Below are 72,089 nucleotides of genomic sequence, written 5' to 3'. Positions count from 1 at the left end.
AATAATATTCTATGATATTCTATTAAGGTTTCATACATTTGTGGATATGAAATGGTTTGAATGAAAATGTCGTCGACATATGTGATTACCGTCCCTTTCCTGATTAAGGGATAGAGAAATTGTGTTAAAATGGATGCAAATGCTGCGGGTCCAATGGAGATTTCGTAAAACAGTTGTTTGAAACAGTATTGTTCGTTTCCAATCGTAAAATGAGTGTATCTCATTGATTGTTCGTCTAAAGATATTTGGCTATATGCACTATTGAGATCAGCTGTCGTAAATATTGTTCCATTTATTCGTGTTAGGGCTACATCAACTGGAACGAATGGCCAGTTGCACTTAGTTTCGTCAATCATGCTATCCAAGTATCGTGCGTCTAATACTATTTTTAATGATTCCGTAGAATAATTACTGGTTTTGTAAATTTGTTTCCTGTAGATAATTGTTCTTTGTTTACAGGTGCTTTTATGTCGTATTTCTTCAATACATCTAATAGTTTTTGGATTCTTTCTCTTAGGTGTATTGGTACTTTACTTATTCTCTGTTTTTTGAAAATTGCATCTTTTTTCATAGGAAAATTCAATTTCATTTTTGTTTTTCCGACGTCAAATTTTGTTGTTGCATAAACTTGTTTGTATTCTAATATTATTGTTATTATTTTTTCAAATTTCTTTTGTGTTAGGTGCGATTGTTGAAAATCAAACATCTATATGAATTCCTTTTCTGATGTTGTATATTTGTTAATATCAAATTTGCATTTAAAGTTTGGTTTTCATTCAAATGTTGCTACTTGTTCAATTGTCTCGTTTTCTTGTATATTTAGTATTTCGTTAATGTCGTTTTCATTTTCATATAATAGGTGATATATTGCTGAAAATAAGTCTATTGATTTTGTTTGGTGCAGTTCTTCTTTAGGTTGTTTGAATGTAATGTTTTGATACATAAAACCAATTAGACTTACATTAATTGTCACTTTATGTTGGTTTATATTTATTAAGAATATGTCTATAAAATGTTCTTTTTCTATTGACAAATGTTTTATGTCTGTAAATGATAAATTTTGATATTTGTTTATCGGTTCGAAATAGTACATTGATTTGTATATTGTTTTTCCACTTGATTTTTCCATCTGTTTAAATATTGGTATAGGAAAAGTTATGCATTTATATTGGTCGCGTTCCAAGTATATTGGTTCTTTGTTAAAAATTGGGTATAATCGGGAGTAGTACGGATATCCCTTTGTACTGTTCATGAAGGAGATAATGTCATTATCTATAATTTTGTTTCTATTTATTGTTAGTTTGTTCGTATTTACGTTTATTGTTTCTATGTATTCTTTAAAGAATGGTGTTCCAAGTATACTATAATTTCTTTGTCTATTATTGTTATTTTAATTGTTATTTTTATTTCTGTTGTACGATGAATGCTGTATTGAGTGACTGCGGTTTGTGTATCATGAGCTTGATCTACTAGTGTTGTATTTGTTATGATTATTGTTTCTGTTATAACTGTTAGTTCTGCTGCTGTTGTAATTGTTTCTATTATAACTTCCGCTTCTATTGTTATAATTATTATTTGAATTGCGATGTCCTTGGTAGTTTCGATTGTCTCTGCTATATGAGTTCTTATTGGAATAGTTTCTTGATTGCGATCTGTATGGTGTTCTGCTTCGGAAATTGTGGTATACTGGTGATGTTGATGGTAATTGTCGTCCGTTGATGTTATTCGAGTCAATTCTTCTGTTTGGTAGATTTTGATTATTTCTCATATGACTATAAAATGATCCTTCTTTTGGTCGTGCTATGCTTTCTCTTAGTGGTCGTTTAAAGCATCTTCCTTTTGTGTGACCGTGTGAACAGCAGTAGCTGCAAAAGAGTGCAAACTTTGGTCTTCCTTTAAAGTTTTTTCTATCGTATGTGTTATTAATTCCGTTTAGAACGTTACCGATTGTTCCTTCAAATTGTTCTAAATCATTTTGGTTAAGATCGTTGATGTTGTTAGTTACAAGCCACCTTCATTTGTTTGAGATCTTCATTAATGTTAGTTGTGGTTTGGTTGACTTCATATAGTCTTTTGTGATTGTTTGTTATTGTTCTTGTTAAGTCCATTTGATCTATTTTGTCAACTAATGTTTTGAATGGCATTTCTGGTTCTCTTGGCGTTTGTTTATGATTGGCATGTTTTTTCAAGGCTGCTGTTTTTAATTCGTTATCTAAACATCTAATGAATGTTTGATTCATTACGCTATTTCTATAATCTTCTGTATATAATGAATATGCTGTTTTTACAAGTGTTTCTATTCTCAGTGCAAGTGATCGTAATTATTCATTTGTGTGTTTTTGTAGTTGTTGTAACACTATTTTTGCTTGTTGTTTTGTTTTCTCTGAATCAAACATGTCTGAGAATTCTTTACAGAATGTTTCCCAATCCAATTTGGTTTTACTTGGAAGAGTGGAATACCACTTTTGAGCTGGTCCTTGTAGTGTATGTAATATTAAATCTGCTCTTTTCACTTTCCATTGATGATGTCCTGGTTTGTTTACTGGTTCTATGCCGCTACTAAATATCATTGCTGCAACTATACTGTTTAAATATTCTTCAACAGTATATGCTGGATCTGTACCGTCAAATGGTCGTATTGTTGTTGGTACTGAACCACTACTAATATTTTGTTCTATTTGTGGCTCTTCGTGTATACTCATTGATGTTAATTGTTTATAAAATGGTAAAAGAGGTTCTGTTACTGTTGTTTCTCTTTCTTCTGTTGTGATTGAATTGGATCTTCTAGTACGATTTTCTTGTTGTCTATTGTTTGGAATATTAGTATTTTGTATGTTATTATTATTTGAATTTCTGTCATTGTTTGAGTTTCCGATTTCTGATCCTAGATTGTTTTGTCTATTTATGTTATCTAATGTTCTTTTAAGTTTGTCGAATACAATTTTGATTGTTTCTTCTTGTTTTCTTTCTATGTCCTCGTTAATTTGTCTAAATTTGTTTTCTATATTATCAATAAGTTTATTCGTATGATTGGTTACTTTTTCTGTTATTTCCTCTTTGAGATCTTGATAACTGTACATTTGTTGTTCCCAGAATAGTTCATTGTGTTCACGATTGTCGTTCATTGAACCAATATATGTGTTATTTCTATTATAATTATATTGTGTTGGGTTCTGATATTTTCGTCTATCTTTTGGATTTACTGAAGGTGGTAGCAAGTTTCGGATTCTTCCATCTCTGTCTTCTGAAACAGATATATCTATGTCATCTGCTAAATTTTGTTGATTTCCAAATAAATCTGATGTTAATTGTTTATTTGGTTTTATTGTTGATTTTTGTTTTGTTTGTAAATTTGTATTCATTTGAACATCTTTTGGCGTTGACGTTGATGTTAAACTTCTTGACAAGTTAAATGATGAAGAACCTGCTTGTCCTTGGTCGTCAGTTTTTACATAGCTCTCTAATCCTTCTATGAAGTTGATGCTATCTGAACATACTATTAGTGTGCTTTCAAAATGTTGCGAATAGTATTCACTGTTCGAGATGTTTTTAAGTTCGTCACTTAAGTTTTCGATTTGTTCGTGAAATATTTCTCCAAACTGTATTCGTTTTTCATTAATGTGTTCAGAATTAACTAACCAGAATAGGAATGTGAACTCTGAGATAATTTTTACTATGTCTGATGTTGCTGTTTTCAGTTCTTGTTTTAGTTCCATAATTTTTGTTAACCAATTGTTATAGTTCATTATGTCATTTCTTAGTCTGTCGTTTACTGATTGTATTGGTTTTTTTTATCTTTTAAGTATACGCTTGTATTTCGTAGTATTTCGTACGTTGTAGATGTCATTGCTGTTACTTTTGTACTGTCTTGTGAATCTTCATTTCTTTTTAAGAATGTTTTGAACATATTGGTTAGTGTTGTTTCATTTTGGAAATTATAGAATGTTTTTCTATTTCCTTTTTCGTCTGTTAAGATAAATGTATAATGTTTATTTAGTTGATCTCTATCCTGTAGTATAACTGGTAAATAGTGTGCTAAGTGATTCCTATGGATGTTAATTTGTTGTATATGTTTTGTTTCTTTGAAGAGGTTATTCTTCAAATTTATTATTATTCTGTAAATATTTTCGCGGTTTTCTTGCGGGCAATCGCTAGCAATTGTAAATGGTATTAAAAAATGGTTTGTTATCGACTGTGGTTGATGGTTGGTATCCATCTTTTGTGTTTACTGTTTACGAGATAATATTGTTAATTTAATTCCGTTATGGCGATTTGAAATTTGTTAATTTCTTTGGTTTAGTTCGGAACTGGTCGCACCAGATAAGACGTGTTCTGAGCTTACCTTTTAGTAGGCTACTTCTGGAACTGTCTTATGGTTGTCTCAAGAATATAGGTTACTCTTAAGGCTTACCTGACCAACTAAAATTCTAGATCTCTAGTCTGTTACTCTTCTATCTGAGCTTCAGTAGACAGTGCACGGGCCCCAATGCTAAAGTCTAACGTATATCTCAATACTAAACAAGAGCGGAGTAGAGAGAGAGAGAGAAATATACTTTATTATTATATCAGGTCTGTGACTAGTACCCACTAACGGGTTGACTGAACAGTTATAAAGGGGAAACAGATAAACATTTTAGGAAAGGTATTTTCCCTTTTTTAACCAATCAGGGTTGAGTATTTCAGTCTTTATTTTATTTAAATAAATAAAGTCTTCAAATCTTTTGTTGGATGTCAACATTGACTCCACTAGTGACGCCAATGGCCCATTACAGGTGACAGATAGAATAACACTTTTCCTATAACGCCTTGTGTCCCTTTCTTGCTATTAACTTTTCATCCAAGCTCATTTCATTTCATTGCTGCAGTGTTCCAGCTCTAACATAATTACCAAATGGGACTCAATGGACCGCAAAAAAGTCCTTCAGCTTCAGAATATTGATTGTTTACACCAATATGCTCACTTTGATGATTACACAATGTACCTTCAAAGTGGTTGTTGAATTGTTTCATCTTGAGATTTGATTCAGCCCATAAATCAGCAACAAACAAACTTAGTTCAATTCTTGTAGCTCCGTTTTCCTTTTTAAATAAGATTTTGTCAACCAACGCAAAAGTTCTATGTCTGTAATTTTGTTTAAAATAATACCAAACCAATTTATCTTCTGCCTCCAAATAGAAACAATATTTCGGAAACATTGTCGTTAATTGGGAGAAACATCAGAAAAGCAAAGAACAGCGGCCTTGCAAAAAAAGCGAAAATTTGCACACAAGGGCTCCATGTATAAGTCATCTGTTTGATTTTCGAGTATTTGCGTTTTGTGCTGATACTTGAAACAGAGCTGTTGAAATTCTGTTTTAACTGCAAGGGGCGAGAAGATCATTATTTTAAGCGCCTGAGCTGTCTGGCGTCGGTACAGATGAAATTAGGGGTGCAGCGAGGTTTTCAGGCGTCACTTAACTTACTTCTTGCCATTTTGTTTGCAGATCAATTCACAGGGGAATTCGTTTTTAAGTTCGAACTTTACCGTTTATTGAACTTTTCACTTATTTCAGTCTATGCTATGAAAATAATTTTGCTTTCTTGAGTTCACTCTCTTCCCATATCTGTTAATTTGTTTTCGCTAGCAGAGTTGACGTTTGTTCCACTGAATAGTGCAAATTTGATTTCTTGAAACTAAAAATTAGTGCTTTTGAACGAAACAAAAAACGACGGTTTTAGGATTTGATTCAAGTATCAATTTAGGTGCTTGAGAAACAGATTTGGAGCATAATAAGGTCGTGTAATCTGCGTACTATGTCATTGTACATTGATCATCGATGTATTTTGAGATATTATTTAGTAAAGATAATGTAAATCTTGAAAAGTAGAGGCCCGAGAGTTTCTTGTGGTCTTCCCTGCTAAGTACGAAGACAATCGGATTTCATATTGTCCAGTATTAGTGTTTGTTTCTTTTCGCCAAGAAATGATTCAATTAGATATGTTGCCCTCTTACCGTTCCCAATTTTAGTAAATTTTTCAATTTTTCGGGTGATCGAATTTGCGATATTTTTGTCTTTGTCTATTCCAGTGCAAATAAGTTTAATTAGTGTAGAGAAGCTTGTCCGAAGTTGAGAAATGAGTTTGAAAAGCAAATTGAATATTTTATTAATTTTTGTTTTCAAATAAGAACTCGTTTAATTGCTGCGCTATGACATTTTCAAGGTATTCAGCCAGAGCAAGATTTACTGAAATTGGTCTCAAGCATTGATGGATCTCAAACATTCTATTGTTTCAAATAAAGAATCACGTTTGCATTTTGTCAAAGAATTTGGAAACAATTTCGGGGACAGGCTGTAAACGTTAAATGACCCGAAATAGTTACACTAGAGTCTTTGAGAGCTTGCGTTGGAATGCGAGATGGTCCCAAGGGTTTGTTTGCTTTAATTTTTTCTCATCAACTCATTTACTTCTTTTCGAGTCAATAAAAGAAACTTTTCCCTATTTAGATCCTTTATAGATCCTCAAAGTTGTAAACCTATAATTGAGAAGATCTTTAGTAAGTTTATCGAAAATTTTTGTCCCAAAACTGCTTTTCAATTCTGGTATATAGATTTGTTTTTGAAAAGAATTGCGAAAATTGTTGATGGGGCCTCATCTTTTTTAGTGGTTCTGGGGCCTAGTAGTCTTGCTTCTGTTGATATGCGTACTTGGTTTTGCGAGCATTTTTGTTTTCGTTTCTAGCCTGTTTATATTTATTGGAGCACAGAAAAGAACTTAGAAAGTATCTTAGAGCTTAGAAACTTAAAATATGTTGATAAACTCAGAAAGAAAACAAACTTACCAGATTTATAACGACAACTGTAGCTCACAATTTAGAAAATGAATGTAAATCAGTTGAGATCTGTATGTTTGTCAAATAGTGATATTTATCTACTAATATTGAATAGAAAATTCAACTTTCTGAACAATCTCAAGTGAAGTAAATTTTGTATGTAATAATGAAATGACGCCCACTCATACGCCCCAAAATCGCCTGATTTTTGATACGTTAACCTTTTAACAAATGAACACTGTAAATATTATATTTATCTTTTAGAATATATATACCGCTGATTTTTGCTAAAATCTTTACAATTTTCTTCTCTTTTGAATCTCCTAAAATTAATTGAGAACTGGTCACCCGATTTCATCATACTGGTAAGGAGCTTTCTGAGACGCTGTTTAATGCAATGGTATTGAACGGACTTCCACAACGATACGAGCATTTTGTGGTGCAGGAGAGCTTCAATCCTGCAGAGAACTTTGTGGAACTGAGGAAGCGTCTCACCAACTTTGAGAAGAGCCGCAGACAGAGAGATGATGTGGAGGAGGATCAGCACGTTGCCATGTCAGCAAAGAATGCTTCTCATCAAATTGGTATACACTCTTCATTCAAATCAAATCCTAGGAAGACTTTTTCTAAGCCTAGTAGTTCCAAAGGCCCTAGATTGTGTTTTGTATGTAACAAACCCGGACATTTAGCAGCTAGTTGTTACAAAAAAGACAACGCTGTATGTAGTATATGCAAGGCTAAAGGCCACCTAGCAAGTGCATGTAAACATCAACAAAAAAGTCCTCATAAAGGCTTAGCATCTAGTTTAAGTGCTGACAGCTCATTTGAAGTTTCAAAAACTGATTTAGTAGTAGATTCAGGCAGTACTGATCACATGATGATAGATAAAACTTGATTTAAAAATTACCAAAAACTGGAAACCACAGTTAACAATCCAGATGGAGGGAAAACAAAAGTTGAAGGAATAGGAGATGTAGATGTAGAAGCACGAGACACTAAAGGTGTGCTACATAAGTTGACTTTTGAAAAAATTCTGCATGTACCAGAGTACAAAATAAACTTAATTTTGGTTTCAAGTTTAGTTCAAAAGCAACACAAATTATTTCACACAAAAGCTAAGTCAGTTCTAAAACTCAGAAGCAAAGAAAGCTTCAGACTGATAAGAAGAGGCAAATTGTTCTTCTTACCATACAGAAAAGAAAAAAGCACCACTTTTCAAATTTAAGTGGGGGCACGTGTCAAGCAAAACTTTGGCACAAAAGACTTGGACATTTGAACTTTAGAGATGTAGCAAATACAACAGACGAAGCTTCCCAAGCTTCAGATTTTTGTTAAACTTGTGCTTTGGGAAAATTTCGAAAAAGCCTGTTCCAAAAGTGAGCGACAACAAAGCAACTCAAAAACTAGAAAGAGTTTACTCTGACGTTATTGGATAAGTTAGTCCATCAAGTATAGGTGGCAACCGATATGCAATTAGTTTCTTAGACGAATTCAGTGGCTACGCAGTAGTAAAATTTATGAAATACAAAACGCAGGCATTGCAAACTTTCAAAGAGTATGTTGCACAATATAGCCGACCAAAAACTTTGAGAACCGATAATGGAACAGAATACAAAAACAAAGCCTTTAAATATTTTTGCATAAGCAAAGAAAAAGCTCGTGAGTTCACAGTTCCTGAAACACCCGAGCAAAAAAGTGTTGCAGAACGTTTTAATAGAACAGTAGTAGAGGCTGCAAGATGCCTTCTAATAGATTCAAAATTGCCAAAAAACTATTGGGTTCGAGCAGTAGATACAGAACGTTATGCTAGAAATTTAGTTGTCAAAGACAAAGATACAAAATCAGCCTTTGAAAGTTTTTTGGCAAAAAACCGAGAAGCGACCATCTAAAAGTATTTGGTTGTGTAGCCTATTCAAAAAATCGTGATGCCATTAAGAAATCAAAGTTTGATCCGAAAGCAACAAAGTGCCTGTTCATTGGTTACTCTGATAACACAACAGCTTATTTGTTGCAAAACATAAAAACTAGGCAAATTTCCACTTCTAGAAACGTTAGGTTCAATGAAAACAATCTACCAGGTTTTCAAAATGAAACCGAATATATAGAAGACAGCTTTCTATATCTAGACTTAGAAAAAGTAAGAGAAGAACTTCAGGATACAAGCAACTCAAGTGAGTTAAGTTCAGAGGTTGAATTAACTGAGACAGAGAGCGTTCAAGAAAATGAAAACAATACAGAAACTGAAGTTGATCAAGAAATTAAAGAAGAAAAACCAAGTCCTATTGTCAAACAAAAATCCAAAATTAATGTAAAGTTTAATCCAAATGTCGCAGTGAAAACATAGAAAGAAAGCCTTCAAAAATTTCAGTACCTGCCAAAAAACTGCAACAGAAAAAAGTAAAACCACCCTCAAGACTGCAAATGATAGGTAAGCTAGGTCAAATAGCAATTCCTTCAGGAGACCAAAAGACCTTCCAACTTTGGTCAGAGTACGATGAAAGGAAAAGAATGAGAAAGGAAGCAGCTCAAGATAGAGAACTTAAGCGAAGTGATAGGTCTAGAGCGCCTCCGGAACGTTTTGGTAAAAGCTATTCTCATGCTGTTCAAAGCATATTGACAAAAAATTTCATCGAGCCTGAAAATTTCGAAAACGCCATTAATTCGGAACAAAAAGACAAATGGCTTGAAGCAATGAAAACAGAGATAGAAAGTTTAAATGAAACCCAAACTTGGAACTTAGTTCCAAAAGAAAAAGGACAAAATATTATTCCTGGCCGATGGGTGTACAAAATTGAACACGATTCAAACGGAAATATCGATAAATTTAAAGCTCGTTATGTAGCAAAAGGTTTTAAACAAATTGAACGAATTGAATATTCCGATACTTTTGCTCCCACAAGCAAACCTGAAACCTTTAAAATTCTACTAGCTTTACCAGCTACTGAAAACTTCTTTTTAAAACAAATGGATGTAAAAGCAGCTTATTTGCATCCTAAAATAGACAAAGAAGTCTATCTAGAGCAACCAAAATATTTTGAAAAGTTAGACAGCAATGGCAACAAATTAGTTTGTAAGCTTAAAAAATCAATATATGGACTGAAGCAAGCAGCCAAAAATTGGTATCAGGAGCTTTCAAATTTTCTAATTCAGCAAAGTTTTGAGAGAAGTAAACACGATTACTGTCTTTTTCTAAAAAACAAAGAAAATGACAAACTTTATGTTCTAACCTGGGTTGATGACTTAGTCATAGCAGGAAATAGTCAAACCGAGATCAACAAATTGAAAAATTCACTAGAATCAAAGTTTAAAATGGACGACAGAGGAGATTTTGAATGGTTTCTCGGAATGCGAATTCTGAAAACAGATAAAGGAATAACTTTAGATCAAGAAAAGTACACTCAAAACATTTTAGAACAGTTCAATATGCAAGACTGCAAACCAAGCAAAACTCCAGCAGAAAATAACCTAAAACTGAAGTAGCTCAGGAAGATTCAGTAAGAGTAGATTCACATGAGTTTAGAAGTCTAGTAGGTTCATTACTTTACCTAGCTAAGCAAACTAGACCAGATACCATGTGGATCACAAATGTTTTATCACGCTTCATGAATGACCCAACTGTTGAGCATTTCAATGCTGGCAAGCGTGTGTTGAGATACCTACAACATACTAAATCTCTTAGACTCTTTTTCCCATCAACCAGCAACAGCACTCTAGTTGGCGAAACAGATGCAGACTGGAGTGGAGATGTAAATGATAGACGATCAACCACAGGATACTATTTCAAGCTGGGAGACAGTGGGAGATCTGTCAGTTGGCAAATAGAGAAGCAACCGACAGTATCACTCTCATTTTGTGAGGCAGAATACCAGGGTTTAGCTGCCGCGGTGCAAGAAGCCATCTTCTTGCGTGGTCTTCTTAGAGAACTGGGGTACGAACAGTTTGAGCCCACAACCATTGGAGAGGACAACCAGAGTTGCATAAAGCTTGCAACTAACCCGGTGCTTCACAAACGATCTAAACACATCGACACGAATTATCATTTCATCCGAGAACGAGTTGATGACAACTCAATCAAATTAATCTACACGCCAACAGATGAAATGGCAGCAGATCTTCTGACAAAATCTTTGCCACAGCAGAAAGTAGAACAACATCGAGAACAATTATTGGGCGAGTCCAGATTCTTACCTAGCGGCAACAATCTGAGTGGGGGGTATTGGAGCACAGAAAAGAACTTAGAAAGTATCTTAGAGCTTAGAAACTTAACTTATGTTGATAAACTCAGAAAGAAAACAAACTTACCAGATTTATAACGACAACTGTAGCTCACAATTTAGAAAATGAATGTAAATCAGTTGAGATCTGTATGTTTGTCAAATATTGATATTTATCTACTAATACTGAATAGGAAATGCCACTTTGTGAACCATCTCAAGTGAAGTAAATTTTGTATGTAATAATGAAATGACGCCCACTCATACGCCCCAAAATCGCCTGATTTTTGATACGTTAACCTTTTAACAAATGTACACTGTAAAGATTATATTTATCTTTTAGAATATATATACCGCTGATTTTTGCTAAAATCTTTACAATTTTCATCTCTTTTGAATCTCCTAAAATAAATTCTTATTCTCTCAAATATCTTTTGAGCTTTAACAGCTTCAATCTCTAACGTGCCAAAACCCGTCCCGCCTCATCGGGGTTGTTGCGCTACAGTGTTCGTAATCCTGCTAACAATATTTATTGATGGTGGACCTACCTTGACTGTGCAAATATTTTTTAGGCAGAGATCACATTTTAATAGTTCAAATTTTTCCTTTTTTCACAATTTTTCCCTGCGTTTTTCTCGACTCTGAATTTTGCAGACTTTCAGTCAAAGGTGAGCAGTTTTGTAGGACATTTTGAAAACTGCTTGGGCAAAAATAAAACAAGCGGGTTCGGTTAGTTTCTCTTTTAACTGGATGCCATGGAGCCTGCTGCAATTGTTTTACACTGTATTTTGATTTACCGAAAATTATTACTCCTACATACTTACTCTTCGCAACAAGTGAGATTAGATACAAAAAGAACTGTGTAATGATCTGAGAGCAAACAGTGTTTCCAAAACAAGGGCTTTTCTTGGAAACGAACGTTTTTTTTTGTTCTGCAGTAGCCAAGAACTGTACTACCGTCGTTACTGTGTCCAGTTGATTTTTGGTTACTAATATCTAATGCGTACGGAACAATCACTGCAGCTTTTTGTTCCCTTTTTATTGTGGAAATGATATCACCTAAAAGAATTACTTCACGCCATCGCATGATACGCGGTCAATTCTTTTAAGTGGATCACTAATGAACAAGTTTTGGTACTATTATGGTTATTTGTAGGCTGGACCAATACTAAATCGTTGTTGCTACTTAGCTGTAGAATTGAACTCGACACATTTTTTTCAAATGAGACGGCCTAAGATAATTAAAATCTTCTCCAGAGTTTCATATTTAACTTTTTCTCACAATGAGTAGCGTTCCACCTCCTGATTTTTGATTCGTACAAGCTGATCACTTGTTAGGTTTATAAAGCTCCCTTGTTAGTGAATTGATGCCTTCTTGTAAGGTTACTGGTCGCAAATGTACCTCCTTGTATTTTCTGATCGCTACCATTTTATCGCCAATAATGGCGAATCTGCATGAGTGAATCATGATGTCATTTGGGAGTCCTGATATTGATATCCGGGCGAACAATTAAGTTGTTAGTACCGTGAGGAACGTTTTTTGGTTGGATTGTGACAGGATCCCATAGGCCAGCTTGGCGCTACCCTGAATTCCCCCTCCCTGTTGCCCCGTGTTGAGGACAACGACGAAAAAGCGACAATATTTTGTAAGAAATTGTAGTTTTCGTCGTTTTCATTTCTTTCCGTCGTTTAAGTCGTCTTATAAGTGTATGAAATGATCGTTTCTTCGTCGTTCTGTTGTCGTTTCTTGCGTCGTTTTTGTCAAATGAAATCGTTTTTTAATAGTTTTTTCGTCGTTTTTTTGTCGTTTCTTACGTTGTTTTTTTTTCAAAAGAAATCGTCGTTTTTTGATCGTTTTTTCGTCGTTTAATTGCTCTTGGACTAGTTTTTCTCTATTAGATCGTTTTGGCATAATTGTATTACGACCTGATAGAGCAGTGGTCAAAGCATCAGGTAATGTATCGGGAGTTCAATGGTTCGAATCCACGCTGTGAGTACATTTTTTAGTCGTTTTTTGAAAAAACGATCATTTCCTACATAAAAATGACAAAAAATAACGAACAAAACGACGGTTACCACGTAAGGGCTTTGATGGTTTTTGTCTAATGAAAACGATTAAAAACGGACGATTTCTTACAACTGAAAAGTAAAATTCCTCAACACGGGACTGTATCATCGTTACCAAATGAACTGAATAATTTGTATATGATGAAATAGTACTGATCTTCTTGGTCGACTGAAAGGTTTTTGAATTTCTCTGGTGTCATCAGTAACATCAGCAGCACGATTACGAATCTCAAAAAATTGGAACTGTTAGTTGTTGTAATTTAACAAAATTGATAATCACAGTTTCATCAGAGTAGATAAGAATTATACTTCGATTGCTTTATCTGAAAAAGACTGAAAGTCTGAAAGGCGAGATTCTGAACCGCGATTCAAAAAAATTCAATATTGCTCAATTCATAATCCCTCAAATAACGGACTATTTTTGCTTATCAGATTACAGACGCTGTTGTTTCTTGTTTTATTGCTTTGAGCTGCCTGGACCCAACTGAACAGTAATAAGACAGACTGAATGTTTTCTAAATACAAAGAACGTTTTCTATAATTCTATAATCAGAGAAGTACAAAAATTGAGTTAACTCATGAAAATAGAGGGCAAAAACAAGTTCAATCGACAGCCTGATCAATTGAGAAAAATATTTTAAAGTTCACATCATGGACTGTTTTAAAGATCGGTCTTAAAGTAAAAGGATTTTTGATCGAGCACATAAACGAGCCGAAAATTTGAACGCGCCAAAGTCTGGGTGAACGCAAAGCAAGCCGAAGGAAAAGTAAGCCGACATAAAAGCATGCCGAAAGTTATGTAATAATTATCAAATCTATCAGAAATAATACATTGTTAGTTTTCTAGTTGATTTTTTTGTTACTAATATCTAATGCGTACGGAACAATCCCTACAGCTTTTTGTTCCCTTTTTATTCTGCAAATGATATCACCTAAAAGAATTACTTCACGCCAACGCAGGATACGCGGTCAATTCTTTTAAGTAGATCACTAATGAACAAGTTTTGGTACTATTATGGTTATTTGTAGGCTGGACCAATAATAAATCGTTGTTGCTACTTAGCTGTAGAATTGAACTCGACACATTTTTTTCAAATGAGACGGCCTAAGATAATTAAGATCTTCTCCAGAGTTTCATATTTAACTTTTTCTCACAATGAGTAGCGTTCCACCTGATTTTTGGTTCGTACAAGCTGATCACTTGTTAGGTTTATAAAGCTCCCTTGTTAGTGAAATGATGCCTTCTTGTAAGGTTACTGGTCGCAAGTGTACCTCCTTGTATTTTCTGATCGCTTCCATTTTATCGCCAGTAATGGCGAATCTGCATGAGTGAATCATGATGTCATTTGGGAGTCCTGATATTGATATCCGGGCGAACAATTAAGTTGTTAGTACCGTCAGGAACGTTTTTTGGTTGGATTGTGACAGGATCCTATAGGCCAGCTTGGCGCTACCCTGAATTCCCCCTCCCTGTTGCCCCGTGTTGAAGACAACGACGAAAAAGCGACAATATTGTGTAATAAATTGTAGTTTTCGTCGTTTTCTTCGTTTTCATTTCTATCCGTCGTTTAAGTCGTCTTTTAAGTGTAAGAAATGATTGTTTCTTCGTCGTTCTTCTGTCGTTTCGTGCGTCGTTTTGTCAAATGAAATCGTTTTTAATTGTTTTTTGTCGTTTTTTTGTCGTTTCTTACGTCGTTTTTTTTTCAAAAGAAATCGTCGTTTTTTGATCGTTTTTTCGTCGTTTAATTGCTCTTGGACTAGTTTTTCTCTATTAGATCGTTTTGGCATAATTGTATTACGACCTGATAGAGCAGTGGTCAAAGCATCAGGTAATGTATCGGGAGTTCAATGGTTCGAATCCACGCTGTGAGTACATTTTTTAGTCGTTTTTTGAAAAAACGATCATTTCCTACATAAAAATGACAAAAAATAACGAACAAAACGACGGTTACCACGTAAGGGCTTTGATGGTTTTTGTCTAATGAAAACGATTAAAAACGGAAGATTTCTTACAACTGAAAAGTAAAATTCCTGAACACGGGACTGTATCATCGTTACCAAAAGAACTGAATAATTTGTATATGATGAAATAGTACTCATCTTCTTGGTCGACTGAAAGGTTTTTGAATTTCTCTGGTGTCATCAGTAACATCAGCAGCACGATTACGAATCTCAAAAAATTGGAACTGTTAGTTGTTGTAATTTAACAAAATTGATAATCACAGTTTCATCAGAGTAGATAAGAATTATACTTCGAATGCTTTATCTGAAAAAGACTGAAAGTCTGAAAGGCGAGAGTCTGAACCGCGATTCAAAAAAATTCAATATTGCTCAATTCAAAATCCCTCAAATAACGGACTATTTTTGCTTATCAGATTACAGACGCTGTTGTTTCTTGTTTTATTGCTTTGAGCTGCCTGGACCCAACTGAACAGTAATAAGACAGACTGAATGTTTTCTAAATACAAAGAACGTTTTCTATAATTCTATAATCAGAGAAGTACAATAATTGAGTTAACTCATGAAAATAGAGGGCAAAAAACAAATTCAATCGACAGCCTGATCAATTGAGAAAAATATTTTAAAGTTCACATCATGGACTGTTTTAAAGATCGGTCTTAAAGTAAAAGGATTTTTGAACGAGCACATGAACGAGCCGAAAATTTGAACGCGCCAAAGTCTGGGTGAACGCAAAGCAAGCCGAAGGAAAAGTAAGCCGACATTAAAGCAAGCCGAAAGTTATGTAATAGTTATCTAATCTATCAGAAATAATACATTGTTAACCGTTACAATCAACAAGGCGCAGTATTACACAGCATAATGTATTCCAATGCACCAAAGAAACAAAAATACGTCAATTTTCAGACCTCTAGGGGTTACGGGCTTCAGCGGACCGCTGTCCATGGCCATGCCTCTCATCCGCTGTGGTATATAATCCGGAAACCGCGGGCCGGTTATCGCGGCAAAGCCGCGACGCCCGCGAAGCGCGCCCAAGAGAGAATCAGGTCAATTAGGCCGTAATTTTGCGGCTTAATTTTCTCAAAATTTTTCGGCTTAAATCTCAAAATTTTTCGGCTTAATTGACCTGATTTTCAAAATTTGGCTTGCTTACCTATCGGCTTGCTTGACCGCCACCCAAAGTCTGGTTTATAGGTGATGTTGGTCTACCTGGGTATTTTGATAAGCAAATATTGCGTGGGTGGGTATTTTCATAATTCATTTTAAAAGAGGCCTCACTGGGTAGGTGATCAAATTTTTATCCAAGTAGTATTGTCGTAACCTAGCACACCAAAAGAGGGCACTTCTATAGTTGGTACCAAGGGGGGGGGGCACTGCCTGAAAATTAAGTCGATTGTTAGAAACTGCGGGTTCTATCAATCTATCAATCGAATTAGAGCGATACTGTCCGAAAGTGTCAGCTTAAGATTCGAAATAACGCAAATATGATTTGAATTTGTGCGACAAAAAGTACGATCCAGACCATGGAATTATCGTCTTGGAGGGTTACACACCCCCCCCCCCCCCCCAGACTCTAATTTTCAATTCATGTTTCCACCACCTCACCAAAATTATTTCTTGCACGGAAAGTTAAATGCCATTTTCTGATCGAAGGTTAAATCCTTACGGCAACCTTAAGATGAACGATATGTACTTTTGGGTCCTTAAAAACAATAAGTCCTTTAGTGATAATAATTCCGGCACCGGTTGACGATTGGACGTATTTCGTTTCCGCGGGTATCAAAGAAGGATCAGTGTCATAAAGCTATTCCTATGAAAGATAAGCTCCAATAAAAACTTGAAACACGCATTATTCTTTGTCTGTTAAAGTTTAATTAACGTTTATACCCTATTTTCAAAAGTTTACTGCGCGTCATTATTGCAGCCGTTTCTATTAAACACGGCATTTACAATAACAGAAAAGATCTTTTTACATATTGTGCTATTTTTGTAAGACGCCCCAGAAAAAAGCAGGAATAATATATGCGCATTACAAATGAACAGCGCATCTAACTGCTCAATTTGAAAGCATTTAAGAATACATGTAAGCAGTATTTCTCAGAAATATGCAAAACAAATGCTTGTTGCTCTTTTTTGCTCTTTGGCAAAGCTTTTTGGCAGATTTGTAAAGCTGTACGTACTACACTGCGAATAATCTAAGCTTAGATAACATGATATTGCATATAGATACAACTACTTGTGAAGCTTTTAAGCAGCAAATTCATATTCTTTGATTGTAATTTGAAGCCATATTATCGAAACCAATCAGTTACAAAATTTAACATTCGTCGTCGAATAAACGAGAGAGAGTTGAAAACGGTAAGTTTATTATTTAGTAGAATAATTCGGTTGCGCCATTTTTACGCTTCAATTTAAAAGCAATCTGCTACCCGGACCCAACGGCAAGTCAATATCAGTACTTGGCAAGTCACATGATGATAGCTCTGAATCAGTACTGATATTAGACTTGCAATTAGCTATGATCAGAGCTATGATCATGTCACTTTTCCCACCTATCAGTCTTGAGCATGTCTTGGTCAAGGCTTGAAATTTTGATTCAAATTCTTGGCAGTCAAAAAACGGTCCTAAACAACGTCAAAAATAGTCGGCAAGACGTCAAAAGTATAGCCGAAAAAAATTTCAAAATAAATTAATGAGAATTTAGTATTAAAAGCGTTATTGCAGTAACGTTTAAATTCATCGAATCATGCCCGGAGTGAAGTTGTCGAAATACGATTCGAAAATTCTTGTCTCCGGGGTGTACCCTCCCAGACATCAAATGCAGGATATTAGAACCATTCAAACTTCGGTTTAATATTTGATTAAAATCCTTTAATGTGCCATTATATTGTAGTTTTTAGTGGATAGTAGTGAGGCCCCTTCCACCGATCTTCCCCGCATGCCGGTCGATTATGACAATTAATGTAACGGCTGATCAATAACTATTATTTATCGACCCTTTAAACCGGACCTGGTCGTCCACTATTTCCTGTTATTTCTCAAACTATGAAATGAAATCTGAAATTTTCTCGAAGTACAGTCCTTTGTAAGGGTCTTATCAATCAATCGTAACAGAGTTTTGTTAGAAAAAACTTCCTAACTAAAAATGGGGAACGCAAACAAAATTTTAACCTGAAGAATTTTTGGTTCAATCTTTCAAAGTTTTATTAACTGTGTTAAATTCTATGAGCTAATGCTAGGCTCAAGAAATGGAAAAACTGGAGTAGAATCTATTGAAAACTTCAAGCAACCTTTCTCTACAACAGTTGAGAGTAAGCTCTAAACAAGTTTACACAAATATTTGCTATTATAAGGCTATACGGGTACCATATAAGTATATCTTTATAAGGAATCTTAATATAAGGAATCTTTATATAAATTGATATTGCTCTTTATTAGCATCCGTTGATTTCAGATAATTTTTTTACTGCTTGACATTTGGAAATATAAACTTAACAGACTTTATGAACTTAAGTTATCTCAAATGTGTCATATAAATTTTTTAAAGAGAAATATGATTATCTCGATAACCAATATTAAATTTGATGAACAAGAAAAATCAGCGTGGAGGCAATATTCCATGCTATACAACGATACAAAACTCAAGAAACTGCAATGAATGAGAAATAAACAGGGGGGACTTAAAATAACACAAAAACTAAATTTTTTAAAATTAATGTTTCAAAAGCTCACAAGCTTATGGTTTTCCTCCTTTAATCATGAGCGCCAAAATGGCTGTCCCTGTTTAGGGCTTGGCTCAAAAACCATCTTTCGACAGAATTGGCGCTAATTTAACAACGGGCCGTTTATAAGTTGTTTTCGCAGTTTTCACAGTGACTGAACGTAAAATGTCATCTTTTCCTGGATGTATTTCTACAACGCGCGCCATTTGGTAATCACTTTTCTTGGTATCCTCCTCCACCATCCATAATACCTCACCCACTGACAAAGTTGGTTGCTAATTTTTACTCCATTTGTTTCGCGTTTGTTTCTGAGCTAAATGTTCTTTCATCCAGCGTTGCCAAATCATATATCATATTACTGTAAGCTTGAGCTGTTCGGAGGTTTCTGCGTAAATCAGTGTAGCATTCCGCTGATGTTAAGCAAAGAATAGCAATGTTTGATCGACCCAAGAGAAAATGATTTGAAGTAAGTGCTTCCAAGTCGTTTGGATCATCACTCACAGGCGTTAAAGGACGGGCGTTTAATGTCTGTTCGACTAGACACATTGTTGTACTCAAGATTTCGTCCGTTAACGATCTGCCTTCAAGAATTGCAAACATGGCTAGCTTGCAACATTTAACCGAACATTCTCATGCACCACCAAAGTGAGGGGCTGCAGGTGGATTCAATTTCCATGTTATGTCTTTGAGGGCTAATTTTTCTTCAATCATTCGTTTATTCCACGACGCTAATTGCTCCTTTAGTTCTGTAGCCGACCCAAGAAAAATACTGTCATTGTCTCTAATCACGCGTGTTTGGCTTGCCGCGTCTTGCAATGAATCTATTAATTGCTGCCAGGCACGATTCAGTATCGAGAGTGAGCAACCTCTAAATGTATTGCTCTAGGAGATAAACTGCTGAACAAACATACCTATCTCTTGAGACTCCTTCGAAGTAACTTCATTTCCAGAGGCCCAAAATAATCAACGCCTGTGTTCTCAAATGGATAAATATGGCTCAAAGTTCGCTCAATAGGTAAATCTGCCATCTGAGGTTGAAAAATTCCTATGTCTCGTTTTCGACATAGATCACAATTTAACTTATTTCTTTGTAACAGATATTTTAGGCCAATAACCCAGTTTTTCTGTTGAATCACACTTCTTACGTACTCAATGCCTTCGTGATTATTCGCTTTATGTTCTTGTTCAACAAACAGTTGAACTGCTATGTGATTAAACGGCAAGCTAATTGGGTGTTTTTGGTCAAAAGGTAATTCTGATTGCTTGGACCTGCCTTTGGCTCGCATTAAACCCTCACTGCCTATGAACGGCGCTGATTTTTTTAATTTGGAGTTTGGCACTACTGTTTGATTTATCGCTTGTTCGGACTGAAAAGCGTCTGTTTGTATCATTTTAAAAACTTTTTTTCCGCCAACCTATGCTGATCAGACAGAGTCAAACGCTTAGTTTGCTAAACCGTAAACTTTTTTCAATTAAATTTATTAACTGATTGAATTTGCTGTATCGTGACCAGTCGAGTATGCTGCTACTGTGCGGATTCGACTCTGCCGACAGAGAGGCTTCTTCTGTTTCGTTTTCTCCAGGCTCGACAACTTCTGGTTGTACTGGCCAATCTGAGCTATCTGACTTCAATCAAGTCGGCACAGTAATCCATTGACCGTTGTCCCACGTTTGCAGCTATCTGCAGGGTTTAATTTTCCATTTACGGATTTCCACTCAATTGTTGACGTTTCCAGTATTTCGGCATCACAATTTGCAACAAAAACTGTTTGCTTCTTATTTGCTGCATGTTACCAATGAAGCACTGTTACTGAGTCTGTCCAGTTATAGAGAGTTTCAGTCCTCATGTCATGGTTAGAACTGATAAGGTGCCTTAAGCGCACTGCATACAGAGCTGCTTGAAGCTCAAGTCTAGGAATAGACAGTTGTTTCATCGGGGCCGCGTTTTCCGATGACAAAAGACAACTAATTGTCGATGTCATTTTGGTTTCAAAGGTAGGCAACCATGCACATTACGTCGAGCGAGGCGTCAGCGAACACGTGTAATTCATAATTTGAACAGCTCTTGGCGAATTACTGACGCCGTAAAGAAAACTCTTTGACTAGGTTCAGTTCTTCTGCCCATGCATCAAAACTACAACATCTTCGTCTTGCAAAATTTTTCCCACTCTTGTCCTGCTTGCTTGCAAACTGTCTTGAGAAGAATCCTAATTCCCATTGTATAAGGTGCAAACAAACCTAGTTGATCAAAAACTGCTGGGATTTCTTTTTGTTGCCCTCTGGAAATTTCCAGCGAAACGCTCTCCACATTCCATTTCAGTACCAAGGTTGGCGAATTGAGAGGTTTTAGCTCAATTGTTTTTTATTATTGCGTCTGATTGAAGTTTTATCGGGATTTGACTCATAATACGCTTAGGAATACAAATCCATTTCTTAAATTCGAATCCTTTTTCTTTGAGGCAACTAATTATTTCCTCAAAAACACTTATAGCTTCTGGCTCAGACGGCACGGACATAATGAAGTCGTCCATTTAAAAATTACTTCGTTCAAATTCTAACGCTTTTGGGTAATGATTTTTGCTATCTTCTGCTGCCTTTCGTAGTGCATATTTCACACAAGTAGGAGAACTTCTTGCCCCAAAAACATGTCTCTTATACTCATACACATCAACTGTTTGAGTTGGGTTAGGTTGCCTGTGAAATTTGATGAATTTGCATTCGTCTTTTGCAACAGCCACCTGGAGAAACTTGAACTCGATATCCATTGTCATCGCGATGAAACTTTCTCGAAATCTGAATTTTATTCCGAGTAAGCTGTTCAAAAGATCAGGACCTGGCATTAATTTGTCATTCAATGAAATTCCAGTATACTTGGCAGCAGCATTGCAAACCCTTCTCACTTTTTTCGGCTTGTGAGGCTTTGCTGCTGGATGGTGTGGCAAGTACCACTGGGGACACTTGGCCGTACTTTCTATTTCTACTAGTGCGAGTTCTCTGACAAATCCTTTTGCATGATCGGTCTTGATTGTCTCCTCGTATCTGTCGTTCAACTCTAGGTCTTTTTCAAATCCCTTTTCTAGTGATTTAAACTGACCCATTGCTGAGAAAAAAATATTAGGCAAATGACTCGCATTATCGTTCCATAACATACCAACTTCGTAAGGCTCACCGTCGAAGGTTGCTGTTCTTTGTAGCTTCGTTGTCGTCCTTTGAGCTATCTGATCTTTTACAATTTGAAGCACAGGCTTTCATTTCCCACCATTTTTTGACGTGCTCTATAAACATTTCATCAGCTTGCGAAAACTGTTGTAGCACTAATTGTGGTTGCAAATTTTTTTTGGCATTTTACCGCTGAGCGTCAAAACTAAGCCTGTTCTGGCTGCCCAAGGTTTGTTTCTTTGACCACATTTGTACTCAGTTGGTCTCATCAAATGGTAAACATCCTGGGCAACTATCTTGAGATTGGTTTCATAATAAAAGTACCTGGACTTTCTTTCAACCCCAATACAAAGAATCGGTTGAAAAACGCACAGAATCTTCTGGTCAAGGGCAGATTGAGCACAAGGACCAACATTGTTGTGTGGCTTTATCTAATAAACAACAGTATCTCAAGCCACAAATCGAATAACTACAGACCAAGTAGTGTACAAGAGCAAACAAATTACTTGACCACGAATATCAACAAGTTTAAAGCGCTGGTATACTGTCAGCGCACGGGAACCCCTGATATTTTCAAAGAGTTGTTGAGCACTGGGATACTGGTTCTGAGGGTGACAAAGCACCTGATATCGAAACGGAAGGGGAAAAACAGCTGGGAGAATACAGAGTGCTCCACCAGTAACAGGTACGTGAGATCAAATCATTTGGACATTGTCCTGCGCTATCAAGGAAAACTGAAAGCTCTGCTCAAAAAAGAAAAGGGAAGAATCTCGGAAAACGACAGAGGAAGGCGAGAGCAAAGCTAAGACTGTCAGAAAGGTCACAAAACAAGAGTGTAGCTCCTGAACAATAGGGCTTCATTGCCAGCTGTCCTTGAGCGAGCTTGCGTGATGTGTGACATTCTACCACAACCATGGCTCAGATACATTCTCAGGCACACCAACTCCCTAAAACAATTCCTAAACTATGTAAAATCTTCAAATAAACTGTTAAACTGTAAATATCGATTAGATTTTTTGAAAAACTGTAATAACAATATCATTCCGGATTTATTGAGGTTCCGAATTCCCAAAAACGAAGTTTTTTCAGATCAAGCGGTGCACAGCTTTCAGCTTAAGCTCTTAAGGAAAGAAATAAGTCGTGCGGAACAAGGCCGTAGATTGTTCGAGGAAAAACTTGGAGAGGATAGGGGCATTCTCAGGAAAGAGGTGAAAAAAGAACTATTACTTTCAATTGTGTACAGCATTAGAAAGGAAATGAGAGATCATTCCGAATTGATTCGTAAAAGACTTAATGACAAGTTAGTGAAGCTGTCTGAGAGACAAGACAGGCCTTTGCGGAATGGATCTCATAATAGTGTTGTTACACTGGACGGTGTTGAACTGCCGAAATTTGTCCTGGACGTTTTATCGTTAGGTCCAAAGCATCCAGTCAGGGACAAATTTAATGAAGTGCACTTCCTTGCGGATGTAGACAGATTAGTTCGTGAGTTAAGGGAGAACAACACTGATGGTGAAAAGTTATGTGAAATAGAATCGTCTGCCAAATGGTACGCCAAGAATGTACGTGAGACACCAATGGATAGAGGGGTTAAAAAAGCTAATGATTTTTTGAAAGATCAAAAACTTCTAGCTGTACCTTTTCATAAAGGTTGCGGTTTTAGTGTTATGAAACAGACAACATACTCGGATAAGCTAAATGAAATCCTGAGCTCCAGTCAGTTTGAGCCTCGTAATGGAGAAAGTGATGATCTAACAATAAGAACGGATAAACTGATAAATAGCAGTTTGGATCACTTAATGAAACAGGGAAAGATAAGTGAAAAGATTTATCACAGGCTCAGGACAACTGGATTGCAACCGGCCACGCTTTATGGACTTGCCAAGGTACATAAAATTGGTACGCCGCTTGGACCTGTTCTGTCAGTACCCGGTAGCAGTTACGAGAACCTCAATAAATTTTTCTCTCCCTTTTTTTGGAAGTTACCAGGTGCAAATATTGAGACTAACTCGAAAGACGCCAGAGCAGCTCTAGAGGCTACCAAATTGGATGAAGATGAGCTAATGGGATCTCTCGATGTAAAAAGCTTGTACACCAATGTAACGGTTGAGGAGGCAATTGAAATTGCGCTTAAAAACTGTACTCCAGTGACGAGGTACCTGAGATTCCGAGGTCAGCTATGAAGAGCCTTTTGAGACTAGCCGTAATGAATATTCACTGTAAGTGTAATAAAAAATGTGGTGCACTCAATTGAACGGTTTAGCAATGGGTGCTTCTCTGGCGGTAATTTTGGCAAATTTGTGGATGAAATCCTGTGAAAAATTTTTGCAGAAACCAAAAAAGGGGAGGGGAGATCAAAACTCCTGACACAAAGGTTGTATGCATTGACTGTAACGGACGCGTTACTTTCCGAGGGAAAGGAGTCGAGTGCAAATCATGCAAAAACTGGTTTAATGCAAAATGCCAAAGTATCACAGACACAGAATATCAGACCATGCAGGACATTGTTTGGATCTGTTCCTATTGTGCAGAAAAAGGTAGAAAAGAGGACACACTGGAATTGAAGTTATTCAAGAGGTATGTGGATGACATAGTGTGCATGGTAAAGAGGAACCCTCTAGATTACCTTGAGTATGCAAATTCTCTTCACAAGAACTTACAATTCACTTTTGAGACACCAAACGGAAGTGGAGACCTGGCATTCCTAGATCTAAACATAAACCTAAACGAAGATAGAAAAATAAGCTGTTATTGGTATCAAAAATCAACCGATACCGGCATAATCCTAAATTTACGTAGCTGTGCACCGTTGCAACATAAGAGATGTGTGATTCAAGGGACTGTGCATAGGATTTTTAATGCGACCAGTGACTGGCAATCCTTTGATGTAGCTCTTAAGAAAAATCAAGAGATCTGGACTGAAAATCAATACCCAACGGAGTGGTCCTCCAGTATTGTTAATGAGACGTTGGATGAAATATTCACGAAGGAAAAGGTCACAGCAAAACAACCCCAAAATGATCAACATCATAAAAAAGTTAAAAGTTTTAACAATAGGGAGCCTTAACCTTGGTTTTTTGTTCAATACAGAGGAAATATCACGCAAAATTTTGCAAGTAGACTGAAAAAATTGTGTGATATTTAAATCATTTTCACAACAAGAAAGCTAAGATCTTGCTTGCCCACCCTGAAATCACCTTTTGATAAGAATCTGAAATCCCATGTGGTATATAAAGTTACATGTAATGGATGCAGTTCCATCTATGTTGGCCAAACCAGCCGACATGTTACCACTAGAATTTCAGAGCATCAAAAGAAGGATTCCGCTGTTGGACAACACCTTGTTGAATGTTGTGGTACAACGCATAACGTAAAATGGGAGATTCTTGATGCATGTCGCGGGGCTGAAAAACTAATGACGATAGAAGCGATCTACATCAAAAAACTGAAACCGCAATTAAATACGCGCGATGGGTATCGGGGGTGGGAATTGACATTGAAGTGCTAGTTCAAATACAAAAATTTGACTTTTGAAATCCAAAAAATATTCTGGTACATGTTAATTCGAAATTTTGTCAACCCCAAAAAGTAAAAAAATAAAAACAGATAGGAATGAAAGTAAAATCCCTTTTTCAGGAATAGAAAGCATTATACCCGGGATTTTCATAACATCTGGAATAAAAAATGAATTGATTTTAGTGTAAAAAGTGTAAATAAAATGTAAATGTGATTTTAACTGTAAATAATTTCAAAAATTTGATGTTATCTTAACTCATTTCTTAGAATTATAGTCAAAGACAAATTTATATACTTTGTAAATGATTTCATTCAATTTTTAAACCTGACGATGAATGCAATGTTCGAAAACGTTCGTTTTAGTTAATTAATTTAAGCTTTAATTGACAATTACTTCTCTGCATCTATCCTGAGATTGCTTTTTGGGAAAGATATCAAGATTCAGTAGAACAAAATATTAACTAGGAAAAAATGCAGTATGCACAACGCGTAATGATAGCAATATTTTAACTATTGTTTTAATCACATTATATATTACTTATCATTGATAATCATTTTAACACAACTGAACATTTGATAGGCTCTGCGAACAATCCGGCATTGAGTGACGAGAATGGTGGGTGAGTGGAATCACGTTGGCGGGGGCAAGCGGGGAGGAAAAAGGGGAAAACCAAGTCAGGTGATGTTTGCGCTCGAACACCTGAAACTGATGGATCAGAGTGAACATGTGAGTGTGGTAATAGCAGATGAAAACAACAACAAAAATGAGCCTGAGTTTGAGACAGTTGCAAATATCCCAGCGAGAATTGAGCGAGTTAAGAAAGATGGAACCGGACAACTGACGTTGCATCTTGACAAGTCTGTGGACCAACATCAGAAAGCGTTGCATATCTTTGAGGAATCGGGAATCAACTCCACGCTGGAATTCGAAATGCGAAAACACAACGCATCATGGATTAGTGGACTATCACGAACGCTGTTAAGCAAATCAGATGAAGTTATATGTTCTGTTCAGGTATGCGAAGAAAGAAAAAACGTTGAGCTGAAGGAATTTGTAGTTCGACGGTCGAGAGATGAAGAGGAAATGTTCCACTCCATCAAGAGTGACTTAAATTTGAACGATTCCACCAAGTTGACGAACTACTTAACTTGCGAAGCCGAAGTTCAGTCAATTCCGAAGGGGAAGTCCTACTGCTTTGTAACTGTTGACACTTCTAAAATCGACCAGAGTTGCTTTAAAAGTAAACTGTGCAAACTTGAGCTAAGGAATTTGTTCAGTTTGGGTAACCAACTTATCGAAGGCGATGTATTAACAGCCTTTTTTGACCCGCAAACTGTCCAGTTATACCGAAACAATCCTAATTTCAACCCACCCGTATCAAAAGCGTTCCTTAAGAAGTTCAACTTCGATGAAAAGGGTCGCAAGCCAACGTCTATCAATTTTATTGCTCTAGAAACAGTTACATTTTTTGCTAAGACGAAATCTGACCAACAATCTGAGGGCATGAGCACAATTGCGCAGCATTTTGCAGTAGATAGCCCCACAAAAGCAATTGTTACAGCATTACTGCGTTATGCAACATTTGCTGGTGTAAGAGTTGAGAATATTCTCAGAGCCATTTTAGTTTTGCTGGATTTTGCGGAAGCTCATTTAGGCGACACAACAACCAAAGAATTGCTGTCATTTATGGCTGCCAATAAATTCTTCACACATGATAGTCTGTTGTCACGATTCCTGGGCAGTTACGACAACTCCTCAGTGATTCCAGCTGGTAGACTTTTGAATATTTTAAGTCTTCTTAACCGGTTGTTGCCAGAGTACTCGGAAAAATGCGAACAATTAATGGCCCAAAATGCCAAGTTTGAAAATGTATACAAGACCAGACACTTGTACGGTATCAGCTCAGGGCAAACTAATCCCAATTCGGACCTGAGCTTGGCTCCCACAGCGGGTGAATTGCATCTGTTCATAGAAAACGAAAGCGAGCTGCTGTTGAACTTGAAACCAGTTCGAATCCAGGGTCCCTACTCATCTTTGGACGAGTACCTTCAGACGTACTTTCAACTTCTCAGACATGACTGTTTCTATTTGATTATGAAAGGAATCCGAAATTTGGTCCAGGGTCATCGCGAGGAGAGGGATATGAATCTGGCTACTGATGGAACTGTTGCTGGGCTCCACTTGGACACTGGCTCGAACAGCAAAACATTCTCAGTCACTGCCAAAATTCACATGAAGCCATATGTATCCGAACACTCGTTGGAGAGCAGGTACGTTTATTGTAACAAGCTCCCAAAATTGAGGGTATCTCGAGGGACTGAATGTGTCTCAAGCTAAATACAAGATAAGTAAATTTACTCTAAAAACCTAACGGTAAAGTGAATTTAACTTCCCATAAAATGCTCTAACCTCTTACACTAGCGAAGACTTTCCCCGCTTGAAAAACATCTCAGCTTAACCTTTACCCATGTTAACTTCCTTGAACTGCGTAAAAATACCTTAGCAGTTATTCGATGGTAATTTTCTTTCTTAATTTTCTGATCACTAAAAAACGCTGTCAACTGCTCGTTATTTCACAACTGAGGTCAAGTAAAATTTTTCCTTAACTCTAGTAAAAATGAGATTCTGGAGAGTTCTGCCTTAATTTGGATTTTCATTACCTGAATGAACCTTAGCTGTACCTAAAATGCATTATAGGAGTACGTAAGGTGAAATCGTCTTTTTGGTTCGTTTTTGTAATTTTGTGCGTTGTTTCTATTGAACCATTTCTCTTCAATGTTTTTATAGAGCAACTCTCTTGTTCAAAACTTACAAAGAACGGAAACTTGTTTTTTCGAGCGGATTCTGATGTTTACATTTTTACTCTAATAATCGCAACGCAAAGACTCCAAGAGTTTAAAAATACTTAATCAACATCACACTCAAAGTATTCTGGTGAATATTAAGACGAAACTGATGAAAATTTTTGTTTCGAGATAGTTGATGCAAACTAAACTAAAGTGAATCCAAAGAAAGAAAATCAACATAGTTTCAAAGGTAGTTTGCATCGAGTCATTGATCAATGACTGCATTTAATATAGTGTTTTTACCAAAACAAGACCTCTTTGTTGTTTTCTTTCGAAGAACGTGATATGTGATAATGATCGTAATCAATTGAAATTGGATAAAAAAAAGTTTGTGAGAGATGCAGCTTCAATCCCTGCTTAACTGTCTTGGTGTCCGAATTGCTCAAGAACTGCAAAAGTTTTCGACGAGCTAGGGTCTCTTTGAAACTGGGGTTGAATGAGGTTACTGCGGCTTCTGCTTTAACTGGACACTTTGAAAATTTTATCTTGTGAAAATAGCAAAATTCTTTTTTGTGGAATTGGTTGCGTGTGATGAAAGGAGACGTGAAATCATTGAACACAGTAAGTAAAATTTTTTTGTTTTGTTTTCTCGTTTTCGTTTCTTTTTCAAAAAAAATTTTGTTTTAGAACATTAACTGTCTGTTAACTGTTTCAAGGTTTTCAAGGAAGAAAATGAACTTATTTCAAATTTTGGCCCGCTTTGTTGCCTTGTTGCCTGAAGATTACATTTACGGTTTCCCCTAGAATAATCGCTTTCCTGAATCTTGAAAAACAATTTTATTATGAGGCTAGTAGCATTTGATGCTAGGCACGAAAATAATCACCTTGAACCTATAGTATCAATTCTATACAATTTGAGAATTTCAGTAGCCCTATCTGCATATTTTTCATAGCCTATTTTTTATCTAATAGGTTCACCTTTACTAATTTGGGATAACGGTAAAGCGAATGCGAATTTGACTTCCCATAAAATGCTCTAGCCTCTTACTCTAGCAAAGACTTTCCCCGCTTGAATGACATTTCAGCGTAGCCTTTACCTACGTTAGCTAGCTTGAATTGCGTAAAAATACCGTAACAGCTATTCGAGGGTAAAAGGAATTAATTTTCTGTTCACTAAAAACGCTGTCAACTGCTCGTTATTTCAACTTAACTGAGGTCAAATATCTTTTTCCTTAACTCTAAATAGAATGATTCTCTCGAGAATTCTGCCATAATCTGGGTTTTCATTACCTGAATTAACCTTAGCAGTACCCTAAATGCATTATAGGAGTACGTAGGTTAAAATTGTCTTTTTGGTTCGTTTTTGTAATTTTGTGCGTTGTTTCTATTTAACAATTTCTCTGCAATGTTTTTTTCTAGAGCAAATGTCTTGCCCAAAATTTACAAAGAAAGAAACATTTTTTTCTCGAGCCGATTCAAATGTTTGCCTTTTCACTCTAATAATCTCAACGCAAAGACTCCAAGAGTTTAAAAATACTTAAGCATCAATCACACTCAAAGCAATCTAATCAATATTAAGACGAAACTGAAAATTTTTGTTTCGAGATAGTTGATGCAAACTAAACTCAAGTGAATCCAAAGAAAAAAATAAACATAGTTTCAAAGGTAGTTTGGATCGAGCCATTGTCAATGATTGCATTTAATATAGTATTTTTACCAAAACAAGACCTCTTTGTTGTTTTTTTTTTCGAAGAACGTGATAATGATCGTACTCAATTGAAATTGGATAAAACATAAATTTTTGAGAGATGCAGCATCAATCCCTGCTTAACTGTCTTGGTGTCCAAATTGCTCCAAAACTACAAAAGTTGTCGACGAGCTAGGATCTTTTTAGAACTTGTGTTGAGTTTACTGTCGCTTCTGCTTTAATTGGACTCTCTTTTTGAAAACTTTATCTTGTGAAAACAGCAAAAATCTTTTTTGTGGAATTGGTTGCAATTGATGAAAGGAGACGTGAAATCATTGAAAACAGTAAGTAAAATTTTTTTAATTTGTTTTGTTTTCTTCTCGTTTTTGTTTCTTTTTCAAAAAAATTTTTGTTTTAGAACAGTAACTGTTTGTTAACGGTTTCAAGGTTTTCAAGGAAAAAAACGAACTTATTTCAATTTTTGGCCGTCTTTGTTGCCTTGTTGCCTGAAGATTACATTTACGGTTTCCCCTAGAATAAACGCTTTCCTGAATCTTGAAAAACAATTTTATTTTGAGGCTAGTAGCATTTGATGCTAGGCACGAAAATAGTCACCTTGGACTTACAGTATCAATTCTATAAAATTTGACAATTTCAGTAAACCTTTCTGAATGTTTTTTATATCCTATTATTTTTTATAATACGTTCAACGTAAATAATTTGCGGTTTGCAGTGTTTTTGTTTTAAAATTGATATTAGTTTTGTGTATATTAAAATTGATATTAGATTTTTCCGATATTTGCAAAGAAACGGAGAAATTCTTGAAATATTTAAAAAATGTCGACATGTAGCTTAAATCTGAAGTTTTGGACATCCATAGAGAGTTGTCTGAAACCTAGTTTGAAATAGAGTCAAGGGCATGAAGAATCTTTTTTCTTATTATTTTAGAGAACCCGTTTGAAATTTTACACAAAAGTTGGTTTAAAAGTCGGCTTCTTACGCTTCATGTTGCGAGATGTGTTTCGCCATAGGAGAAATAGAAGTTTTGGAAGACTAGGCTCACATTTTTTTCTCTACTTAGGCTAGTACGTCATAAGGCTGTTATATTTAGCGTTATAGTTTGTTATATTTTGGTGGCAACCAAACAAGGTTCAATAGGGCAGCCTTCGGTACACTATGGTACCAAAAAGCTACGTAAAACGAAAGATTTTTTAAAAAGCATTTCAAACATCAAAAATTGCATTTTGATTTCAAATTTTATGTCTGCTTTCGTGTTTGCTGCTTGTTTTCGTAATTGTCTGTTTTCGTAATTGATGCCTCGAAATCTATGTTTTGGTAACTGCTTCCTCAAAATTACAAATAAATTTTCAATAGGATTAGGATCCGAGCTCTACTCCTTTCACCGACCTTTTCTTGGCCTTCTATTGCTTTTCTTGGACACAAAATAGTCAGTACGCTTCGGTTTCTGAACAGGGCGTTATGTTTTTGAAAACTAGGGTCCTGAAAATGAGACACTTCAATGTTACTAGCGGGCACGTAAAATCATAAGAAAATCATTTACAAGATTGGAAGTTTCAAAAGAAGGTTTCGTAAAGGTTTCTGTTTCGCACCAACTCGATCTGGAACCCATGCCCCTCGCTCAACAACCATAGGTCTCACCACCTAAGCTATCTATACATATTGCACTTGTCTTTCTACAGCAAATTTCTGGACAATGGCGTTTGTGACTTGCTTCTTTGCTATACCGCATGCCTAATGAGTGCGAAAAAAATGTGCGTAATAGGAGCTTAAAAATGATGGTAAAGCGCGTCTCAAAACGCATTTATTACGCTAGGATGCATCATTAAGGACCCCTAAAACACATTGCGATAGGAGTGCTGTTGACCATTGTGCTCAATTGCGACTGATAATTACTATAAACAAGTAACAAATAAAAGCAAAAAATGAAGGGTAAGGGAAACTCATTTCCCCATTTTTTATCCCAGTACACTATGCATCCTTTTTCGCACCTACTAGGGATCGAATCCTTGACCCTCTCTTCACAGCCACATTTCTAATCCCTTGTACTACCGACGCCTGTTGCTGTTGTCTAAAGAAGTGGCTTCATACTCAAAACTTTGGTCAATGGCCTTTTGGTCTCGATTGTTTTTGCCAAGCTGTATGCTTAATGAGTAAAAAACATTTGCAGATCAGGCGCTTAAGAATGGTCGTGTAGGTTGCATGTTTAAGGATTGTTAAAACATATGACGATAGGAGCGCTGTTAATCAATGCGCTCAATTTCGACTTACATTTAATATATTAGATAAAAGGAAGAGAAAGAAATGGAGAAAGATATAAAAGATGAAGGCTAAGAGAAAGAAGGAAACGAAGATATAAGTAAAAAATAAAAGCAAACAAATGAAGAAGTGAAAAAAGACAACCAACTCCGCGTACATTTTTCATCCCCGTACATTATGAAAACTTTTCCTCCCCTACTCGGGCTCGAACCCATTCCCCTCTCTTCACATCTACAGATCTATTCTTTTGAGCTACCGACGCCTGTTGCTGTTGTCTATCGGTGGTGGCTACATAGGCAAGATTTTGGTCAATTGATTTTTTGTCTCGCTATTTTTGCTAAGCTGTACGGCTAAAGAGCAACAAAGAATTTGCAGATCAGGCACTTAAGCATGGCTGTATAGGCTGCAAGTTTAAGGATCGTTAAAACATGTGAAGTCAGGAGCGTAGTTAACCATTGCGTTCGAGCGCGAGTTAATTTTAATATATTATATTAGTATTTTCATCCCCCAAACACAAACACAGGAACATAAAACGACTCAGCGTCGCAAGAAGTGCTCTCGAACAACAGGGGGCATGGTGTTGATTAGAAATTTATATGTCTACAAAAATGAGGTTATCCGACACGGATTCGAACCTTCGACCTTCAGAGTGGCAGTCCTCCATCTTACAAACTGCACTATAACGACTACATACCAACGTTTCTTACAATCACTTTTATCGTATCATTCAACATATTTCAGATTGAGAGCATTTGAGATCACACAAAACCAAAAAGTAAAGCGTGTAAACTTTAGTTGAAAGTTCTCCTAATGGGGCTCTTAAACATGCGCTTTGAGAGGCCCTTAAAAAAGCAAAAATTTTGTTCCATCTGAGAGCTCAAGCGTTTAATATATAGGATTAGCATTTCTCATCCCTCAAACACACAGGAACATAAAATGACTCAGCGTCGCAAGAACTGCTCTCGAAAAACAGGCGGCATGGGTTGATTAGAAATTTTCATGTCCACAAAAGGGAGGCTTACAAGCACTGATTCGAACTATCAACCCTCCGAGTAGCAGTCCGACATATTACCAACTGCACTAAAAGAACTACATACCCCCGTTTCTCAAAATCGCGTTTATTGTATCAATAAAAGTATTTCAGATTGAGAGCATTTGAGATCACTAAAAAACAAAATTATACGTAAAAAACTTAGTTGAAAGCTAAGAGTGTTCTAGAGTAGCGCAGAATCTGTTAAACTATAATTTTGCAGAAAACACACAATTACTATAAGAACTCCAAATTTAGTTCGGGAGCATTTAAAGAACACGTACCCAGGAGAGTAACTTCTCCTTCTAAGCGAGCATATGCTCAAGCCCTCTAGGCCTCATGGTAACTGCACCTGACTAACAGTCTTTCGTCCCATTTTCGGATCTCACCCATCTACATTAAGTCTTTTAGGTCATTGACATCTATCGATATGTTCACTTAACCATGCTGCTCAATGCGGCTTTTAAACATAAGCTCCTGGAGGCCCCTTAAAAATGGAAAAATTTTGTCCCATCTTAGAGCTCACGCGTATAATATATAGGATTAGCATTTCTCATCCATCAAACACACAGGAACATAAAACGACTCAGCTTCGCAAAAACTGCTCTCGAAAAACAGGCGGCATGGGTTGATTAGAGATTTTCATGTCCACAAAAGGTAGGGTACCCAACACGGGTTTAAACTCTCGACCCTCAGAGTAGCAGTCGTACATATTACCAACTGCACTGTAACAACTACATGTACCCGCTTCTCAAAATCTTGTTTATTGTATCAATAAAAATAATTCAGATTGAGAGCATTTGAGATCACACAAAAATCGAAATTAAGCGTAAAAATTGTAGTTGAAAGCTAAGAGTGTTCTAGAATAGTGCAGAATCTGTAAAACTAAATTTTTGCAGAAAACACACAATTACAATAAGAACTTCAACTTTAGTTCGGGAGCATTTAAAAAACACGTTGTACCCAGGAGAGTAACCTCTCCTTCCAAGCGAGCATATGTTCAAGCCCTTTTAACTTCTTGGTAACTGCACCTGACTAACAGTCTTTCGTCCCAAGTTCGGATCTCACCCATCTACATTGAGTATTTTAGGTCATTGACCTCTTTCGGTATGATCTCTTAACCATGCTGCTCAATGCGGCTCTTAAAAATGCGCTCGGAGAGTTCACTTAAAAATGCAAAAGTTTTGTCCCATCTTAGAGCTCACGCGTTTCATACATAGGATTGGCATTTCTCATCCCTCAAACACACAGGAACATAAATCGACTCAGCGTCGGTAGAACTGCTCTCGAAAAACAGGCGGCGTGGGTTGATTAGAAGTTTTCATGTTCACAAAAGCCAGGGTACCCAACACGGGTTTGAACTCTCGACCCTCAGAGTTGCAGTCGTACATATTACCAACTGCACTATAACAACTTCATATCACCGTTTCTCAAAATTGCGTTTATTGTATCAATAAAAGTATTTCAGATTGAGAGCATTTGAGATCATAAAAACCAAAATTATGCGTAAAAAACATAGTGGAAAGCTAAAAGTGTTCTAGAATAGCGCCGAATCTGTAAAACTAAATTTTTGCAGAAAACACACGTTTACTATAGGAATTTCAACCTCAGTTCGGGAGCATTTAAAAAACAAGTTCTACCCAGGAGAGTAACTCCTCCTTCTGTGCGAGTATATTTTCAAGCCCTCTTAGCCTTGTTGTAACTGCACCTGACTAATGGTCTTTTATTACAGGTTAGGTTCTCACCCATCCACTTTGAGCTTTTTAGGTGATTGACCTCTCTCGATATGTTCGTTAACCATGCTGCTCAATGCGGCTCCTAATTAAGCGTTTCGAGAGGCCCTTTACACTTGCAAAATGTTCGTACCGCTTTAGAGCTCACGCGTTTAATATATAGGATTCGCATTTCTCGTCTCTCACACATACAGGAACATAAAAGGACTCAGCGTTGCAAGAACTGCTCTCGAAAAACAGGCGGCATGGGTTGATTAGAATTTTTCATGTCCACAAAAGGGCGGGTACCCAACAAGGGTTTAAACTATCGACCCCCAGAGTAGCAGTCTCACATATTACCGACTGCACTATAACAACTACATATCACCGTTTCTCGAAATCGCGTTCATTGTATCAATAAAAGTATATCAGATTGAGAGAATTTGAGATCACACAAAAATCAAAATTAAGCTTAAAAAACTTAGTTGAAAACTAAGAGTGTTCTAGAATAGCGCAAAATCTGTAAAACTAAAATTTTGGAGAAAACACACGTTTACTATAAGAATTTCAACCTCAGTTCGGGAGCATTTAAAAAACACGTTTTACCCAGGAGGGTAACTCCTCCTTCTGTGCGAGTATATTTTCAAGCCCTCTTAGCCTCGTTGTAACTGCACCTGACTAATGGTCTTTTATTCCAGGTTAAGTTCTCACCCATCCACTTTGAGCTTTTTAGGTGATTGACCTCTCTCGATATGTTCGTTAACCATGCTGCTCAATGCGGCTCCTAAACAAGCGTTTCGAGAGGCCCATTACACTTGCAAAGTGTTTGTACCGCTTTAGAGCTCACGCGTTTAATATATAGGAATAGCATTTCTCGTCTGTCACACATACAGGAACATAAAACGACTCAGCGTTGCAAGAATTGCTCTCGAAAAACAGGCGGCAAGGGTTGATTAGAAATTTTCATGTCCACAAAAGGGCGGGTACCGAACAAGGGTTCGAACCATCGACCCCCAGAGTAGCAGTCTCACATATTACCAACTGCACTATAACAACTACATATCACCGTTTCTCGAAATCCCGTTCATTGTATCAATAAAAGGATATCAGATTGAGAGAATTTGAGATCACACAAAAATCAAAATTAAGCTTAAAAAACTTAGTTGAAAACTAAGAGTGTTCTAGAATAGCGCCGAATCTGTAAAACTAAATTTTTGCAGAAAACACACGTTTACTATAGGAATTTCAACCTCAGTTCGGGAGCATTTAAAAAACAAGTTCTACCCAGGAGAGTAACTCCTCCTTCTGTGCGAGTATGTTTTCAAGCCCTCTTAGCCTTGTTGTAACTGCACCTGACTAATGGTCTTTTATTACAGGTTAGGTTCTCACCCATCCACTTTGAGCTTTTTAGGTGATTGACCTCTCTCGATATGTTCGTTAACCATGCTGCTCAATGCGGCTCCTAATTAAGCGTTTCGAGAGGCCCTTTACACTTGCAAAATGTTCGTACCGCTTTAGAGCTCACGCATTTAATATATAGGATTCGCATTTCTCGTCTCTCACACATACAGGAACATAAAAGGACTCAGCGTTGCAAGAACTGCTCTCGAAAAACAGGCGGCATGGGTTGATTAGAATTTTTCATGTCCACAAAAGGGCGGGTACCCAACAAGGGTTTAAACTATCGACCCCCAGAGTAGCAGTCTCACATATTACCGACTGCACTATAACAACTACATATCACCGTTTCTCGAAATCGCGTTCATTGTATCAATAAAAGTATATCAGATTGAGAGAATTTGAGATCACACAAAAATCAAAATTAAGCTTAAAAAACTTAGTTGAAAACTAAGAGTGTTCTAGAATAGCGCAAAATCTGTAAAACTAAAATTTTGGAGAAAACACACGTTTACTATAAGAATTTCAACCTCAGTTCGGGAGCATTTAAAAAACACGTTTTACCCAGGAGAGTAACTCCTCCTTCTGTGCGAGTATATTTTCAAGACCTCTTAGCCTCGTTGTAACTGCACCTGACTAATGGTCTTTTATTCCAGGTTAAGTTCTCACCCATCCACTTTGAGCTTTTTAGGTGATTGACCTCTCTCGATATGTTCGTTAACCATGCTGCTCAATGCGGCTCCTAAACAAGCGTTTCGAGAGGCCCATTACACTTGCAAAGTGTTTGTACCGCTTTAGAGCTCACGCGTTTAATATATAGGAATAGCATTTCTCGTCTGTCACACATACAGGAACATAAAACGACTCAGCGTTGCAAGAATTGCTCTCGAAAAACAGGCGGCAAGGGTTGATTAGAAATTTTCATGTCCACAAAAGGGCGGGTACCGAACAAGGGTTCGAACCATCGACCCCCAGAGTAGCAGTCTCACATATTACCAACTGCACTATAACAACTACATATCACCGTTTCTCGAAATCCCGTTCATTGTATCAATAAAAGGATATCAGATTGAGAGAATTTGAGATCACACAAAAATCAAAATTAAGCTTAAAAAACTTAGTTGAAAACTAAGAGTGTTCTAGAATAGCGCCGAATCTGTAAAACTAAATTTTTGCAGAAAACACACGTTTACTATAGGAATTTCAACCTCAGTTCGGGAGCATTTAAAAAACAAGTTCTACCCAGGAGAGTAACTCCTCCTTCTGTGCGAGTATATTTTCAAGCCCTCTTAGCCTTGTTGTAACTGCACCTGACTAATGGTCTTTTATTACAGGTTAGGTTCTCACCCATCCACTTTGAGCTTTTTAGGTGATTGACCTCTCTCGATATGTTCGTTAACCATGCTGCTCAATGCGGCTCCTAATTAAGCGTTTCGAGAGGCCCTTTACACTTGCAAAATGTTCGTACCGCTTTAGAGCTCACGCGTTTAATATATAGGATTCGCATTTCTCGTCTCTCACACATTCAGGAACATAAAAGGACTCAGCGTTGCAAGAACTGCTCTCGAAAAACAGGCGGCATGGGTTGATTAGAATTTTTCATGTCCACAAAAGGGCGGGTACCCAACAAGGGTTTAAACTATCGACCCCCAGAGTAGCAGTCTCACATATTACCGACTGCACTATAACAACTACATATCACCGTTTCTCGAAATCGCGTTCATTGTATCAATAAAAGTATATCAGATTGAGAGAATTTGAGATCACACAAAAATCAAAATTAAGCTTAAAAAACTTAGTTGAAAACTAAGAGTGTTCTAGAATAGCGCAAAATCTGTAAAACTAAAATTTTGGAGAAAACACACGTTTACTATAAGAATTTCAACCTCAGTTCGGGAGCATTTAAAAAACACGTTTTACCCAGGAGAGTAACTCCTCCTTCTGTGCAGGTATATTTTCAAGCCCTCTTAGCCTCGTTGTAACTGCACCTGACTAATGGTCTTTTATTCCAGGTTAAGTTCTCACCCATCCACTTTGAGCTTTTTAGGTGATTGACCTCTCTCGATATGTTCGTTAACCATGCTGCTCAATGCGGCTCCTAAACAAGCGTTTCGAGAGGCCCATTACACTTGCAAAGTGTTTGTACCGCTTTAGAGCTCACGCGTTTAATATATAGGAATAGCATTTCTCGTCTGTCACACATACAGGAACATAAAACGACTCAGCGTTGCAAGAATTGCTCTCGAAAAACAGGCGGCAAGGGTTGATTAGAAATTTTCATGTCCACAAAAGGGCGGGTACCGAACAAGGGTTCGAACCATCGACCCCCAGAGTAGCAGTCTCACATATTACCAACTGCACTATAACAACTACATATCACCGTTTCTCGAAATCCCGTTCATTGTATCAATAAAAGGATATCAGATTGAGAGAATTTGAGATCACACAAAAATCAAAATTAAGCTTAAAAAACTTAGTTGAAAACTAAGAGTGTTCTAGAATAGCGCACAATCTGTAAAACTAAAATTTTGCAGAAAACACACGTTTACTATGAGAATTTCAACCTCAGTTCGGGAGCATTTAAAAATTGCGTTTTACCCAGGAGAGTAACTCGTCCTTCTGTGCGAGTATATTTTCAAGCCCTCTTAGCCTCGTTGTAACTGCACCTGACTAATGGTCTTTTATTCCAGGTTAGGTTCTCACCCATCCACTTTGAGCTTTTCAGGTGATTGACCTCTCTCGATATGTTCGTTAACCATGCTGCTCAATGCGGCTCCTAAACAAGCGTTTCGAGAGGCCCCTTACACTTGCAAAATGTTTGTACCGCTTTAGAGCTCACGCGTTTAATATATAGGATTAGTATTTCTCGTCTCTCACACATACAGGAACATAAAACGACTCAGCGTTGCAAGAAGTGCTCTCGAAAAACAGGCGGCAAGGGTTGATAAGAAATTTTCATGTCCACAAAAGGGCGGGTACCCAACAAGGGTTCGAACTATCGACCCCCAGAGTAGCAGTCTCACATATTACCAACTGCACTATAACAACTACATATCACCGTTTCTCGAAATCGCGTTCATTGTATCAAAAAAAGTATATCAGATTGAGAGAATTTGAGATCACACAAAAATCAAAATTAAGCTTAAAAAACTTAGTTGAAAGCTAAGAGTGTTCTAGAATAGCGCAGAATCTGTAAAACTAAAATTTTGCAGAAAACAACGTTTACTCTAAGAATTTCAACCTCAGTTCGGGAGCATTTAAAAAACACGTTTTACCCAGGAGAGTAACTCCTCCTTCTGTGCGAGTATATTTTCAAGCCCTCTTAGCCTCGTTGTAACTGCACCTGACTAATGGTCTTTTATTCCAGGTTAGGTTCTCACCCATCCACTTTGAGCTTTTTAGGTGGTTGACCTCTCTCGATCTGCTCGTTAACCATGCTGCTCGATGCGGCTCCTAAACAAGCGTTTCGAGAGGCCCCTTACACTTGCAAAATGTTTGTACCGCTTTAGAGCTCACGCGTTTAATATATAGGATTAGCATTTCTCGTCTCTCACACATAACGGAACATAAAACGACTCAGCGTTGCAAGAACTGCTCTCGAAAAACAGGCGGCATGGGTTGATTAGAAATTTTCATGTCCACAAAAGGGCGGGTACCCAACAAGGGTTCGAACTATCGACCCCCAGAGTAGCAGTCTCACATATTATCAACTGCACTATAACAACTACATATCACCTTTTCTCGAAATCGCGTTCATTGTATCAATAAAAGTATATCAGATTGAGAGAATTTGAGATCACACAAAAATCAAAATTAAGCTTGAAAAACTTAGTTGAAAGCTAAGAGTGTTCTAGAATAGCGCAGAATCTGTAAAACTAAAATTTTGCAGAAAACACACGTTTACTATAAGAATTTCAACCCCAGTTCGGGAGCATTTAAAAAACACGTTTTACCCAGGAGAGTAACTCCTCCTTCTGTGCGAGTGTATTTTCAAGCCCTCTTAGCCTCGTTGTAACTGCACCTGACTAATGGTCTTTTATTCCAGGTTAGGTTCTCACCCATCCATTTTGAGCTTTTTAGGTGATTGACCTCTCTCGATATGTTCGTTAACCATGCTGCTCAATGCGGCTCCTAAACAAGCGTTTCGAGAGGCCCCTTACACTTGCAAAATGTTTGTACCGCTTTAGAGCTCACGCGTTTAATATATAGGATTAGCATTTCTCGTCGCTCACACATACAGGAACATAAAACGACTCAGCGTTGCAAGAACTGCTCTCGAAAAACAGGCGGCATGGGTTGATTAGAAATTTCCATGTCCACAAAAGGGCGGGTACCCAACAAGGGTTCGAACTATCGACCCCCAGAGTAGCAGTCTCACATATTACCAACTGCACTATAACAACTACATATCACCGTTTCTCGAAATCGCGTTCATTGTATCAATAAAAGTATATCAGATTGAGAGAATTTGAGATCACACAAAAATCAAAATTAAGCTTAAAATACTTAGTTGAAAGCTAAGAGTGTTCTAGAATAGCGCAGAATCTGTAAAACTAAAATTTTGCAGAAAACACACGTTTACTCTAAGAATTTCAACCTCAGTTCGGGAGCATTTAAAAAACACGTTTTACCCAGGAGAGTAACTCCTCCTTCTGTGCGAGTATATTTTCAAGCCCCCTTAGCCTCGTTGTAACTGCACCTGACTAATGGTCTTTTATTCCCGGTTAGATTCTCACCAATCCACTTTGAGCTTTTTAGGTGATTGACCTCTCTCGATTTGTTCGTTAACCATGCTGCTCAATGCGGCTCCTAAACAAGCGTTTCGAGAGGCCCCTTACACTTGCAAAATGTTTGTACCGCTTTAGAGCTCACGCGTTTAATATATAGGATTAGCTTTTCTCGTCTCTCACACATACAGGAACATAAAACGACTCAGCATTGCAAGAAGTGCTCTCGAAAAACAGGCGGCAAGGGTTGATAAGAAATTTTCATGTCCACAAAAGGGCGGGTACCCAACAAGGGTCCGAACTATCGACCCCCAGAGTAGCAGTCTCACATATTACCAACTGCACTATAACAACTACATATCACCGTTTCTCGAAATCGCGTTCATTGCATCAATAAAAGTATATCAGATTGAGAGAATTTGAGATCACACAAAAATCAAAATTAAGCTTAAAAAACTTAGTTGAAAGCTAAGAGTGTTCTAGAATAGCGCAGAATCTGTAAAACTAAAATTTTGCAGAAAACAACGTTTACTCTAAGAATTTCAACCTCAGTTCGGGAGCATTTAAAAAACACGTTTTACCCAGGAGAGTAACTCCTCCTTCTGTGCGAGTATATTTTCAAGCCCTCTTAGCCTCGTTGTAACTGCACCTGACTAATGTTCTTTTATTCCAGGTTAGGTTCTCACCCATCCACTTTGAGCTTTTGAGGTGATTGACCTCTCTCGATATGTTCGTTAACCATGCTGCTCAATGCGGCTCCTAAACAAGCGTTTAGAGAGGCCCCTTACACTTGCAAAATGTTTGTACCGCTTTAGAGCTCACGCGTTTAATATATAGGATTAGCATTTCTCGTCTCACACATAAAGGAACATAAAACGACTCAGCGTTGCAAGAACTGCTCTCGAAAAACAGGCGCATTGGTTGATTAGAAATTTTCATGTCCACAAAAGGGCGGGAACCCAACAAGGGTTCGAACTATCGACCCCCAGAGTAGCAGTCTCACATATTACCAACTGCACTATAACAACTACATATCACCGTTTCTCGAAATCGCGTTCGTTGTATCAATACAAGTATTTCAGATTTTGAGAGAATTTGAGATCACACAAAAATCAAAATTAAACTTAAAAAACTTAGTTGAAAGCTAAGAGTGTTCTAGAATAGCGCAGAATCTGTAAAACTAAAATTTTGCAGGAAACACACGTTTAATATAAGTATTTCAACCTTAGTTTGGGAGCATTTAAAAAACAGGTTTTACCCAGGGGAGTAACTCCTCCTTCTGGGCAAGCATATTTTCAAGCCCTCTTAACTTCGTTGTAACTGCACCTGACTAACGGTCTTTTATTCTAGGTTAGGTTGTCACCCATCCACTTTGAGCTTTTTAGGTGATTGACCTCTCTCGATATGTTCGTTAACCATGCTGCTCAATGCGGCTCCTAAAGAAGCGTTTCGAGAGGCCCCTTATACTTGCAAAAGTTTTGTACCGCTTTAGAGCTCACGTTTTTAATATATAGGACTAGCATTTCTCATCTCTCACACATACAGGAAGGTAAAACGACTCAGCATTGCAAGAACTGCTCTCTAAAAACAGGCGGCATGGGTTGATTAGAAATTTTCATGTCCACAAAAGGGCGGGTACCCAACAAGGGTTCGAACTATTGACCCCCAGAGTAGCAGTCTCACATATTACCAACTGCACTATAACAACTACATATTACCGTTTCTCAAAATCGCGTTCATTGTATCAAAAAAAGTTTTTCAGATTGAGAGAATTTGAGATCACACAAAAATCAAAATTAAGCTTAAAAAACTTAGTTGAAAGCTAAGAGTGTTCTAGTATAGCGCAGAATCTGTAAAACTAAATTTGTGCAGAAAACACACGTTTACTATAAGAATTTCAACCTCAGTTCGGGAGCATTTAAAAAACACGTTTTACCCAGGAGAGTAACTCCTCCTTCTGTGCGAGTATATTTTCAAGCCCTCTTAGCCTCGTTGTAACTGCACCTGACTAATGGTCTTTTATTCCAGGTTAGGTTCTCACCCATCTACTTTGAGTCTTTTAGGTCATTGACCTCTTTCGATATGACCTCTTAAACATGCTGCTCAATGCGACTCTTAAACATGCGCTCGGAGAGTCCACTTAAAAATGCAAAAGCTTTATCCCATCTTAGAGCTCACGCGTTTAATACATAGTATTAGTATCTCTCATCCCTCAAACACACAGGAACATAAATCGACTCAGCATTGCAAGAACTTCTCTCTAAAAACAGGCGGCATGGGTTGATTAGAAATTTTCATGTCCACAAAAGGGCGGGTACCCAACAAGGGTTCGAACTATTGACCCCCAGAGTAGCAGTCTCACATATTACCAACTGCACTATAACAACTACATATTACCGTTTCTCAAAATCGCGTTCATTGTATCAATAAAAGTATTTCAGATTGAGAGAATTTGAGATCACACAAAAATCAAAATTAAGCTTGAAAAACTTAGTTGAAAGCTAAGAGTGTTCTAGAATAGCGCAGAATCTGTAAAACTAAAATTTTGCAGAAAACACACGTTTACTATAAGAATTTCAACCTCAGTTCGGGAGCATTTAAAAAACACGTTTTACCCAGGAGAGTAACTCCTCCTTCTGTGCGAGTATATTTTCAAGCCCTCTTAGCCTCGTTGTAACTGCACCTGACTAATGGTCTTTTATTCCAGGTTAGGTTCTCACCCATCTACTTTGAGCTTTTTAGGTGATTGACCTCTCTCGATATGTTCGTTAATCATGCTGCTCAATGTGGCTCCTAAACAAGCGTTTCGAGAGGCCCCTTATACTTGCAAAAATTTTACACGGCTTTAGAGCTCACGCTTTTAATATATAAGACTAGCATTTCTCATCTCTCACACATACAGGAACATAATACGACTCAGCGTCGCAAGAACTGCTCTCGAAAAACAGGCGGCATGGGTTGATTAGAAATTTTCATGTCCACAAAAGCCAGAGTACCCAACGCGGGTTTGAACTCTCGACCCTCAGAGTTGCAGTCGTACATATTACCAACTGCACTATAACAACTACATATCACCGTTTCTCAAAATCGCGTTCATTGTATCAATTAAAGTATTTCAGATTGAGATCATTTGAGATCACACAAAAATCAAAATTAAGCATAAATAACTTAGTTGAAAGCTAAGAGTGTTCTAGAATAGCGCAGAATCTGTAAAACTAAAATTTTGTAGAAAACACACGTTTACTATAAGAATTTCAACTTCTGTTCGGGAGCATTAAAAAAACACGTTTTACCCAGGAGAGTAACTCCTCCTTCTGTGCGAGTATATTTTCAAGCCCTCTTAGCCTCGTTGTAACTGCACCTGACTAATGGCCTTTTATTCCAGGTTAGGTTCTCACCCATCTACTTTGAGCTTTTTAGGTGATTGACCTCTCTCGATTTGTTCGTTAACCATGCTGCTCAATGCGGCTCCTAAACAAGCGTTTCGAGAGGCCCCTTGCACCTGCAAAAGTTTTGTACCGCTTTAGAGCTCACGCGTTTATTATATAGGATTAGCATTTCTCCTCTCTCACAAATACAGGAACATAAAACGACTCAGCGTTGCAGGAACTGCTCTCGAAAAACAGGCGGCAAGGGTTGATTAGAAGTTTTCATGTCCACAAAAGGGTGGATACCCAACAAGGGTTCGAACTATCGACCCTCAGAGTAGCAGTCTCACATATTACCAACTGCACTATAACAACTACATATCACTGTTTCTCAAAATCGCGTCCATTGTATCAATAATTGTATTTCAGATAGAGAGCCTTTGAGATCACACAAAATTCAAAATTAAGCTTAAAAGACTTAGTTGAAAGCTAAGAGTGTTCTAGAATAGCGCGGAATCTGTGAAACTAAAGTTTCGCAGGAAACACACGTTTACTATAAGAATTTCAACCTTAGTTCGGGAGCAGTTAAAAAACACGTTTTACCCAGGAGAATAACTCCTCCTTCTGGGCGAGCATATTTTCAAGCCCTCTTAACTTCGTTGTAACTGCACCTGACTAACGGTCTTTTATTCTAGTTTAGGTTCTCACCCCCCATCTACTTTGAGCGTTTTAGGTGATTGACCTCTCTCGATATGTTCGTTAGCCATGCTGCTCAATGCGGCTCCTAAACAAGCGTTTCGAGAGGCCCCTTGTACTTGCAAAATTTTTGTCCCGCCTTAGAGCTCACGCGTTTATTATATAGGATTAGCGTTTCTCATCTCTCACACATACAGTAACATAATACGACTCAGCGTTACAAGATCTGCTCTCGAAAAAGAGGCGGCATGGGTTGATTAGAAATTTTCATGTCCACAAAAGGGAGGGTACCCAACGAGGGTTCGAACTATCGACCCTCAGAGTAGCAGTCGTGCATATTACCAACTGCACTATAACAACTACATATCACCGTTTCTCAAAATCGCGTTCATTGTACCAATAAAAAGTATTTCAGATTGAGAGAATTTGAGATCACACAAAAATCAAAATTAAGCTTAAAAAACTTAGTTGAAAGCTAAGAGTGTTCTAGAATAGCGCAGAATCTGTGAAACTAAAGTTTCGCAGGAAACACACGTTTACTATAAGAATTTCAACCTTAGTTCGGGAGCATTTAAAAAACACGTTTTACCCAGGAGAATAACTCCTCCTTCTGGGCGAGCATATTTTCAAGCCCTTTTAACTTCGTTGTAACTGCACCTGACTAACGGTCTTTTATTCTAGTTTAGGTACTCACCCATCTACTTTGAGTTTTTTAGGTGATTGACCTCTCTCGATATGTTCGTTAACCATGCTGCTCAATGCGGCTCCTAAACAAGCGTTTCGAGAGGCCCCTTATACTTGCAAAAGTTTTGTACCGCTTTAGAGCTCACGCTTTTAATATATAGGACTAGCATTTCTCATCTCTCACACATACAGGAAGATAAAACGACTCAGCGTTGCAAGACCTGCTCTCGAAAAACAGGCGGCATGGGTTGATTAGAAATTTTCATGTCCACAAAAGGGAGGGTACCCAACGAGGGTTCGAACTATCGACCCTCAGAGTAGCAGTCGTGCATATTACCAACTGCACTATAACAACTACATATCACCGTTTCTCAAAATCGCGTTCATTGTACCAATAAAAAGTATTTCAGATTGAGAGAATTTGAGATCACACAAAAATCAAAATTAAGCTTAAAAAACTTAGTTGAAAGCTAAGAGTGTTCTAGAATAGCGCAGAATCTGTGAAACTAAAGTTTCGCAGGAAACACACGTTTACTATAAGAATTTCAACCTTAGTTCGGGAGCATTTAAAAAACACGTTTTACCCAGGAGAATAACTCCTCCTTCTGGGCGAGCATATTTTCAAGCCCTTTTAACTTCGTTGTAACTGCACCTGACTAACGGTCTTTTATTCTAGTTTAGGTACTCACCCATCTACTTTGAGTTTTTTAGGTGATTGACCTCTCTCGATATGTTCGTTAACCATGCTGCTCAATGCGGCTCCTAAACAAGCGTTTCGAGAGGCCCCTTATACTTGCAAAAGTTTTGTACCGCTTTAGAGCTCACGCTTTTAATATATAGGACTAGCATTTCTCATCTCTCACACATACAGGAAGATAAAACGACTCAGCGTTGCAAGACCTGCTCTCGAAAAACAGGCGGCATGGGTTGATTAGAAATTTTCATGTCCACAAAAGGGAGGATACCCAACAAGGGTTCGAACTATCGACCCTCAGAGTAGCAGTCTCACATATTACCAACTGCACTATAACAACTACATATCACTGTTTCTCAAAATCGCGTCCATTGTATCAATAATTGTATTTCAGATTGAGAGCCTTTGAGATCACACAAAATTCAAAATTAAGCTTAAAAAACTTAGTTGAAAGCTAAGAGTGTTCTAGAATAGCGCAGAATCTGTAAAACTGAAATTTTGTAGAAAACACACGTTTACTACAAGAATTTCAACCTTAGTTCGGGAGCATTTAAAAAACACGTTTTACCCAGGAGAATAACTCCTCCTTCTGGGCGAGCATATTTTCAAGCCCTTTTAACTTCGTTGTAACTGCACCTGACTAACGGTCTTTTATTCTAGTTTAGGTACTCACCCATCTACTTTGAGTTTTTTAGGTGATTGACCTCTCTCGATATGTTCGTTAACCATGCTGCTCAATGCGGCTCCTAAACAAGCGTTTCGAGAGGCCCCTTATACTTGCAAAAGTTTTGTACCGCTTTAGAGCTCACGCTTTTAATATATAGGACTAGGATTTCTCATCTCTCACACATACAGGAAGATAAAACGACTCAGCGTTGCAAGACCTGCTCTCGAAAAACAGGCGGCATGGGTTGATTAGAAATTTTCATGTCCACAAAAGGGAGGATACCCAACAAGGGTTCGAACTATCGACCCTCAGAGTAGCAGTCTCACATATTACCAACTGCACTATAACAACTACATATCACTGTTTCTCAAAATCGCGTCCATTGTATCAATAATTGTATTTCAGATTGAGAGCCTTTGAGATCCCACAAAATTCAAAATTAAGCTTAAAAAACTTAGTTGAAAGCTAAGAGTGTTCTAGAATAGCGCAGAATCTGTAAAACTGAAATTTTGTAGAAAACACACGTTTACTACAAGAATTTCAACCTTAGCTCGGGTGCATTTAAAAAACGCGTTTTACCCAGGTGAGTAACTCCTCCTTCTGGGCGAGCATATTTTCAAGCCCTCTTAGCCTCGTTGTAACTGCACCTGACTAACGGTCTTTTATTCCAGGTTAGGTTCTCGCCCATCTACTTTGAGCGTTTTAGGTAATTGACCTCTCTCGATATGTTCGTTAACCATGCTGCTCAATGCGGCTGCTAAACAAGCGTTTCGAGAGGCCCCTTATACTTGCAAAAATTTTACACGGCTTTAGAGCTCACGCTTTTAATACATAAGACTAGCATTTCTCATCTCTCACACATACAGGAACATAATACGACTCAGCGTTGCAAGATCTGCTCTCGAAAAACAGGCGGCATGGGTTGATTAGAATTTTTCATGTCCACAAAAGGGAGGGTACCCAACGAGGGATCGAAATATCGACCCTCAGAGTAGCAGTCGTGCATATTACCAACTGCACTCTAAAAACTACATACCACCGTTTCTCAAAATCGCGTTTATTGTATCAAAAATATTTCAGATTGAGAGCATTTGATCACACAGAAATCAAATTTAAGCGTGAAAAACTTAGTTGAAAGCTAAGAGTGCTCTAGAATAGCGCTCAATCTGTAAAGCTAAAAGTTTGCAGAAAACACACGTTTACGGTAAGAGCTTCAACTTTAGTTCGGGAGCATTTACAAAACACGTTGTACGCAAGAGAGTAAATCCTCGCTCTTGGCGAGCATATTTTCAAGCCCTCTTAGCCTCGTGGTAACTGCACCTGACTAACAGTGTTTTGTTCCAGGTTCGGTTCTCACCCATCTACTTTGAGGCTTTTCGGTCATTAACTTCTCTCGATATGTTCGTTAACATTCTGCTCAATGCGGCTCTTAAACAAACCTTTCGAGAAGGCCCTTAAACACGCAAAATTTTGTCCAATTTTAGAGCTCACGCGTTTAATATATAGGATTAACATTTTTCATCCCCCAAGCACACACAGGAACATAAAACGAATCAGCGTCGCAAGAAGTGCTCTCGAGCAACTGGTGGCATGCTGTTGATTAAACATTTACACCAGCAATGGTACTGAACACGAGTTCGAACCTTCGACCCTCAGAATAGCAGTCCTCCATCTTACCAACTGCACTATAACGACTACATACCCCCGTTTCTCAAAATCGCTTTTATTGTATCAATAAAAGTATTTCAAGATTGAGAGCATTTGAGATCACACAAAAATCAAAATTAAGCGTAAAAAACTTAGTTGAAAGCTAAGAGTATTCTAGAAAAGCGCAGAATCTGTAAAGCTAAAACTTTGCAGAAAACACACGTTTACAATAAGAACTTCAATTCTAGTTCGGAAGCATTTAAGAAACACGTAGTACCCAGGACAGTAAATCCTCCCTCTGGTTGAGCATACTTTCAAACCTTCTGAGCCTTTTCGTAACTGCGCCTGGTTAACAGTCTTTTGTTCCAGGTTCGGTTCTCACCCATCTACTTTATTCCTTTTATTTCATTGACCTCTCTCTATATGTTCGCTTAACCATGCTGCTCAATGCGGCTTTTAACATGCACTTCGAGAGGCCCCTTAAACATGCAAAAATTTTTGTCTCACTTTAGAGCTCACGCGTTTAATATATAGGAGAAGTCACTTCAATACGCTGCAGTGAGGTTTTTGGGGGTCTGTTAAAACATCGTTAACTCCTTTTTGGGTTTTTTGAACATTTTTGGCGGTCTTGCGCTAGATTTTTTTGTCCTCGAAACTGTTATTTTTAGGTAACCTTTGTATATATACTGTGAACTAGATCCTTGTTTCAAGTTGAGTTGTTTTTGTATTTTTGGTCATGAAAATCCGACATCTCGTAGCGTAAAAAATTTTCAAAGCAGTTTAGCCACTTTTTCCGTTCAAGCGGAGAAATTGAGAATGAAATTTTTCTTAAAACTTTTAAATTTCACACTTTTTTCACGCTTTTGCGCAAATAATGCTTATGAAGCTCTAATCATGCTTTAAGCGTAGAAATTATGTGGTACGTAGCTTTTTGGTACCATATTTTTTTACCCAGCTCAGTTTGTTTTTTGTCACCATGAGTGTGATACTTAATCTTTGTGCACGAGAAATAGAGTTTAGCTTCTGAAGACCAGATTTTCTCAAATTATAAACAAAACCGGAACAAAAATAAGAAAAGTGGCGGCTGTATTCTTTGTGATGCCCTGCGGCCACTAGACAGCAGTTAATAAGAGCTAAGGGTGAACACCTTATTCTTAAGAAGTTAAAGAAGTTTTACGATTCCAAGTTTTGATAAATTAATCTGCATATGCAATGTTGGAACATTATATACGACCGGTCATTATCGATCTTCATTGTCAGCTTTTATAGCGCATCCGATTAACCAGAGTCATTTTTCACGCAGGTACTTTCTGCGAGGGAATCTGGTGGCAGTGTCGGCAACTAATTTTGCTGAGGATGTTGTGTGGGGAGCAGTACAAAGACGAAGCGATGAATTTGCAAATGGCTCTATCACTGTTGTCGTGGAGTATATTGACGTTCCTAACACTACTTTTGCCAAGGATTTGCAAACTTTGGTGTCCAGAAATGGCTCGTTAGTTATAGTAGAAGCTCCCACAATGTTTGCCTCCTACCAACCAGTACTGAAATCAATGCAAGACCTGACATCGGCAAATTTTGCATTTCGTAATGAGTTGATATTAGCTCAGGCGCTTCCCTTCAGATTTTCGGCCCATGCTGGCGCAACGTTTAGTTTAAACAAGCTATATACAGATGGAGACACGGCAATAAATGTTGACAATTTTTTCCATGAAGCAGAACACTCGTCAAATTGTATATTGGATGGAAGCCAGTTTGAGGCTATGAAACACATGTTGAAGACCCGTGTTTCAATTGTGCAGGGACCTCCTGGAACTGGGAAGACATACCTTGGTGTCCATTTAACGAACGTGTTGCTCGATCTTAAATTGAGTGAGAAAGCCGACTTTAGAACGGGTCCAGCAGTGACCTCTCCAATTTTAGTACTCACTTATAAGAATCATGCACTGGATGAATTCTCTCGAGCGATATTGCGTACAAATTTTTTGCAAACTCCGGGTTGTTTCTTGCGTCTGGGTGGACAGTCAAAAGATAACACAATGGCCCAGTATTCGCTCAAGAATGTCTTAGGTAAACCAAGTGAGTTTGAATTGAGAATTTGCCACGAAATAGATGATTTGAACTTGAAAATAAACGCAGCTTTTAAGAAATTCCGAAAAATTGTCGAGAGTCCCCTAGAGGTTGATGTGCTCCTCAAGTGCTTCGATTCATTGCAACTTGCAAATATGTTACGGGACAAAATAAGTGACTACGACCTGCAAACCCATTTGAAAGCTTACAGTTGCATCGAATTGATGGGGGAGGCAATTTTCGATCACTTAAATACTAGGAAGTTTTACTCTGCAATTAACTACCTGGTGGAAAAGGTAGTAGAATCTTTGGATCAATGGCTGCCTTCTGACACTTTTACCCTCTCAGCCCAGAGAGAGCTGCAGCATTTAGAGACGGAAATCAAGCAGTTGAGCTCAAAACGAGACAAAAGTAGGTTTCTGTATAGCAATTCTACTACTGATAATGATACTGATGAACAAGACTTGGAATTGGCCCTTGAAACGGAAAAGTTGATAGAAGAAAGATTTGAGGCTGCTGGCTTAAAAAACGATTTCACGACCCAAACTATTGTCCAGGAAAGCGACTTGGTGGGTCCAAAATTTGACCCCTATGGCAGCAGTCACGGCAGTCCTAAATGCATGGAGTTCCTTGGGTCTGCAACTGAGATTTTGGCAAAAAGAACGGATTTTTGGTCACTGAGGAAGGTGAAAGATATTTGGACATTACAGGAAGCAAACAGGTTGCATTTAGTTCAATATCTTGTTTGGAAACAAAGAGAACGGGCTTTAAATGATATGGATGAGTTGTTTGAGCAGCTGCATGTGAAGATAGAGCAACGCACCAAAATGAGACTGCAGAGAGAGGCAGTTGCAGTGAAGAAAGCGAGAGTGATTGCAATGACAACTACCGGAGCTGCAATGCGCGCTGATTTATTGAATGTTGTCCAACCTCAAGTCATCATTGTAGAAGAAGCCGCAGAAATTAATGAAGCGCAGCTGATAGCTCTACTTGGGAACCACGTAAAGCATTTGGTTATGATAGGTGATCATAAGCAATTAAGACCAAATGTAGAATGCTATGATTTGGTTCACAAGTTTCATTTCGATATAAGCATGATGGAACGATTGATCAACAACGACATCGAGTTTTCTACTCTAGAAACCCAGAATAGAATGAGACCCGATATTTCTATGTACTTGACAGATATATACCCAAAATTGAGAGATCACCCTCGTGTTTCCTTAAACCCTTCTGTCCGGGGTTTGGCAACTAACTGTTTCTTCTGGGATCATGATTATTCAGAAACTGGAGGTCGAAGCTACTGCAATCGAGTTGAAGCGAAAGCAGTAGTAGAGCTGGTATCCTACCTCATCAATGCAAATGGCTACAACCCTAAAAGCTTAACAGTTTTAGCAGGGTATCAAGGACAAACTGGAGAACTCAGACGTTTGATGAGATCTGACCCGAGACTGACAGGTAAATGGATCGATGTTCAGACAATAGACAACTTCCAGGGTGACGAAAATGATATCGTGATTGTATCGCTGGTGCGAAGCAACACAAACGCAACATCGGGCTTCATTGGGGTTCTCAATCGACGCTGTGTTGCCCAAAGTCGAGGAAAGTCCGGTGTCATATTTTTAGGCAATGCTGCCACACTTGAGCGTCAGAAAAGAAGTTGTGAAGTTTGGACTCCGTTTTTGAACAGGTTAAGACAGGAAGGTTGCTTTGGGAAGAAGCTTATTTTGAATTGTAGTAAGCATCTTGATGTTAAGAAGGGTGTGGTTGTCGGGGGAGAGCCTTTTGCCTCGACTAATTTCTGTTTTGTGCCGTGTGGTACACAAATGGATTGTGGATTGCACATTTGTGGTCTACCATGTCAACCGTTCCACTATGATCATAAGATATGCTATGAACAAGTGGAAATAGTTCATCCTTGTGGTCATAATGGTGTCAAGAAATGCTATGAAGAACCTCGGGTTGTCAAGTGTACAGCTCCTGTTGAGTTTACTCATGTCTGTGGAGTTCATAATGGCACTAAGAAATGCTATCAAGAAGCGCACGAGGTCAAATGCAACGCTCCTTGTGAGTACGTGTATCATTCAACAGGTACTGGCAATGCAACAAGCACTTCGGATTCGGCACTAAAAGCCAATATGGAGTCGGCAGAATCCATACAGCACCGATGCAAGCGGCAATGTGGCGATAAACACTTCCATGTTGTATGCACTGAACGCGTAAAAGTTTGGTGTGATGCTGAGTTGCATCAAATAGAGACGAATTGCTTTGAAAAGGATTTGCCTCAAAAATGCAAAGAAAAAGTTCCCTTCATTTATGCTTGTGGTAAGCACCAAGGAATTAAGTTGTGTCATCAAGATTACACTAATATAGTTTGCATTGAGCAGTGTTCAGCTACTTTGAAACCTTGTGGGCATCCGTGTCCGAAAGAATGCGACCCTCCCCACTCTCATAACAGCCAAATTACAGAATGCTCATTTCAAGTGGAATACATCTGTCCGGACTGTGGTCAGCTTGGATCGAAGTTGTGCTACCAAAAGGCGGCTTTAGTTCAATGCTGGAACACAGTCGAGTTCAAGTTGAGATGTGGTCGTCATTTCGGTCAAGCAGAATGTTTCAAAGACAAGTTGAACATACCATGTCGATTCACATGTGGACAAAAGCTGTATCCTTGTGGAGATGCGTGTCAGAAGCCATGCAGCAGCAAACACTCCCACGACAACCAGAACTGCGAGGCACTGAAACATTTTGAGCACCGTTGTGGGAATAGACTTAAGCGGAAGTGCTACCAGAAGGAATCGGACATCGTATGCAAGTACGACTGTTCTCAGGAACTCAAGTGTGGCCACACGTGCAGTGAGTCTTGCGAACCCGCTCATAGGCACGACAAAATTCGATGCAAGGTCCAGATTGACGACAAGTGTCTGGAATGCGGCAAAGGTTTGAAAAGGGAATGTTGGAAGTCTATCAAAGACGTCAAATGTGACAAAACAGTGATGTATGAACGACCTGGTTGCGGACATGCGGCATTAGTTGAATGTTATAAAAACACAGATTTTAAGAGGCCCGAATGCGACGAAGTTTGTGGGAAGAAATTGGATAGATGCCATCACTTGTGCCGTAAGAAATGCGGAGAGGAGCATTATCATAATGATAGCAGAGCTTGTGATCAAATTGTGGAAATTTTACATCACTGCGGAACTGTTCTGAGAGTTCCTTGCTACGATGAGGGTAAAAAGAGCTATGACTGTCCTGGAAAATGCTCTTGCAAGTTGCCATGCGGTCATCAGTGTGTTAGGAAATGTGGATCGAATCACGATCATTTGTACGAATGTCAACAAAACGTGAACTTCAAATGCCGCAAATGTGATTCAAAATTACAGCGCAAATGTCACGAAAGCGAACATGAAGTGACATGCTCGGCCAACGTCAAACATAAATGCAAAAAATGCAACCGCCTTTCTGAATTGAAATGTAACGTCGGCAAAGATAAATTCCAGTGCGAATTAGGTTGCGATAAAATTCTGCCCTGTCAACATAAATGTGGGAAAAAGTGCTTCGAAGAATGTGACGAATCGAAATGTGGAAAATGTGAAGAAGCTAAAAGGAGAGGGATTAAAGGACGTGAACGGAGCCGAAGCCGAAGTAAAATTTGTTCACGAATAACTGTAGATACTAGAGATTTGGCAGAAAAAAGACAAAAAATTGAACTGATTCAAGCTCAAATCGAACAGTTGCCCTCGTTACGTCTGTCCCGATTCTCCATCTCAGACATTGACATTGACAATGCATCATTCCTTCATGAGTCAGACCTGCAAATAGTTTCTGTTATGAAAGGACAAGCTCTCAATTTTGTGTCTCTCTATAAAAATTTGGTAGCTCGCGTCAGTAAGGTTTCTATAGTTAATTACGTTGCTGCTAAAAGAGCTTTTCTGGAAAAACAGAAAGAAATCAGAGATCCGAGAAATGTTGAAACTCTCTGCTATTACAGTCAAGAAGCTTCGCGAGAGCCAATATCGTTTTGTGAGTTCGGGTTCCATAGGAAAGCTCAGAACGGAGCTGGTCTTCCCATTAAATTCCCTAAAAATAGTGTGACGATCGGAGAAACATGCCATGGTCAAATTTTAAATGTTCTAATTTGCGATGTCCTAATTGGTAGATGCAATGTAGTTTACAATTCATCCGCACCCTCTAATAACAATTCAATCAAAGGGCGCTTTGATTCTATCCGTCAAGACACAAAAGACTCTGATGACGTCATCCGCTCAACTTATTGCATATACGATCCTTACTACATATACGTGACTGGGTATGTCTCATTGCTTCTGGAACCTTTGAATGACCTGCTTGAGGCGATCGATGAAGAGATTTTGGCATCAGGCAATCCAACTTGCTCACTGAATCTGGACCCAACAAATGAGATCAATTTCTCTTATTTTGAGCAGCAACTTTTTGACATAGGATTACAGGTTCTGATCTCTGCTGGTCAAAAATCCGGGCTTGAAGTGGTTATCAAAGGCGCTACAATTTCTATTTCAACAAAGGTGCTGAAGTCGTACAAAGAGAAGTTTGACCGATTGAATAATGCCAACGAAAGATTGCTAATAAGAGTGGGTAGTTCAACCCAGAAGGGCATTAACGTACTGCAATTTTCCGAGAGGATTCCACGGGCATCTGAAGAACTGGGAGTGAAGGAACAGCAAGTAACCGTGTGGAGAGTGCCGATTGGTGCTTGCGTTGATCAATCAGAATGCTCTAATTTCAAGAGCGGAAAAAGATGCACAGTGCACGACAGCCACGAGGACAAGCAAAAGAGAATGTTTACAATCCAAAATAGCACTTCTGGTCAAACAATTCCATTGATAACATTCCGGTGTTTATTCAAATAATTCTGAGCTATCTAATCTTCCACTATAGCCCCCACCCCGTAGCTTAGTGGGTAGCTTAGCATGTAAGGTATAGCCGCCATTACCATAAATATACCATAAGGGGGATATAGTGGGAAAAACCCTATCATTTCCTGGCAACTTTTCACCGAAGCACGTTTTGATTTTGAGTCATTTCATGAACGATGAATTTGAAAATTCCCCTTCAACTGATTAAGGTGGAGCCGTTTATTTACAATCAATCTTTTTTTTTCGTAATGGAAAAAACGGGAAACGGCTCAAAGTTTTATATTACACTATCTCAAATTTTTATATACGATTAAGATCTCAAATAAAAGTACCATACCAAGTTAATATTGACTACGAGACTGTTTTTTGTATATTTGAAAATTGGTATCATCCAATACACAGCCTTCCCAGGTTGAGGTCCCAGACGGAAAGTCGATATGTCCAGACCCAGATGAACGCACGACGGCGTTGTCGTGCGTTCAAATTTACATGGTCTGGAAACAAGGAAAAACGCACGAAAGTCTGGACATGAACGCACGAAAGGTCTGATGAACGCACGAAAGTCTGGACATCAACGCACGAAAGGTCTGATGAAACCCCATCTCCTGAAATTGTCCGGATTGGTCTGAAAAGATGAGCTGTTACTATATGTATTGTAAATCATACGATATTGGGTACAGTAATTACAAACTCAAATACCTTTCTGGTATCTGAATTTCCGCAGGCGGGTTAAAAGCGTTTTTGACGAAGTTAGAAAAATGAACTTTTCAAGAATGAGAGAAAAACAAAATGATTTTTACAGAAGAATTTAGATACTTGCAGAAGAGATCTGATTAAAAGATCAAAATCGTGATTCGGTTTTGTGAGGCTCACAAACTTCCCCGAGTATATATTTATATATATATATATATATATATATATATATTTATATATATATATATATATATATATATATATCCATTATCAGTAAGAAAAATCCAGTTAGAATACTAAACAGCACCATGATTTATCGCGGAGGTCGTAAGGCTTACCAAATAATGTTTGCTTTTACAAATTTCCCGGAAGTCTGCCAGGGAAACTTTAAATAGTACGCATTTTCATTTTTCGAAGAACTCATTCCCACTTTGAGAGGTATCAGAATCATTCAAAACATGCTAAGAAGATTTTACGTCAAATAGTTCTCATGCAATAGCTATATAGATTCATCAGTTTGAACCGAAAATTGATTCTAAGCAGCTTTTTAAAATTTATATTTATTTAATGACCTAAATCAATTTGCTATTGTCTGATTAAAATGGTATATTAGAAATTTTCATATTTCCAACTAATTATAAGACTGAATTTTGAAATGAAATTCTGACACCCCCACTCAGTCTGACTTATCTAATTGCGTAGTCTTCCCATGAAGACTGTTCTGAATGTTGCCACATTCAATGGCCAGAGTTTCGTGAAGAGACCAGCTGCCATTTTGTTGGTAGGAATGTAATGAATTGAAATTGCCGCTGTGTTTACTTCGCTTTTGCATGGCTGGGTTCTGGCAAGGCTTGATTCAACGTTAGAGCTCTTCAATTTTTATTGGATGTTTCTGTCGCATACTGAAATCATCCAGAAGTTGGTTTTAGGTACAGTGCTTCATGAACTGCTACTGCCGTGTTGGCACCCTAGCTGAGTGTTATGCCTTGCTCGTTGAGCGTGAGATAGTTATTTCTTCTCTGTCGCTTTCAACTCCCGACAAATCTACGTCACTGTCCAGCCCAAATTACAACCAGCCTCTTTAGTATAAATATTTTTGATTGTTTCGAACTTTGCAGACATCGTAACGGTGGTTTTGCACATTGCCAATGTTGTTTTTCGGGTCTTTCCATGTGTCTGGACACAAGAGTAACTTTAAACATGACATCTTGCTTAGCCTATTTTGCCAGATAAAGGAGTGATCCCACCAGGCTTATGAAGAGTCTCGGATTCACGTCTTCATCTCCATTCTGTGCTGTCTAACGTTTCAAGTTAAGATCGACTGGAGTTCTTGAGTATTCCTAATTTTTCATTTAAAAACGCTCAATTTTTGTCTTCATGTAGCGTCTTCTCGTCGCACTCCGAGGCTCAGCCTTGTGGAAAGTTTCTTCTTGGCCCTCCTTTGCAACGGGGATCATAGTGCCATCAAGAAGCTTAAAGGATAGTGATGACGTGAACCTAGAACAGTATTAACGTGTGACCATCTTTTTCTGCTCTTGTGAACATAAAATGATTCTTCTCGTTTCTCTTCCAGAAAGAAGCTCGCCTACTCCTTGTACCAGTTGTAAACAGCTTTTTCTAAACCATAAATTGATTTAATTAGTCCACTTTCTAACTTCTCTAACTGATCCAAGCTTAAAAAAAACTGTGGTTGTTTCAGATGCAACTGTGGTTGTTTCTTTCTTCTGGACATCAAGCTGGTGCATCGCATTCACCAGTTTTGCCGATACTTTAAGTAGAGTCCTGAATTTCTCTGGCTCACAAGTAGGCTGAAAAGACTGATAGTAGTCCAATCATTCCCTTTTTTTAAACAGTTTGCCTCGCAGCGTGTGTTCTATTTTAACTTGACCAATGGGTCCCAATTTCGCATTCTAGACCCAATTGCCCGGGATTATATCTCTGGCCGTGGATGGTATGACCAGATCCATGCGTTGTCCTCCTGGAGTGCCCTGAAGTATTCTTTCATTGCCTTGTGCCACTGGTCACAATCACCCCCTTGCTTGGATTGATAAACTGTTGGGTACCACGTAGTTAACGTCAGTCTGAGCAAGGTGGGTCTTGCCTTTTTCAAAAAAGTAGCAAGCATTCTTTGCTTGTGTTTCCCGTCGGCGCTCGTCACTTTCCACATGCTCCCGTGCACGGTCAAAAAATCCATCAGTCGCTGTGGTTGAGTAGTCTTCTCTTAAAATGTTCATAGGTGCTCTGAGCATCTTCGACTGCCTCCTGATGCAATAGATGCTTCATCTTACGCTGTTTCTCTAACATCGTAGGCTTCTGATCTTTGTGTTTTTTCTTGAGGTTTCACGGTCTCTGAGTAATGAGACTCATCTTTTATTGCATTAGATGTGCATGTCTCTTATTTTGTCCTTACCGCGATTATCATCATCTGAGTGCCAGATTTACAATTGTTCTGATGCTGCGTCTGTTTTGTTAGGTTTAGACCCATTTTAGACTTCTGGATGTTACGAGATTGGCCTGTACAAGACGTATAGGTTTACACCCAATGTAACCCACAAAAATGTCCATGCAATGCGTTGGGTTCAAGTTAGCTGACTTCACTGTCCCGCTTCCTCAAGCCGACTGCGCAACCAAATGTAGGTAATGTAATAAAAATAAATCTTTTTTATAATATGCACAAGCTCAATGAGAAATTTTTCTCGTCTCACAGTCAAGTTTCTGATCACTGCTGCATGGAGAATTGCTGTTTCGAATCAATGAGCAAACATAATCCCATCTCGATCAATATCCGGTTGCCCCTATTAGCTATCCTGACCTGTTGTCGCGCATCTGATATTTTCTTCTGTTGAATGCTTGCGTCTAAGCAATACATACTCTACTGCAATGAGAGTTACTCCTTTATGTCGTTTGGTCTCAACTTCTTAGGCATCTCTACGGTGAGATCTCTACGCTCTTCAGGCTTGCCAGTAATTCACTGCTTGCTTTGAGCAAATCCAAAAACTTTGTGTACTGTCTGCTATCAAGCAGAATCAGAACCCTGACATTAATTCTATAATCAGGGGTCCCACTACATTGGTGAAAGCACTCTACAGTTCTCCTCTGCATGGTTATTTGTAGATTTTGGTGCTGGAGTCTATAAGATTTTGGTCAATGCGCGCACTTTTCACACAGCTTTCAGGTCCATGCCATCTTTTGCTTTTTGGACCACATCCACTTAATCTAGTTGACCTAATCGTCTATGCCACTTATTTGCTCTCTCAAGTTTCACGCGGTTGGAAATCATCTTTAACTCTAGAAGACTGGGAGTGTTTAGAGCAATTTATGGATATTTAAAGCGATTTGATGTCTGTCTGAAGAATATTCAGAGACACCAAATTTTGAAATCGCTTTTTTTTCATTTTTTGAGGTTAATATTGTCCTCATACAGCCTCTGTACACCACTTTGAAAGCCTCTTCGTTGGAATAATTGACAGTTGTTTGAATGGGCGCAAAGTCGATGAATCCCTGGATGATTGTCACCAGATTGTTTGTACAACCACAATCCATTGGTATTTCTGCTGTCTTTAACTGGATAAGCGTTGCCTGTTCTCGTCGAATGGTGAATAAAATGTCGACCTAAAGCCACTGACTAATTGTTTTGTCAATCTCTTTATGCCCTGTTTAGGTGAACCTTCTCCCCATATTTTGATTCTCTGCGCTGTCATCTTCCTTCTGCAGTCATTTGCTAAATGTCCACGGATCCCAAAAAGTAATTTCTTTTCTTGGGTCCCTCCACCAGTAGTGCAACTGAACGACTTTGTCCCTTGTCCTTTTGTGCTAAGCTAGCATGGTCGTTCATGAAAAATCCGTAAAATTTGTTGCTGGATTGAAGCTTTTTTATATATTAAATTTTAATTGGCAGACAAATGATAATCAAGGCCTCAAAAGGCGCTCTAAGATTGCTTTCCCTGTTTCTGGGCGCCTTGTGAGCTTCTCCTGTCTTCCGACGAGGAAGCTGTCCAGATCCTTAGATTAGTCAACCCCTTGTTCTGCATCATTGCCACAAATCTTGTGCTCCATATTGGAAAGCTTTGTGCTTTTCCTGTGTAGGCAGAGAACTTTACTATCTGTTGATCCATTGTTATTTGAGTGAGCACAACAATTTTCAAGACAAAGTAAATAAGCAGAAAAGGGTCATCAGTGTCAAAAAGCAAACTGAGTTTGTTTTAATATTATTTTTGTGACTGAGAAAACTGCTGAGCCCATAGTTTGTTTGGGACTGAGCAGGCAAGACTACTGTGAGAATGGACCAGCTGGATTTGAATAGTATCTTTTATCTGCAAGGCTTGTTTTGGCCATTACATCAACAGGTCTTGAGCTTTCGAACCTTGACATCTCTTAAATTTATTTCTTGTTTTTTTTTTGTGTCCATCAAGGCTTCTTATATCAAGCCAAGTATACTTATACTCTAAAACAGTAGTGCGTCTTGTCAAGCTTATCTTAAGCACAATTAATATTTGGTTTTTCTCTCTCCACCTTCGAACAAACAAAATCTTCCATTGTTTTTTTCCGGGTGCATTTCAAAAAGCAAATTTTTTCGTCAAATTTTCATTAATCTTCTATTTTGTTGGTAGGAATGTAATGAATTGAAATTGCCGCTGTTTTTACTTCGCTTTTGCATGGCTGGGTTCTGGCAAGGCTTGATTCAACGTTAGAGCTCTTCAATTTTTATTGGATGTTTCTTTCGCATACTGAAATCCTCCAGAAGTTGTTTTTAGGTACAGTGCTTCATGAACTGCTACTGCCGTGTTGGCACCCTAGCTGAGTGTTATGCCTTGGTCGTTGAGCGTGAGATAGTTATTTCTTCTCTGTTGCCTACAACTCCCGACAAATCTACGTCAATGTCCAGCCCAAATTACAACCAGCCTCTTAAGTATAAATATTTTTGATTGTTTCGAGTTTTGCAGACATCGTAATGGTCGTTTTGCACATTGCCAATGTTGTTTTTCGGGTCTTTCCATGTGTCTGAACAAAAGAGTAACTTCAAACATGACATCTTGCTTAGCCTATTTTGCCAGATAAAGGAGTGATCCCACCAGGCTTATGAAGAGTCTCGGATTCACGTCTTCATCTCCATTCTGTGCTGTCTAACGTTTCAAGTTAAGGTCGGCTGGAGTTCTTGAGTATTCCTAATTTTTCATTTAAAAACGCTCAATTTTTGTCTTCATGTAGCGTCTTTTCGTCGCACTCCGAGGCTCAGCCTTGTGGAAAGTTTCTTCTTGGCCCTCCTTTGCTACGAGGATCATAGTACCATCAAGAAGCTTAAATGATAGTGATGACGTGAACCTAGAACAGTTTTAACGTGTGACCATCTTTTTCTGCTCTTGTGAAAAGGCAATGATTCTTCCCGTTTCTCTTCCAGAAAGAAGTTCGCCTACTCCTTGTACCAGTTGTAAACAGCCTTTTCCAAACCATAAATTGATTTAATTAGTCCACATTCTAACTTCTCTAACTGATCCAAGCCTAAAAAAACTGTGGTTGTTTCAGATGCAACTGTGGTTGTTTCTTCTGGACATCAAGCTGGTGCATCACATTCACCAGTATTGCCGATACCTTAAGTAGAGTCCTGAATTTCTCTGGCTCACAAGTAAGCTGAAAAGACTGATAATAGTCCAATCATTCCCTTTTTGCAAACAATTTGCCTCGCAGCGTGTGTTCTATTTTAACTTGACCAATGGGTCCCAATTTCGCATTCTAGACCCAATTGCCCGGGATTATATCTCTAGCCGTTGATGGTATCACCAGCTCCATGCGTTGTCCTCCTGGAGTGCCCTGAGGTCTTCTTTGTTTGCCTTGTGCCACTGGTCACACTCACCCTCTTGCTTGGATTATTAAACTGTTGGGTACCACGTAGCTAACGTCAGTCTGAGCAAGGTGGGTCTTGCCTTCTTCAAAAAAGTAGCAAGCTTTCTTTGCTTGAGTTTCCCGTCGGCGCTCGTCACTTTCCACATGCTCCCGTGCACGGTCAATAAATCCATCAGTCTCTGTGGTAATTAATCTTCTCTTAAAATGTTCATAGGTGATCTGAGCATCTTCGACTGCCTTCTGATGCAATAGATGCTTCATCTAACGCTGTTTATCTTTTGAATCAATGAGCAAACATCATCCCATCTCGATCAATATCCGGTTGCCCCTATTAGCTATCCTGACCTGTTGTCGCGCATCTGATATTTTCTTCTGTTGAATTCTTGCGTCTAAGCAATACATCCTCTACTGCAATGAGAGTTACTCCTTTATGTCGTTTTGTCTCAACTTCTTAGGCATCTCTACGTTGAGAACTCTCAGCTCTTTAGGCTTGCCAGTACTTCACTGCTTGCTTTGAGCAAATCCAAAAACTTTGTGTACTGTCTGCTATCAAGCAGAATCACAACCCTGACATTAATTCTATAATCAGGGGTCCCACTACATTGGTGAAAGCACTCTACAGTTCTCCTCTGCCTGGGTATTTGTAGATTTTGGTGCTGGAGTCTATAAGATCTTGGTCAATGCGCGCACTTTTCACACAGCTTTCAGGTCCATGCTCTCTTTTGCTTTTGATCCACTTTGATCCACTCTGACCACATCCACTTAATCTAGTTGACCTAATCGTCTATGCCACTTATTTGCTCTCTCAAGTTTCACGCGGTTGGAAATCATCTTTAACTCTAGAAGACCGGGAGTATTTAGAGCAATTTATGGATATTTAAAGCAATTTGATGTCTGTCTGAAGAATATTCAGAGACACCAAATTTTGAAATCGCATTTTTCTTTCGTTTTTTGAGGGTAATATTGTCCTCATACAGCCTCTGTACACCACCTTGAAAGCCTCTCCGTTGGAATATTTGGCAGTTGTTTGAATGGGCGCAAAGTCGATGAATCCCTGGATGATTGTCACCAGATTGTTTGTACAACCAGTCCATTGGTATTTCTGCTGTCTTTAACTGGGTAAGCGTTGCCTGTTCTCGTCGAATGATGAATAAAATGTCGACCTAAAGCCACTGACTAATTGTTTTTTCAATCTCTTTATGCCCTGTGTAGGTGAACTTTCTCCCCATATTTCATTCTCTGCGCTGTCATCTTCCTTCTGCAGTCATTTGCTAAATGTCCAGGGATCCCAAAAAAGGTAGTTTATTTTTTTGGGTCCCTCCGTGATTTCATACTCCACCAGTAGTGCAACTGAACGACTTTGTCCCTTGTCCTTTTGTGCTAAGCTAGCATGGTCGTTCATGAAAAATCCGTAAAATTTGTTGCTGGATTGAAGCTTTTTTATATATTAAATTTTAATTGGCAGACAAATGATAATCAAGGCCTCAAAAGGCGCTCTAAGATTGCTTTCCCTGTTTCTGGGCGCCTTGTGAGCTTCTCCTGTCTTCCGACGAAGAAGCTGTCCAGATCCTTAGATTAGTCAACCCCTTGTTCTGCATCATTGCCACAAATCTTGTGCTCCATATTGGAAAGCTTTGTGCTTTTCCTGTGTAGGCAGAGAACTTTACTATCTGTTGATCCATTGTTATTTGAGTGAGCACAACAATTTTCAAGACAAAGTAAATAAGCAGAAAAGGGTCATCAGTGTCAAAAAGCAAACTGAGTTTGTTTTAATATTATTTTTGTGACTGAGAAAACTGCTGAGCCCATAGTTTGTTTGGGACTGAGCAGGCAAGACTACTGTGAGAATGGACCAGCTGGATTTGAATAGTATCTTTTATCTGCAAGGCTTGTTTTGGCCATTACATCAACAGGTCTTGAGCTTTCGAACCTTGACATCTCTTAAATTTATTTCTTGTTTTTTTTTGTGTCCATCAAGGCTTCTTATATCAAGCCAAGTATACTTATACTCTAAAACAGTAGTGCGTCTTGTCAAGCTTATCTTAAGCACAATTAATATTTGGTTTTTCTCCACCTTCGAACAAAAAAATTCTTCCATTGTTTTTTTCCGGATGCATTTCAAAAAGCAAATTTTCTCGTCAAATTTTCAATAATTTTGTTCTCGGAAGCTTAAATTTGGTATCGGTTTCTGATATATTGAGTTCAATTTTTTCCGAAGAAAGTTTAGTTTTTGAGAGATTGGCCTAATTTCGTAGAATAGTAGAATCGTAAAATATCAGATAAAACCATATCCTTGTTCTTGATCAATCTCATTTAAAGCCAACGAATTTAAATACTTGCTCACTTCAGAAGATTTTAGAGAAAGATATAAACTATTATTCCCCTTGAAATGGTACTAAGGCAATTGTTAATATACTGTTTTGCTGACAAATGTATTCCAAACTGACGTTCTTGCGATCACCTTTCATTATTTCTAATTTTTCCGGTTATGAATGTTTATTTGGGCGTTCAAAAAGAACTGTGTAGAAAATTGTGCCTATTGGAAGCCTATGATGACACCTGTTTGCATTTCACAATATTTAAATGTCAATTGAATGAATCAAGGAGACTCAGTAATGTGCATTTTCAGATAATGCTCCGACCCTGCCTATCCGTTTTTTCAAGTTTTTGACTTATTTGTCCAACAAACGAGGAAGAGATAGAAAACTTTCAAACAACTATTAATTGTTCAAAAAAATTGGTGCGGTGTATCCATTTAAAAATCGTTTTTTTAGGCTCAAAGCACTACACAAATTTAACAATCACAGATTAGAGACCGATGACACCCGCAATTAAGGAGAGTAAGGGACAGGACGAATAACAAAATCAAATAAAAAGAGCAGCATAACATCTGACCAAAACTCAATATCTATCTATTAAAATACAATTAAAAAGTCCAATTAGCATGGAAAGAATTATTGGCAAATATAACAAATATTAGCAAGTAGACAGAAAACAAAAAGGGCAAACTTAGAAAATGCGTTTACACTTTTTTAAAACAATTAATTTCAAAGACATAAAAGCCGTTAACCATCAACTGAAATTATTCAATGGCCTCATCTATACCCTCATCAAAAGTATTGAGACCTTTCATTATCCAGAATGCCATTAGACAACAGAAAGAACAAATACAGCCAAAAATCAAAAAGTCAATCCAATTTTGAGATTCGCTTTTTTTCAACGTCAGTACTGTGATATGGAACTTGTCATTAATATAACATCAATGTGAGGATCGGACAAGACAGCAAAATAGAACCCCAAAAACTCGAAAACCTAAAAAAAATTAATATCAACGCGGAAAATCAAATTTTATATAAAAAAGGAAGACGGGATTATAATTCACCTGAAAAAGAAAGCAAAGTCGTTCTTTGCAGAAACTACGCTAAATTTAGCAGAAATAACATCAAAAGTGGCACAGCTCAAAAAACCATTTACCGTAAGACAAAAAAACCGTAAGTATCAGAACAAAAGGTAAATAGACCTAACTTTTTACTGCTTTGGAATTCCATCAGACATGCCATTAGCGAAACTAAGTCAAAAAGCTACAAATTATCATGAAAACAGGCAAAACTCAAAGTTTCACAAACAGCTTTACGCAAACAATGTTGAAGCCAGATACTTTTCGCTGAAGATATCATTTATGTTGATTGGCTTTCATTTGGACGCAAAATTGACCTATCAATAATTGAGGTCTAATTTGAAATCATTCTGATCTGTAACTAACATAAAAAAAACGCAAAACTGTTTCGAAAAAAGTTATAGCAATCTATTACAAAACAATTTTACAAATATTGAACTGTAATTTAAACAAATATTTTTTGAACGGTAATTTTCCACAAATAGACCAAAACTGGTGTTGCAATTGCTGCTTTTCCATTAAACAATTTATCCTAATGTTGCTGAAATAGCTAATTTGACTATGTGTCAATATATCAGAAGAGTGATAACTTTTTGATTATTATGGATTTAAATTACCAAAAAACCATTACATATCACCCATAGCATTAGATAAGTTATTAATAACACTTTCAATACCAAATTAGACATTTGATTAATTAGACTCAGTCATAAGACCAATAAAAGAACATCAAACAAAGGCAAAAATCATGAATTCAAAAGGCTCGTTCGAAAACTTATTGTCGGAGTCATAAAAACCATGAGCTTTACAGAGCACAAAATCTATTCACTGGAAACTATTTAAACACAATTGGGCTCTTTTAAATTAAAACAGACTTGCCTGTAACATGAATGAACAATTTGCAAAAATATCTGAAAAAGGAACGGACACAAATTGCAGCCCGAATTCTTTTCCTTTGCAAAACTGAACGTTGTGAGCAAGACTTGCCTTGCTATCGTTATGCAGCTGTTAAGAAACGCATTCGATCTAAAAATTGTTTATTAGTTTTTTTTTGCTAACAAAAACCCTATTATCAAGAACAGAATTTTTTCTAAACATCACTTTAATTGAGCTTGAGTCCTCAAAAATGTTATTTTTAGAAAACTTTCGTAGGAACCGGAGTTAGAATTAGCCCGTATGTGAGTAACGAAGATTTACAGTATACACTCTAGTAAATAAGTTGTGATCATAGGATGAAGCCTGAAATGATTTTACTCTCATATTTTACTCTCACTATAATGGTGCTGACATAGAATCAAGATAACGAGCAGAGATGCTGTAATTCACTACCAATCAAACTTGGCAAAACAGGCCAAATAGGCAAACTTGCTGCTTTTTTTGTGAAAAAGTGTGAGCTTTTAAAAAGTCGGCTGAAAATTTAATCAACACAGTTTTTTAAACAGTTGACCAACTCCTCCCTATCCTTTAACATAAAATCGTTATTATTTTTACCATATTTTTAGCAAAAATTGATCAAAATTTTAGCAAGGGTTACGAAAAATCTGAACAAAACAACGGAATTTAGTATAACGTTCACAAATTTTTAATCTTTCGTAACTCCTCGGAAAAATAGCAAAATTTCAACAATTTTTTTAATTTGAAAGTCAACGCTCGACAAGTTTTCTAATGATACCACTCACAACCCTGTACGATGATTATATCGATCGGAGAAAATTGTTTGAACAGAAAAACCAGTTGAGCATATACTTCTTCCGCACTAAAGAACAAAGAGAAGCCAGCAGAGTTATGAAAAGAATCTAAAATTAATTATGATAGATTTTTTAATGAAAAGGGTGATACTTGGATTATTTTTTGGATGATGTTTTGCTCTTTAAAAACCATCGATATGGACCCTGCGACGTCAGAAAAAATAAGCAGTGCTTTTCTCTGACCAACGTTATTGGCTTTAGCGTATTTCACAATTTAATGATATTTTGGCTAAAAGTTGAGATTTTGATATCTGTCTGTTATTGTGTCAGTTGTGTGAAGTCAATTAAGCATCACCTAATTGAATCAACGATCTAAACAGCTTCACTTGGCAGAATGCTATGTGCAATTAGCGCGTTTATCTTGGCATAAATAGAACAAAGAAAATCTGATAATCAACAACAACAACAACTTAATTTATTACAACTGGTGATTCAAGGGAGGTTTAGTGTACCTGTAAGTTAATGATGCCATCGTACTGCTGGAAAATCTCTCTGCTGAGTATGACAGTGCTCGCGAGCAGTACTCTGGCTGCCAGGTTCAGTTCAACGGCCAGAACCGAGAAACAATCTTCATCCTCTCCTGCTACTGACAGAGAAACTAGGGAGAATCAAGAAGCCGAGGGTGGCAATGAACGGCTATGATAGTCTCTGTAGCCCTTGAAGGGGGCGTTTCGGCTCCTATAACCAATGTCGTAGATGTTTGCGGTCAATTAATGATAAGATGGACTTGGGCTCATCTACACCAGCTTTCGTATCGACCTCTAGATCAACCGCCGACAAAACAACCACCGGTATGACACAAGAAACTAATAAGTAACAACAAGCTGAGCGAGTTTCTTAGGGCCTCTAATTTTTATACTTTATGTCAACGATTTCAGTGAAGCTGTATCAACGAATTGTGATGTATTACAGTTTGCCGATGATACAGCAATTCTATGTCATGCAAAGAATGAAGTTAATTTGCAGCTAATAGCTGAAGATACATTATAAACAAGACAGATCAATATATGAAACAAAACAGGTTAACTTTGAATGAGAAAAAAACGGAGTTAATGGTGTTCAGGAATGAAAAATTGCCGATCATTGAAACTGTCGATTTCAAGGGACACCGATTGGAAGCATCTGAAAAATGTAGATATTTAGGTGTAATAATTGACAGGGAACTGACATACCAAAATCAACTAAATAAGGTTATCAGTAAAATGGCTTCAGCAATCAGATCATTATATTTGGTTCGTTATCAGGTACCGCTAAAGACAAGAATAAATCTTTTTAAATCACTAGTTTTGTCTCATTTAGATTTTAGCGCAATATTTTTTTAAAATTTTTTTTACCGCAATATTTTTTTAGCGCAATATTTTTTTTTCACCGCGTTCTCGGTGGCGGTTAATTGTTTTTTTTCACCGCTTAATGCGATGAATTATTTTGTTTTCACCGCATCTAGCGGTGAAAAAAAAATAATTCAACGCTTGGGAGAAAGTGGTGAATTATTTTTTTTCACCGCATCTAGCGGTGAAAAAAAATAATTCACCGCTTTCTCCCAAGCGGTGAATTATTTTTTTTCACCGCTAGATGCGGTGAAAAAAAATAGTTCATCGCATTAAGCGGTGAAAAAGAATAATTCACCGCCACCGAGAACGCGGTGAAAAAAAATAATTCACCGCGATTCACCGCATTCACCGCAAAAAGATGTACGAAATACGCGGTGAAAATTATTTTTTTTTCACCACATTTCACCGCATTTCTTACGAAAATTCACCGCCAAACCTCGACCCAGGTATGGAAAGAATTAGCCTCGACTTCAACTAGGGTCTTCGACTGTGTAGCTGAATGCAATACCCCCACCTTGTATTATTAGGGCTTTTAGTGAACTTCAGATCTAGACTAGGGTTGTATTAGGGAGTTCCTATTTCAAATAGCTAATATGATGAGCCGCCTTGAGTTCGCCGCTATGGCATAGTCGTCCCTGTTTGTGGGGCATGGATTGGAAGTACACACTAAATAAAGTTAAGGTAATTTTACCTTAAGAAACAGCCTAACTCACATTAACTGTTAAGGTAGATTTGCCTTTACTTAACTCACCTTAACTAACTCTTACCTTACCTGAATTTTACCTGAAAAGTTAAGGCCTCACTAACCTTAAAAAAACCTTAAATTTTACTCTAAGTTCCCTTAAAATTACCTTAAATAATTACCTTAAAATTACCTTAAAAAATCCCTTAACTTTGCCTTAACTAAACCTGAAATTTATCCGTTTGATATATTTACCTGTTAGTGTGTGGCGGGTATAGATGGAGGTTGCATTCTCTTCTACTGTTGTCTTGGCTGGTCTGCGGGCCTCTTTTGGGATATTCTTTAAAATCGTCTTTCTCATGAAAAAATTGTAGAGTGAGGGCTAAACAAAAACCGAAAAAAGTATTTAACAATACCTATAGAAAGAAAAAAAAATGTGAACTAAGTTTTCATTACAGATTAATCAACCAAAAATGTCAGCACGACGGATAAATGTGGTTATAATTGCTTCTTAACATTGATTGGTGAATGAGGAATAAAAATGATTACAGCAATTTCATAATAATTGTAGATTGAGGAATAAATATGAAACATTTTCCTAACAAAAATTGTGGAATAATAACTAAAATTAGCAGTTATCAGCATGGAGTTTTGTACAGTAACAACAATTTTACAGTAGCAACAGTAACTAAAGTTTAGTTACAGTAGCAACTGCTAATAAAAGATGTCAACTCTTTTCACTACTCTTCTGACTGTCGACAGGAACTTTTAGAATCTTCTGGAGATATGAGTTTATACGTTTTTCAATTGAAAGATAAAATATTTTACTTTGTGTCAATTTTTTAATTGTTTAGACACTAGAAATGCTGTAATATTACCGGAGGAATGCATATTAGCTATTCAAATTTTTTTAAACAGTGATTAACTTGGCTAAATGTATTAACTACGTTTGGGCAAAAATTATGCTCATAATATGCTAAGAACGGAGGATTAGGTATTCCAAACCCAGTGGTAAAAGCAAGTGAGCAATTTGAAATGTCCAAGATAACATCTTTCCTAATTACGGAGTCTATTTTGAATGGAACGACATTGGACGCCGACGCACACAAAACTCATGTTCGCAGCAGCAAACAAAGTTTTCATCTTGAAAACGAGTCCCTGCAGAGTATTAGAACAAGCATGCTCATCAGGGAGGAAAAGAAGGAAGCGGAATTTCAAAACAGGAAACTCTTGTTTGTTAACAGCAAAAGTGTTCAGAGAAAGACTATTTTGTTTTGTCGCAGAACGAATTCCAAGATTCTATGGCGCTAAGATACGGCTTGCCTCGAACAAACCTGCCTCTAAAATGTGATGGCTGTGGTGAATATTTCAATGTTCAGCATTCCCTCATTTGCAAAAGGGAGGCTTGATTACACAAAGGCATAAAGAAATTAGAGATTTATTGGGAGACTTATCGTGCCTTGCATTGACTTACACGCGAAAAGATCCAAAAATTCGTGAACATTCTGAGAATCAGAAAACGTTAAGAGCCGATCTTCTCACGAGAAGTGTCTGGAGCCCACTAGAAAGTGCCGCGTTTGATATTCGTGTCACAGACACTGAGGCAAAATCTTACAGCAACAGAAATCCTGAGGATGTGCTGAAAAGCTGCGCTGACGAAAACAGGAGAAAATACTCCGAGGCTTGTTAAGATAAACATATCGCCTTTACTCCGTTAATTTTCAATGTTGATGGTATGATGGCCAGAGAGAGCAAAGTTTTTCTCAGAAGATTGTCGGGCTCGCTTCAAAATTCTCCGACCCGCTTCAAAATGGGACAAACCTTACATCATTATCATTAAGTGGGTCAAACTGAGATTGAATTTTGTCATCCTAAGGGCCTCAAATCTGCCCATAAGAGGAACTAGATCTAAATGGAGATGGTTTCGCTATGAAAACGGAGATTTTATACCTTGAAGTAAAATTTTGACGTTCAGCTTTTAATCGGAGAAAGGTCAGGTAATATTTATCACCAAACATGATTCAAAAATCTACTCGCATGGATTCAAAAATCTTTTTTATATGTCACCCAATCAGTAGGGACACCAAATTTTAACGACAATTATTAGCGCTCTGATGTTTTTCTCAACCAATGAGTGGGGGCATTGAACTTAAATCAAATTGACTACAATGCTTGTGCGGAAAACAACAGCATGTATCCTGAAGAAAGAACTCTAGCTATGTTAATGCTTCCAATAACATGTTTTTGTTCTTAGCTGACCCAAGTGGGACAACAAAAGCATATTGTAATAGAGGCCTATTTCTTGTTATGAAGAAAAAAACGGACTGCTGATATTAAATTAGTTAAACCGCTAATATGTTGTGTTGATGACTATCATGATAACCAAGTTCATTGTCAATTGATTTTACATCATTATAGCAAGTAAAGTCAATAATAAAACAAGTCTTTAATTGCATATTTTTGCATAGAGTGCTCATTTTTTACAAGCTCAAAAGCGCATATAGATGGCGGTGATGATAGCTTAACCCTCGAAAACAGTTACAAAACCTCTGCGTCTATTATCACAGCTGTTCATAAATATTATCTACTTTTTAGACTTCATATTACAGATG

The 72,089-nt window shown here is 37.8% G+C and overlaps 2 protein-coding genes across 2 annotated transcripts; one reads left to right on the top strand and one right to left on the bottom strand.

Moving 5' to 3' along the window:
• The first annotated feature begins 17,146 nt into the window (after positions 1 to 17,146).
• On the top strand, positions 17,147 to 56,142 carry LOC142344706 (uncharacterized). Its single transcript, XM_075396577.1, has 3 exons — positions 17,147 to 17,410; positions 26,030 to 27,720; positions 50,127 to 56,142. Exons 2-3 carry the CDS (start codon positions 26,063 to 26,065, stop codon positions 55,777 to 55,779), a joined length of 7,311 nt encoding a protein of 2,436 aa, XP_075252692.1. The 5' UTR covers positions 17,147 to 17,410; positions 26,030 to 26,062; the 3' UTR covers positions 55,780 to 56,142.
• LOC142345042 (uncharacterized) lies at positions 20,256 to 21,872 on the bottom strand. Its single transcript, XM_075397125.1, has 2 exons — positions 21,334 to 21,872; positions 20,256 to 20,400 (listed from the first exon to the last, which is right to left on the bottom strand). Exons 1-2 carry the CDS (start codon positions 21,870 to 21,872, stop codon positions 20,256 to 20,258), a joined length of 684 nt encoding a protein of 227 aa, XP_075253240.1.
• Positions 56,143 to 72,089: the final 15,947 nt, after the last annotated feature.

This window comes from Convolutriloba macropyga, chromosome 8, assembly GCF_964194025.1.
Source record: "Convolutriloba macropyga chromosome 8, txConMacr16.3, whole genome shotgun sequence".
Classification (NCBI taxonomy): domain Eukaryota; kingdom Metazoa; phylum Xenacoelomorpha; order Acoela; family Convolutidae; genus Convolutriloba; species Convolutriloba macropyga.
Note: the sequence above shows the minus strand (reverse complement) of the source record. Positions and strands in the feature narration are given on the sequence as shown.

Coding starts and splice junctions, on each gene's coding strand:
- LOC142345042 (XM_075397125.1), bottom strand. CDS start 21,872: ATGGGTCAGTTTAAATCACTAGAAAAGGGATTTGAAAAAGACCTAGAG. Junction 20,401..21,333: donor AAAAATCATTACCCAAAAGC/GTTAGAATTTGA, acceptor ACTTGATTGAAG/TCAGATAGCTCAGATTGGCC.
- LOC142344706 (XM_075396577.1), top strand. CDS start 26,063: ATGGTGGGTGAGTGGAATCACGTTGGCGGGGGCAAGCGGGGAGGAAAA. Junction 27,721..50,126: donor GAACACTCGTTGGAGAGCAG/GTACGTTTATTG, acceptor TTTTTCACGCAG/GTACTTTCTGCGAGGGAATC.